Genomic DNA, 72,089 nt, shown 5'->3' with positions numbered 1-72,089 from the left:
CCCATCTGTCTTTTTAAAATGTGATTTTTGGAAGTTTCGTAACTCCGTTTTGGGCGTGCAATATATCATTGGATTCGTTTTTTCGAGACGGATCTAATGGAGTGGTCAAATATTTTTTATATAAAAGTTTTGAACTGTTTATATTTCCGAAAGTGTTTTAAAGCATGTTTTAATTGTTTTAATTGCTTTTAAATGCTATAATAAATCCATACATCATTATATCAATGTGTGACATGATATTACTTGCATGCTTACTTGTTTATTTATTTTTATATATGAGATATATGCTTGTGTTTACCATGCGATGATAGATTTAGGTGAACTTAAATCAAAATAAGGCATGCTCTAGAAAATCTAGAATAGGAATCGTTTTCTTGCCTTGACAATAATATTATGAATACAATCATGAGATTCTTGTGTTTATGAAACACGTAATTAAATATGAATTTTCAGTTTTGAGAGAAAGGATGATTCTGTCAACAACAGATTTCTATCTGTAAGAAAGGGTTATTAAGAGGCCTCTTGACAATGCTCCACCCGATCTGGGAATCATCTGATTATCGATTATTGATTTGAAATATTTAATTTAAAAGGAAGAATCTCTTTATAATATGATTATGATTGTAACGTAATATAATCCCTCTAAAATTAAATAATATCAAGTAGTAATTGGCCAATGACACAACAGGCCTGTGTCGGTCATAGCCTTCCAACATGATAGAAAGTGGTTCTTATTTTTAAATCATTGTCATTTCGTGCTACAGCCGAGGGCTTTGATTTCGAAATAAGAAATACTTGTCTATTACATAGAGATGTGTACATTGAATTAGAATCTAAAGGTCGTTACGTGCTACAGCCGTGGGCCGTTGGAGACTGATTCAATTATACGAAATGTTGGGTTAGACTTGACTTAGAATATTGAGTTTGTCGTGCTACAGCCGTGACTCAATTATTCAAGAGGCTAAAATTATATTAGGGAATAACATAAGATGTAATTGACAAGAGTTGTCTGCCTATTGAACATCACATGACGTTTCGTGCTACAGCCGAGGTTGTGTAATGGAATGTAGGATCCCTACTCCCACTAGCATTATGAATGCCTAATTTTCACTTAGGGGGTGTATAAATTAGATAAACTAGTGGGAGCCACTTATGAATAAAGACCCAATTCATATAGTGTTTTGAAATAAAATTGAATATTTGCTAAGTGTTGTTATGTGTTTATCATTTACAGATTTACTATATTCGTTATGTCTTCTGCACTATCACTCCGGAGTATACTAGATGCTCACAAGTTGACTGGTCCTAATTTTACTGACTAGCTTCGAAACTTGAGAATTGTTCTCAGGGTGGAGAAGCTAGAATATGTGCTTGACTCACCTAAGCCTACTGAACCTGCTAACGATGCACATAATGATGAACATGTTGTGTATCGTAAGTGGATAGATGATGCAAATGTTGCTCAATGCATCATGCTAGCTTCTATGAACATTGAGCTACAGAAGCAGCATGAGCATATGGATGCTCACACTATCCTTATGCATCTACAAGAGTTGTATGATGTGGCAGGGAGGACAGCTCGATATGAGATATCGAAGGAGCTGTTCGGTTGTAGGATGTCTGAGGGATCATCCGTGAATGACCATGTACTTAAGATGATCAATTTGATTGAATGTCTTGGACAACTTGGTTTTGCCATGGATGGGGAGCTGAGCCAAGACTTGGTCTTGCAATCACTTCCGGGTTCGTTTTCGCAGTTTGTTGTGAATATTCACATGAATAAGCTGGATGTCAGCCTGGCTGAACTCCACAACATGTTGAAGACTGCAGAATCGAATTTTCCCCCTAAGAAGAGATCTGTTCTTCTAATTGGTGAAGGTTCCAATCCTAAGAAAAGGAAGAGGAACCCTTCCAAGAAGAAGAAAGTAGGTGAAGAAAAGCCGGTTCCACCAAAAGCTGAAGACCCCAAGAGCAAAGTTGTTTGCTTTCACTGTAACAAGGTGAGACACTGGAAGAGGAACTGCAAGGTTTACCTTGCAGAGTTGAAGAAGAAGAAGGGGAGTGAGACTACCGCTTCTGATTTAGGTATGTTCATGATAGAAATGAATATGTCATTAAGTCAAATTTCTACTTGGGTATTAGATACCGCCTGTGGTTCTTACATCTGCAATTCATTGCAGGGACTAAGGAGAAGTAGGACTCTTGAGGAAGAGGAGGTGATTCTACTGATGGGAAATGGAGCAAGAGTTGATGCTGAAGATGTAGGATCATTTCATTTACATATGCCTACGGGCAAGACTATTGTTTGAAATAATTGTTATTTTATTTCCTCGATTGTAAGGAATATTGTTTCTATTCCTATGTTGGATTTGGATGGTTTTTCATTTTATTATTAAGAATAATGAATGCTCTATCCTTAGAGATAATATTCTTTATTGACGTGGTATTTTAAATAATGGTTTGTATGTATGTGTCATAATTTACTTCAGATTGAACAAACTAATAAAAGAAAAGGGATGATGAAAATCTCACTTTCTTTTGGCACTGCAGACTTGGTTATATTAGTGAAAATAGACTGCAGACATTGCATAAGGAAGGGTTACTTGACCCCTTTTGATTTTGAATCATATCCTACATGCGAGTCTTGTCTATTGGGTAAAATGACCAAATCTCCATTTAGTGGACATGGAGAGAGGGCTGCAGATTTGCTAGGATTGGTACAGACAGATGTATGAGGACCAATGTCTACGCAAGCCATGGGTGGATGTTCATACTTCATTACTTTCATAGATGATAGATCTTGATTCGGATATGTGTTTGATGAAACACAAGTCTGATGCCTTTGAAAAGTTCAAAGAGTATAAGTATGAAGTGGAGAAACAAACCAAAAATGGTATTATAACTCTTCGATCAGATCGAGATGGTGAATACTTGAATGGAGAGTTTCAGGATTATCTCAAAGAAAAGGGTATAGTCTCCCAGTGGACTCCTCCAGATTGGTATCTGAAAGGAGAAATCAAACTTTGTTAGACATGGTTCGGTCCATGATGAGCTATGCGAATCTTCCAGTATTCTTATGGGGTTATGTATTGGAAACCTCAGCATATTTACTGAATAAGGTGCCTTCCAAATCTGTCCCTAAAACTCCATATGAGATATGGAAAGAAAGGAAACCGAGTCTTAAACACGTTAAGATTTGGGAATGTCCAGCTTATGTCAAGAAAGTTGACCCAGATAAGCTGAAATCTCGATCCGTAAAATGTAGTTTTGTGGGATATCCTAAAGAGACTTTAGGGTATTACTTTTACACCGATCATAGGGTGTTTGTCTCCAGACATGCTACTTTCTTGGAAAAGCAGTTTATCCTTGAAGGAAATAGTGGGAGAAAAATTAAACTTGATGAAGTTCAAGAAACACAAACTACTACGAATCAAGTGGAAACACCTGTTCAGACTGAACAACCTTCTGTGGAACAGCCCATTCGTAGGTCAGGGAGAGTGTCTCGCCAACCTGAGAGGTATTATGGCCTTGTCATTGAGAATGACAATGAGTTGTCAATCATTGATGATGACGACCCTATGACCTATAATGAGGCTATGAGTAGTGTGACTCAGAGAAATGGCAAAGTGCCATGAAATCCGAAATGGAATCTATGTATACGGTATACAAAAGAAAGATTAGAGCAGATGGCCAGGTGGAGACCTTTAAAGCCAGGCTTGTGGCAAAAGGATTCAAACAAAGGCAATAGATTGACTTTGATGAAACCTTTTACCTGTAGCCCTGTTAAAATCAGTTCGGATTTTGCTTGCGATTGCTGCTTACTACGACTATGAGATCTGGAAAATGGCCAGATGGTTTTCTATCCAAGGGAAATGAAAACCTACTGTGTAAGCTGCTGTGAACCATATGTGGTTTAAAGCAAGCTTCTCGTAGATGGAACATCCGTTTTGATGAGATAATCAAAGAGTTTGGTTTTATCAAAAACGTAGATGAACCATGTGTCTACAAAAGGGTTAGTGGGAGCGCGGTAACATTTCTTGTATTGTATTGAAAGAGAGTTGACACACATAACAACATAGCAGACCCACTCACAAAGCCACTTTCTGAAAGTCACTTTGATCGTCATAAAGACAAGATGGGTATTAGATACCAGAATGATTGGCTTTAGTACAAGTGGGAGATTGAAAGAGATATGTTCTAAGTCCAATCACGTATGAGGATTTAGGAATAACTTTTATGTAATCTGTTTTGATTTCATTGATATTAATAAAAGACTTGTTTTGTTTTTATTACGGGCTCTATCTATTTAAGTGTTTAAATAAGATATACCATAGTTTAGAGTAAAGCTTTTTATGGATTATGATGAGATCATAATAGTGAGACCTAAAAGATGATAACTCTAAACTTAAATAGTTCCTGGTCATAGGATTACTAACTGGTAATTAATAATCCGCAAAGATTGGTACATACTATGCTTGCTCCCTTCAGGAGGATGTCTGTTCTCATAGGCATTTGTGTGGTGACAATATAGCTAGTATGTAGGTGCTTATTAGGGAATAAGTTCACTGAACATGACTCGATAAGTTGAACAACTAATGGAGATTACTCACGTGTCAATAGTTATTCACTGAGTGATAGTTGTACAAGTGTCCTTAGACTTGAGATCGTTAAAGGTATCTTATATATAATGAACTGTGCTTTGGTTTAGTCCTTAGTCTCAAGGACATCCATTAGGTCTATTCTGGGCATAGGGATTTGTGTATAGAGATAGTTAACATCAATAGAGGATCTACCCCTTCCAGTATAGGAAGAGAATATCCTATGTTATTCTTAGTATGCGAGTTCTGGAATCTCTGGCCAGAGTGTATGAAATTAGAAAGGAGTTTCTAATTTGCATTAATATGAATTTTGCATTATGAATAAGAAATCATATGATTAAATTTGATAGGCTTGACACGAGATCCATGCCTTGTATTTATTCGGGATATTATAAGGGTAGAAGGAATTCATTGTACGGTAACTAGTCACTGACAGGTTCTTGATATTCTAAGCAGTGAATTCATATTATCCGGATAGTCGCGATATGTTGAGAAACATCACTCACGATGTAGAATAAATATAATTAATCAGTTAATTATATTTAGTGAATTTTAGTATTCATGTAAATAATTAATAAAAGTTTATTATTATTTATTTCTACTACCGGCATAATATTGAACCTACAGGGTCACACCATAAAAGAATATTTTCTTTGATGAAATAATGAGAGAGAGAATTATTTTCTAAATAGTTAAGAAAAAGAAATAATGATTAAAATAGTTTTAATTATTATTAAAGCATTTTATGAAGATAAAATGTGGGGGTTAATATATATAAAGATATATTATAAAACCCTAGGAGAGCCCTATAAATAGAATGAGATGGATGGCTCATTCATTTTTTACACACAATTTTGGTTTTGTGAAAACCCTAGCCTCCATCTTCTTCCTCTCTCTCTCTCCCAAAAACTCCATTTTTATAAAAGCTCGGTTTTATAAAAGGTTCTTCGAAGAGGATCGTTCTTGGTGGATACTGGTAGAGTGCTTCACACACTGAGGAGCAACTGCTAGCACTCCAATTTTATAAAGCTTCTTTTCACGAGGTATGATTTCGATTCCTCAGTTTTTTCCCTTTTATACGTTTTTCTATATGTGCGGTATATGGTTTTTATGGAATAAATATTATTTCATGCTTCCGCTCATCCGTAAATTCCATCAAATGGTTGATCTTAAATTACAGCGTTCCTATTACCACTTCCACATTTTGAACTATATCTTTCTTAGATATAATGAAGGTCCTTACCTAAAAATTCCGATGCTCGTGATGGTCTTATGACACCTTGAAATTTTAGTTGTTTGGAGTAGTTCCTTAAAATACCTTATAGAATAGCCCATCATACCACACTTGTTACAAGTAAAATCCGGATCCACTCTTACACTTATACTCGTGCATTTCTCAGTAAAGTAATCCATTTTATTTTCTTCAACTTTATCTATATTTATTTTCTTCCCTAGATCACTTACTTTCTTCTTTTATAATCACAGCCTTATAAACCACTGCTCACATAAGTTTGAAGTTCAAATACAGCCATTCAGCTTCTAACCTGCTGCTTAATCCGATGCTTGAAGCTCTTGGCTCTTTCTACATCCTTAAAAGCCTATTTCTGACACAATTTATGTTAAATCAGTAATCTTGGGCTTATAACCGCTTTGCTTATATTTTCTTATTTTCAACTTCAAAGTTCTATCCCCAAGTGCTTCTTCATACAGTCTTGTGTATCCTTTACTAGAAACGGCTCCGTAAATCTCTACCATGTCATCTTACTTTCTCTTTCCATTTCTCTAACTGATTTCCTCTAGAAACCAACTTGAAAACTCTGTCTTTTGGTCTTCACCAACTTTAACCATGCCAAAAGTTTTATCTATTTACTTAAGCCAAACTCTGGCTTTGGTCAGTTCCACAGTTTCCTGAGCCTATGAGAATTTGGCATCTTATGAGGATATAAAACTTACCACTTACGGCTTGACGATGTTGTTATTGTTGTGTCAAAGCAGCAATTATTGTCAGACTGGTTAGAAAATTTGGGTTATGGTAGGGTCAGTTTGACTCCATACTTCCAGTGTTATAGGTTTGAGAAATTGGCTTGAGAGCGATATCCTCTTGACGAGTAAACAAGCAACTTACTAAGCAATATGCTACATGCTTAAGAAACCATGTAATTTCTATCCTTGTAAAAGGATTTAATTCTATCTTTTTAGTACAATAAAAAGATTTAACTCATGCAGCCTTATTACCCTATAAGTTGCTCGCTTTCCTCAAGGAAATAACAAGGTATGGTTTATTGGTAATAAAACAATTTTTGAATGTTAAGGTGGGTATATAAAAGTTGTATATGGAGGAGATAGTAAGGTGTTCAACGAATATGAAAAAAAGGGCGTACATCTGTAAAGGTAAAAGTTATGGTTCCAACACTTGAGTTCAAAAATAACAGGAGAAAAAACAGCAGTCCGACGATTAGTCAAAGGGGTAAAATAATGGGAAAAACAACCCCAACTGTCACAAGCTGCTAGACAACAACAAGGAAATTATCGAAATCAATGGTGACCTACACATCTGAAAAGATTAACTTAGAACCATCCGATACTGACGTAAAATATTATGTAAACAAGTTCTACTAACTGAGCTGAATACCACGCCAACAACTTCTCTTCCCAATAGCTTAATATCTCCTTTGTCGAGCAATTCTTAACACAGTCCACATCCTTCTTTCCAACTTCACCAGTCTCCCAGTCCTTTCCCAAGAAGTGTAAACAGATGATCCTTCCCGAAGGCGACCACATGCCATCTCTTCTAGACGTTCAATCCTAGATACCCACTCACTTTCAGAAATGTCTACCCGTTGCCTAGTCTCATTAGTCATCTGATCAACTAAGGATCTTAATTCTGAACCTTTGTCCAAACACCATTTCTCGGTCGCGTGATAGCTCCGCATAAATGCAGTAAGGAATTTGTGGAACTAGAATTGTCACAGGGGCCGAAACAGGTTCCATAGCTTGTAAGACAAGAGTCCCGGTAGTAGATCCGACCGGCTGCCACACAATTTCTTCCTCAAAATCAATCTCAGACTCGTACTCATGACTAGACGCTAAGGCTGAAGGGTCGGTAGGAGAAGTCCTATCCGATTCATCATCACTGATGCTGCTATCCAGCATCTGCGATAATATAGGTATGCAAGGTGAAACGAAAAAGGTTATCTTAATTTCTAACGCCATCGTATCGTAGAGATCTTAAAGTCGAGACTATATCCTACAATCCCAACCCAAACTCTATATAGTTTAAAACTTAATTCCTAACTTAACATTCCTACAACCCACCTAATCCTGACTTATTTCAGTGACCAAAACATGTAGCTCTGATACCAAACTGTGACACCCTCACAATCAGGGGCCTAGATTGTGGAGTCACCATGCTACAAATTACAATAATATAAAACAGAATCATAAACATAATGCCATGGCCCCTTGCACTGCTACAGGATCTAATACAGGTTAAGGTATGAAACAAGTTACATCTAACTACACAACATGATGCTATTACAATCTTTTCTAAATACGAAAGATAACTTCATATAGAAGCTGCCACTGATCTACCCTCTTTCTAGCTACCTGCGATGACATAGCGAATCTAACTGTGCGCGAAGGTCCAAAGTTAGCATTCTTCCTAGCTGACCTTCTAAATCCAACCATACTCGAGCTTAACTATAAAATTTAGATAACAAAGCAACGTGAGCTACAAAAGCTCAGCAAGTAACAATAACTTTAAAATAGTTAAGCTATCAGGGATCAATAGGTATCAAGGCCAACTATGATATTCAAATGGAAATCTAATATAAGGAATAAGGAAAGGAATTATAGAAGAAAAAAACTCCTTATCATCAGTTCAAAATTCAAGTTTTCTTTCAAAACTCTTCATAAAATTCTTTCTAACATTTTTTCAAAAACCTTTTCAAGCAAATATTTTCTAAGGAAATCTTTATTTCAAAACATATCTTTTGATTGGAGTTTTCCCACAACGTCATAGACAATACGGGTGATCAGCCACGTAATGCCTCCCATCAGGACCTAATCATCCTTCTGAGCTTCCATGTATATAGGGTCCCCTAAGACTAGTTCCAAAACTAGTCAGCTAGACTTATTGCCATTGCTAGCGCAACACAACCTGGACCGGCGTCACTCGGCCACTTACGCCTCCAATCTATAGGAATCCGTAGAAAACATTTTTGACGGAATTCCTATATCATTTATAAAAATATCTTTCAATTTTAAGCTTTACCAACCTTTTGATGAAATAAGACCTTATTGGAAAGTCTGAAATCATATTTAAGTTCATTTTTGAAACTCAGGGATATCATGACAAACATAGGTATTATCAACAATGAACCAAAAGGTTCTCATAATGAATGAAATTGTGATCATTTGAAAATATAAAGGAAACAGGCTTATTTATCAATGGCTGAGATATGGTATTCAAAATTTAAATCAACAGGCAGGAATATAAGTAAAAGAGAGAGAGAGAGAGAGAGAGAGAGAGCAGTTGAGGTTTCGTTACTTGCCTCTCAAAAGTATCACACTATCACAGTTCTGCCTAACCACAATCTTCACTGGATCTTAGCTTTAACTTTTTCCTTTCCTATGTTTGCGTACTCACTCTTTAACTCTACACGAGTAAGAACTCTATTTCAGAATCATTCCAAATACAGTTCGACGTTCACTTTAAACGTCTACCTTAACTACCCCTTTCGTGATACCTACATTATACTTATATATGTACTATTATTTCATACATATATATATATATAGCACACATATCATAAACATGTCACATAGCACATAACACATATTGCACATATGGTCACTATCCGATCTTCAATTTCAAACTTAGGAAATAATTCCTTATTTGAAACAAAATTTTAAATTTAAAACTCTCTTGCAAATTATTTGATCATGTTTAGAAAATAAACTTTAAGTTTAAAAGAATTTGAAATCCATATTATAGTTTGACGAATTAATTGTAAGTCAAACTAAGTTGATTCGAATAACTGATCGTCATTTGATAACTTAATTCGACTAGCAACTAACCTAGTGAAACTATAATAGTATTTAAGCATCTTGAAAATGTAATCGCTTTTCGAAGATAGTCTAGTTACTCGACAAGTGAAACTACATTGGATAGCTAGCCAAACTACGTTAGATCTTTAAAAGATTTTAACGAAATTTCGGCAGCATATCCTCTATATTTCCAACATACCAGTCGACCATTGTCGACACCCAAACACAAGCAATCAGCCTCATATACAATCACAATACTATATTATGGTAGTATAATACTACTATACAAACTTCATCACAAACATACCATTCAACTTACTTGTTCTTTATACTATTTCAAAAATAAACAAGTAAATAATAAACCATTCTATAAAAACTAAGTACATTGACTTATAAATACTTTACACAACTAGTACATTATTATGGATACTAGTTTACAATCAAAACAGACCAAATAGCCAAACACATTTAACAACCAAGGACATAAACCAATTTCAATAAGGCACATACTAGCACACACCATCACACAAACACACATATTCTATCGTATTTACCATATTAAAGCTAGATACAAGATTACTCATCAAAATGTCTTATACATAGACTCTTAAGAGTTTAAAGTATAACCTGACCATCTCGAAAGAATGCCAATTTACTCTGTTATATTAAAGTCAAATGAAAAATTATAAAACATGAAAGTTGTAGATACTTCTGAGATCTTTCCAAGAGGTTAAGGCTCATTAAAAATGGATAAATAACGAATTCGAAAATTGGATAAATGTGGGTTGCCTGAACAGAGTCAGGCCCTGATCGCAGAAGTAATTTGACATTTAAGACTCCTAAGTCCCAGAATATGACTCTGAGTTGTGAACACAAAATGTAGAGTTTGAAAAGATCTTTTCAGAATGGTATTCTGCAAAATTTTCTGATAGATATTTAATTTACTATAAATTTTCAAAGTCTGCCTCTCAGTTTTGAAAATTTTCTGGCAGGTTACAAAAACTGCAGAAATCACCTCCTTATAAGCAGAATTTCGAAAAACTTAAAGAATCAAAGTTGTAGAGAATTGAATTATCTTTTTAGAGACTCTGGAATCATAACATTCCGACCTGTAATGAATTTTATACGAATTTAGCAAGAAAACAGAACCTAATACTTTGAAATTAAACCTTATATCTTTATAACTATATTAACAATCAATTTCACACAGAAAAGCCATTTAAACACATATTTCTCTCAGCAACAAAAAAATAATGACATGCATATATCAAAACTAATATACATCAAGATATCTTAGCATGCATTACTAATTTATTGTCATAATTATGTTTAGAACTTAAATTCATAAAAGAACACTACATGCAAAGGAGATTAATTACATACAACACTTTTTAAACAATTAGATTCATTTAAACACTCTTGTCACCATTAACTACATCACATAAGTCAAGAAATCCATTCTCTCATATATACATATACACAAGCCGCATATATATATACTTCCATGATACAAAACTTTAGTACTTTAAACCACTAAATTAACAACTATTTTCACCAAGAAACACCATATACATACACATTCTTCATATATACATACACCCGCATGTATACAACACACATAAACACCAATTTCCAACATACAACTATAATCCATGACATGCAATTCGAATTAACTAACACTAACACTCTATTACTCAATAAACTCAAGTGAAATCACATGAAACTCTAGTTTCTCCCTCAACAACACCAAACTAAAATATACACACACCTATACATACACACGGATACCAGCATGCAAAGTACAAGTTTAATGTAAAAGAAGAGAAAAGATTAGATCCTTACCTAGCAACAAAGGAAGAAGAAAAAGTTGTGTGCTTGTGTGTGTGGTTTTTGGCTGGTGGAAAAGAAAACCGAGAGGAAGAGATGGGGGAGGATGATGTCTCGGGTAAAATAAGAAAAGAAAGAGGGAGGCTGATGTTTTATTTAATAAAACAGGGGGATTTTGGTAATTTCACATATAAAAGTTTTTGTTTTAATAGTTTTCTTTTGATAAATGAATGCAAAAACGTTTGTTTAATAAAATACAAAATGTTCTGAAAGTTCTGAAAGTTATAAATTTTATATTTTTAAAATGTAGAGCACGAAATTAGCTTCGCGTGCATATTTTTAAAATATATATTTGATGCACGCTTAATTTTGTATGAATTTTACAAGTTTGACTACGAAAAGTGCAAAAACAATAATAATTCGAATTAAAAATAGGAAATAGCCCAAAATACTCACTTTCACATTATTATAAAGTTTTTAATACCAAAATAATGATTGTAGAACAATAATAAAAGTTTTATTGTTTTCCAACTATTTTTCAGAAATTTAAATAAACATTTATTCACACTTTATTTTTCAATATTCACTTAAAATTTCATAAATAAATTTCCAAGCACTCTAATAATCACATAAATAAATTTCAAACATACTAATAATCACTTAAACCACACTTTAGCATATAAATATCACATATTTTATTTTTCTAACTAACTTCTCATATTTCCATAATTCCCACTTTTCCACTTTTCAATTTCCACTTTAACATTTCACTTTCACATTTAAATTTCCGTCTTTAAATTTTATAATGCTATTATAGCATCAATAAATCCACAATTCACTATATCACAATTCCTCTAAAATACATCAGACTGGAATAAATATATTATTATATATATTTATTCTCTACTTTCACATAAATAGCACATAAACAAATAATCATTATATTAAAATTTTACGGTTGTTACACTACTCTACGTCTTATATCGATATCCTTGATAAAACATATATGATTCTAGAATCTCTTTTCATCATTCTAATGGCTTCTTAATAATTCTATTGGTCCTATTATAAGACCTCAATCCAACATTCCAATCTTGACTTACTCACAGGTACTACACTTGATATTCCAATAACGAACTCTATATGAGGTTGTACGTTATTCTCTTATTTAGATATAACTCTCAACACTATCGTTTCTAAGTACTATAACTTAATAGTATGATACCATTTCTGTAACACCCCCAAATCCGGGGTCAGGGATCTGAGTCGTTACGCTACCGTCCAAACATATATTACCTGCATTAACTCAACAGTCCAATAATACAACACCAAATGACCCCAATCTCTTACACAAACAAGTTACAGCCTTAGAAATGATTCTCAAAAGTAGCATTAGTTATTACAAACCAAATATACCAATCAGGATCTTATACTATAAAACACAACATCTACTTGAAATTCTATTTATAATAACACTTATACATAAGTCTTTCCAACACTAGCTACACTTACGCCACTTACTTCTGCATTAACCATTCTAATCTGGCTATCTTAGGGTTGAATCTTCCGCTTTCGTTCCTCGTGGTATAGAATAACTGACTATATTCTCCGGTTACTGAAAGGGTTAATAAAATGAAGCAAGGGTGAGCACAATAATGCTCAGCAAGTATCCCACCATAGATTAAATATTTATCCACATATAAAGTTTGAAATTCAATAATATTTGTTGGTATAATAACCAAAACCTTTAAGGCATATCATTGATTTCAAAATACCATAAGGTTCAAAATACTATATAAGGGATAGTAACATTCCCCAATTTCTGAGAATAACATACAGTTCAAAATACTGTATAAAAAGGAGCAATAAAGCCCAAAATAATATATAACTGATCAACAATATATATGATCCTTTTTATAATATTCTTGAAAACCCTTTGTTATGCGTAATATAAACAAGTCCCGATATATTTCAAAATATGAAGTTACAAGTTACTTCAACAAATATCTCTTCGTAATCACTGAAAATCTCCGGTATGCAAGTATAAACAGTTTTAAAATATAAACTGTATAATATAACGTTATAAGGTACAAATGAAATCTCAACATATGTAACATAAAGAAATGTTACAAGATAATCCGACTATATTCTTTTTGGTGAAAACCACTGAGAACCTTTGTTATGTTATAAATAATTAAAGTCTCAGAATATCTTTTAAAAGATGTAGTTACAAGATACTTCATTTCAAAATATCATTTTGAATGCTTGACCTTATCAACACTCACCGATCACTCAGCCGTAACTCTCTCATTGGGGTGCTCTCGATGATGTTGCAGAATATATCCAATCTGGATGATGAACTACTTTTTAGAGTTTCACCAGCGCTCAGGATGTATCTGTAGAGGAGAACAGTCAGATTTATTTGTCGACCGAACGCTGGACTCCTAGGGAATGAACCGTCTTTCCAGAACTTCCTGGTCATTTGGGCCTAATAAATAATGTTGGGTTGGCGCTACTCGGCCTCTTACACTAACTCCTAATTCGATTAAAATCCATGACTCTGAAACGTAAAGTTCGCCTCCCTTTCCCCATGAAGAAACTTGTTAATAAAACTCCACAAACAATTTGTATCTAGTTGTAAAGGGGAAGCTCACCAATATTTCCCAAGAGATGTTTTTTAATGGATTAACTTGTTCCATGACCTTACTTCCCGAATATTGGGTAAGTAATAAACTCTTATTTCTTTATCTTCTTAACAACTTCATTGTGAATATAAAACTGATCATAGAGCAGGATCCCCCATATTTTTAGTGAATATTTAAATCTCCTTCATAAAGAAAGATTTAAAATTGTGAACAGAGTTTAGGATCCTCTCTATACTTTTAAAATAATCTTGATAAAGTTTGAAAATATTCTTCGAAAATATTGAAGGCCAAAGATGATTTAAATATGTAAATCATTTTCAAAAATATTAAATGAATATTTAAATATTATTCTTTAAATAATTCTGGAATAAAGAATAATTTTAAATAAAAATAATTGGAGTTAAAAGTCCTAAAATAAATATACAACACTAATATTCATTTAATAAATAATATAAATATTCATAAGTAAAATCTTTATTCAAATAATCAAAATAATATTCATTAATAATAATTGATCGTAATTAAAATCTTAATTGAATATTTGAAATAATATTCACTTATAATTTATACTATTAAATAACTTTATTCGATTATTAGTTATTGAAAATCATATGTAACATACTCGGGAACATTGTCTCCCAGTTCAAAGTAAAATATTCAAATCGTATGCCTTATACTAAGGGTATTCGTAAAACACAACTTATCACTAGCATATGTATCATATAGCTCGTAAGCGCAACGTTAAACAATCGTGTTTCAATATAGAAATATCATGATTTAAAAACATGTATGTATCTATATCGCAAGATCATGTTTTCAAACATACATGCATTTATGTCGCTATCAGGGAAGTCTTTCTCAAGTAGGAAGCAATATTATATTTTCCATTTGTAATCATCACAACAATTGTAATTAGGGTTCAAAAACTTGCTTCATAAATATACATTATTCTTTGATAAGAAGATATAATTTTTAAGAAACTTGCATAAACAACAATAGTATGTTTTATTATGTAAAACATAGGGTTAGGAAACTTTCCTAGAGTGCAACTATATAGTTTCGAGGGTTCTCACAGTCTTTAATGTCCTTAGAGCTCCACTTGCTCCGAATGGTTCTATCAACTGTTATTATAATCTAACATAGCTTAAATAGCTAATATACAACTAAGAAACATAATCAAATCCATTAAATCATAGCCAATACCTCGATACTAATCCACAAACCTATATCTAGTCCAGTAAAGACAAGTACAACTTATACTTAATCCATGGTCTTTACTCTTAGTCTCTACACTAATAAGTAGTCATGATAATTCTCAACAGTTTTCATATTTTAATCAATTTGAAACTAACATTTTATCTTGGTCAGAACGGATGATCAAAGTAATGCCTCTAGAGTTGATTTTCCTCAGAGTTACTATTACACGACTCGTACTCTAACAATTTTAATAAATCAAAGAATTCATATTTAAATATGAAACCACTTCAAAAATCTTCTTGGGTGTTTGTAATATTTATCATAAAAGATTTGTTTCAAAAATAAGAGTTTAACTCGATGAAAAGCATTTTAAAAATTGAGTCTCCTACGGAGTTTTACTATTTGTGCCGCTTCTACTAAAACTTCATTTCTCCCAAACCGTGAAACCAATAGATGCATTGTTTTCGCATGCATGATCTAGACAAAATTTAAAACAAAATGTTTAAAATGATTATTTTGGTTCAGGGGTGAAAAATCCCAAAGGGATAATTTCAAGCAGTAGGATTTTCGATAAAAGGGTCGTCACATAATTTTGGTTCCAACATTTTTGTAAAAATGAAAAATCATTGTTTTGACACAAAATATTTTGGAGGATCTTCCTAACTATCGTTAGCATGATATACCAAAGTTTCACATTTTTAAAAGTCTCTTAAGGGGTTCAAAAACAGCCTCCGGTTTCATACAATGCATAATTTGGTTTCGCTAAACGTCGTTTACTAAAATGGACCTTTCTCCTAAACCGTAAATCATGAAATAACTAACCATTGCAGTGGTGATATTCATCATTGAAAGGAATATGTCCTAAGTCTAATCATGTATGAGGATTTAGGAATAATTTTTATGTAATCTATTTTGATTTCATTGTAATTAATAAAAGACTTGTTTTGTTTTTATTACGGGCTTTATCTATTTAAGTGTTTAAATAAGATATACCATAGTTTAGAGTAAAGCTTTTTATGGATTATGATGAGATCATAATAGTGAGACCTAAAAAGATGATAACTCTAAACTTAAATAGTTCCTGGTCATAGGATTACTAACTGGTAATTAATAATCCGCAGAGATCGGTACATACTATGCTTGCTTCATTATGAAGGATGTCTATTCTCATAGACATTTGTGTGGTGACACTATAGCTAGTATGTAGGTGATTATTATAGAATAAGTTCACTGAACATGACTCGCACAGCTGAAGAACTGATGGAGTTCACTCACGTGTCAGCAGTTGTTCACATAGTGATAGTTGTACAAGTATCCTTAGACTTGAGGTCATCATAGTCATCTTGTGTACACTGAACTATGCTTTGGTTTAGTTCTTAGTCTCCAGGGACAATTATTAGGGCTCTACTGGGTATAGAAATTTGTACACGAAGATAGTGTATGATCAATAAAGGATCTACCCCTTCCAGTGAAGGAAGCGAATGTTCAAGGCTGATCCACTTATGCTAGTTCAGGAATCTCTGGCCAGAGTGAATGAAATTAGAAAGGAGTTTCTAATTTGCATAGAACTAAGCATAGTAAATGGTAATCAAGTGATTAAATTAGATAGGCTTGACACGAGATCCATGCCTTGTATTTAATCGGGACATTGTAGGGTAGAAGGAGTTTATTGTACGGTAACTATTCACTGAATAGGTTCTTGGTATTCTAAGCAGTGAATTCATATTATCCGGATAGTCGCGATATGTTGAGAAGTATCCCTCACGATGTAGAATAAATATGATTAATTAATTAATCATATTTAATAAATTAGAGAATTTATATAAATAATGATAAAATAGTTTTATTATTATTTATTTCTACTACCGGCTTAATATTGAACCTACAGGATCACACCATAAAAAGAGAATGATTTAATGGTGGAGGAATTGATTAATAATGGCTAATAATTATTTATTTGTGAAATAAATAATTGGCAAATTTAATAATTGATTAAATGAGATTTAATTGATTATAAATTAATTAAGAAAAGTTCTTAATATTATTAATTAAGGATTTAAGTTTTGGAAATTAAATCAAGAGAGAGAATTATTTCTAAAGTGTTTAGAAAAAGGATTAATAATTAAAAGGTGTTTTAATTATTAATGAGAATAATAAATGGGATAATAATAATATTATTTATGGGAAAATTTCAGCTAAAAATTTTGCCTATAAATATACTATTATAGACCCTATTTTTATTCTAACCCGAGAACCCAAAAACCCAAAACGTTTGGAAAACCCAATTCTCTCCACCTCCTTCCTCCTCCTTAACATCGTTTTCTTGGTGGATACCGGTGGAGTGCTTCACACTTGAGGAGCAACTGCTAAGGATCTCTGATCGTTGTCTCCGAATTATTTTAAAGGTTAGATTCGATCCCTATGTTTTTACCACGATTTATATGCTATTATTTGGATTTTATATGTGTAAAAAGTGTTTTGTCATGCCCAATGCGATTAAAAATCCAACAATCATCTGGCTTTTTGAGTCCTAATGTTACCCACAAAATAAGGGATTGAAGAATCGGACATTATAACTTTATGTTTACTAAGATTCCAAGATTTTCAACCTTTGACATTTATTCAATAATCAACCCAAACATCATCAACTCTAGTTTATCTTCAAAACTATCTGAAAAACATCATCCAATACTCAAATTTTATCAATTCAAGGTTTCCACCATTAAAACATGTTAGGAAATGAATAACACACAGAGGGGGGTGAATGCGTTTTACTATTTTAAAGCTTTTCTTGAATCTGTTATGGTTGAACAAAGTAAATTAAATCTTATAGTGAAAGTGTGTTCATGCAGAAATTAAACTTGCAAGAATAAAGAACATAGATCTTCAAAACTCACTTAATTTTATTTTAAAATTAAGAATGTTTTGCTACAAAATTTCTAGGCTCTTTGTTGATTAAGAGCTTAGCTTCTTCTTAAGAGAGTTACAAGATTTTCTTTCTAAACATGTTACTTCTGACTAAAGGACCAGTGTTAACTTTATAATCCAGTTAACTACTGGTTTACACAGTGTACAATAAGATATGCTATTAGCTTTAGTAAACAGTCACTTGTCATTTCCATTTATAGAAAAGTATATCTTCTATTTATGGCTTAGCATATATTAGCATCATGTGTTTACTTTGATCTTCCTTCGTCAGTTAATCTTCACCATTGATCTTGCACATCATTCAAGCTGCTTTTTGTAGACTTGTCAATCCAGCTATTTGGATTGTTTGTTGATTGTTAATTTTGGATATTGAACTGATCTACAATTTTGTACTTTGATATTTTACCTCGAGATCTCCATTTGGTCTATAGAGAACTTGACAACTCGATAAGTATATTGGCTTATCGAGATCTCTGATACTCCATAGTAAATTTGACTTATAGAGGTCTTTGAGATCTCGAATGAGACTTTGTCTTGTCGAGATCTCTCAGCTTCATGTCTTCACTTTGACTTGTCGACAACTTAGAGTTCTCTAGTGAATTTTGACTTATCGATATCTATGAATTCTCTAGTGGACTTTGACTTATCGATAACTCAGAGTTCTCTAATGAATGTAGACTTGTCGATAACTCTGAGTTATCTAGTGAAGAAATGACTTGTCGATATCTCCAAACTTCATGTCTTCAATTGACTTGTCGATATCTCTCTGAGTTCTCTAGTAGCTTTCCTGACTTCTCGATAAGTCATTTGGAGTTCTCGAATGACTTCTCTATAACACTAAATCTGTGACTTGTAGAGATCTTAACTTAAAGTATTTTTATCTAAACAGATTTATTCAACTCCAAGCTTCTTCAAAATTCTTCTGAGGCGTGATCATCTTGATCTTCTTCCAGATAGAATCCTTAGGCTTGATATTGTTTAAGGAAAAAGACTCCAGTCTGCTCCTTTGCATTTTTACAGACTTTAAAATGTTACAAGTACAAAATACAAATTAAGATAACAATACAACTTACTTAGGGTTGACAAAGTGTCTTAGTCTTATTAAGGTATAGGCATGTCTTGCACAACAATCTCCCCCAATTTGTGAGAAGATTGCTTTACACAAATTCATGCCTGTTAACAAGACTAACCCCAAGTTTTGAAATGATGGAAAATAAAATTAATACACAAATCTTGATAGAATTACAACTTTTGTACAACATAAGATTTACAAAGTTCAATGGTTACAAGTATCTAGTAAAGACAGTTTTTGTATCTGCTTCTTCCCTAAGAACATCCTTCAAGTGATCAAGAATTTCCAATTCTTCTATAATAGGTGTTCCACTTAGAGCTTCTAAAAGTTTTTGTCTTGCTACCTTGGTATAACCACTGTCTAGCAAATCTATTCTAAATCTTGAGAATCCACCAGCTTTAATGTTTAGAAATTTCCCATCTTTAGAGATTCTGCTCATTCCTTTTTCCTTGAGCTCTTCTGATCTTTTTATAAACATTTCAATTTCTTCATCATACTTCCTCCTTCTCTCTTCAGCTTCAACTTCATTTTTTTCTAGTTTTCTCCCTTTCAATCAACAACTCAGCTATAACTGATCTCCATGCCCTTGTGGCAGTATCCTTGTCCTTTAACAAACTTATTATTCTCTTAATTTAAGTGGCAGAGAGAGAAACCATTAGATCACTGCCAAGAAAGGTGAAAGAACCATCTTCATAGAAAATTCTGACTTCCCTAAGAAATACAACCCAGACTCTGACTTTTTCCTCAACAAGTTGTTGAAAATGATCTTCATCTGAAATGCACCAATTTAAAGGTATGAAGTCAGATTGCTTGAAACAGTTCCAGATGGCCCTTTCAGTGACTTCAATTTTTTCAGAAGACTTGACTTTCTTAGTTTTTCTTCCAACAGATTTAAGATTGACTTTTAGTGAAGGCTTAGATAAAGGTAGGGTTGAGATTTTCTTGAGACTTGTTTGGCTAGTGGTGATTGGAATTTTAGGAAAGAATTGGTTGTTTGTTTGTACAGAAATTTTGGTTTTGAGGTTTGAGGTGGATTGATGTTTGAGATAGTTGATGTTATAGGTTGAGCTGAGGTTTGAGCTAGTCTTGTTTGGATTTTTAAGGTTTGGTGTGGTTCTGAACCATCATGACTTCTCTTACTCCTCCTTTCACTAGTTCTCTTCTTCTCATCCTCCTTCTTCTTCTCACCACCCTTGCAGCCAGATGGCTTTGTGGACTGACTTGGATTGGAGCCAGAAGGATTTTGATCATCTTTCTTCTACTCATCATCATCCAAATCATCCTTGTTCATTTGAGTTTTGGGCAAGTTGGCTTCTGCATCACTCAAGTATCTCCCCAATAGCTTTATCATTTCTATGTCATCAAAGTTCTTGTTCTTCTTGGTTTTTAAGCCAGTTTCTAGGATCATGATAATATTCTTATTGCTCATGACACACTACTTAGGGATTTGAAAATGCTTGAAGTTTTTGGTGTTTGGACAGATGTATGCTATACCCTTTCTTGGCTGTAGATATGCTTCAGGAAAAGCAGCCACTTGAGCATTTCTCAATTCCGTTAATAGAAAGGTATCTTCATGAGTTACAACTTTGACTTTGTTGATGAAGATATCCAACTCAGATGCCCTCCTTGAGACAAGGTAATTGAGGGACACCTGCATACATCTGTCTGTCCCAGAGTCATTTGTATTGATCACTATCTTCTTTTACAAAAAGTTGTCCTGATTGACCATGATCACTCTTATGAAATTAATTGTCTTGTCCAGGGCCTTTTTGTAAGTGAAGTGATTGTTATTGAGAGAAGCTTTTAGGGCTTTGAGTAGTTCATCAAATTCTCTGCTCAGACTAGGTCCTTCAGCAGCCCTAATAAGTTTCTCCATGTCTAGATCTACTTCTTTATTTAATTTCTTTTCAGCACCTTGGACCTGTTGAGATCATCTTGATTGTGTCAGCCTAGCCTCTATCTCCCTCTTAGTCTTGTTGGCAGACATGAGGAGGGGAGTAGGGATTTCAGGCCTAACTTGTTCAGGTAGAGAAGGTAGTTGTATGTTGAGTTTGCCCATGATGGCTCTCAAAGCTGTAGAATTCTGCATTTGAAGATGCTTATGAGAGTCCACCAGGGTTTGGATGTCTGTTTGTTGGCTCTTGACAAGAGATGTCAAGGCTTGAACTTGTGCAGTGAGAGAAGAGTTGGAGTCTTGCAGTGCTGAGACTTGGCCTTGTAGAGATTGAATTTGTAGGTTTGTGGAGATGGAGCCAGGCTGAAAAGAGCTAGTAGATGTGCCAAATGTTTCATCTACAGCCTGTTTGATGCCTTCCATAAGTAAAGCTGAGGGCTCATATCTGCTCTGGTAAAGTTGGTCCAACTTGACCTTAGTGTCATTTAAGTGAGTGAATTGTTGCTGGATAAGTGTATGGAGATTGATGAAAGATTGTTTGAGATTTTTGACTTCTTTCTCAATAGAAGCAAGATCCATCCTTGACATTTACCCAGCAAAATGCTTGAATTTGGTAGTGATATATTCTTGAGAGGGTATAATCTTATCCATCTTCTCATTCACCAATTTTCTGATTCTATCTTCATGACAAGTGAGCTTGATTTCCAGAGCTTTACCAAAAAGATGAAATGCTTTAAGCTGAGCTTTGTATACATCTGTAATGGCATCATATACAGCCTGTGGAGTCAAGTCCTTTGTATTACTTCCCAGAATAGTGACGAATTCTTCCCTAAATATGGCCAAGACTCGATCTATTTCCAAGAAATAGTCATCAGAGAGCCATACATCCACATTTCCATCTTGCTCTTCATCATTGACAATTTTCTCTTTCTGCTTCTCAACTTCTTCATTGTATGTAAGCATGATAGTTTGATAATCTTGATTGCTCATGTTGGAAGTCAAAAGATGTTGTGAGATGTTTGCAAGTCCAGAAATCTGATCTACTAGTAGATCATCTACAGAAGTTGGTTGAGAGCCAAATTCTTGCAGCCACTGAGAGAATGTGAGGTTGTTGAGGTTGCGATGTAGATGGTTCAGAAACACCTGTGACTGAAGTCACAGTTTTACTCACAGATTGTTCTGTGGTTATGGCTAGTTGTTGTTCCTCACTAGGTGTGGGAACCTCCAATTAAATTGGAGGGGATTCGACTGGGTTACTACCATGTACACCAGTCTCAAACCCTTATGTGTCTTGCAACACACTGGCACTTGAATGTGCTATACTTGCCTCCCCTATGACAGGATCATTGGAAACTGGACTCCTAGCTTCAACTGCCAAGGCAATTTCTGTTAGGGTTTTGAGAAGAGTTGTTCCCATATGAGGAACCTCCAATTAAATTAGAGAGGATTTAGATAGCTCCCCCTCAGGAGTACTAACCTCAAACCATTCAGTCTGTGAAGACTGTTTTGCACATGAAGGTGCATTAGAGACATCCATGGGGTCTTCAGTAAAAACTGATGAATCCCCCATGGTTTTGATGGTGTCATCAAGGTCTACCCAGCTAGTAGCCTCTCACCATCTAAATATAGTGTATGGGTGGTGAGCAAGGCTTCTTGGGCCAAGTCACTTGAGTGAGCTTGCACTTGAGAATTGAGTTCAAGTGCAGCTGGTGAGGAAGAAATTTGAGATTTGAGAGAGTGTTGCTCAGATAAGAGTGTTGGCAACTCCCACTAAGTAGATGAGGGAGCTTCAAGAGATGTGCTCTCACAGTGTGGGCCATCCTTATTTAATCCTACCATACACTTGAAGTGCTTCAGGTGCAGGCTGTGCAAACTCAATACTGGGTACTTTTACAACTGCATCCTGTTGGGAGGATACAGATGTGACTTAAATGGTCAGCTCAGGTTTTTTTCTCCTTTTGGATCTCTTGACCAAGGGTGACTCAGCTATAACTGGTAAGGTTACCCCCTTTCTCTTCTTTTTACTCACCTCATCCTTTTGAGAAGATGAGGTGGTTAGTTTTCTAGCTTCTAGAGGTTTTGAAAGAATGGTTGCAGCTTGGGAAGATCCATGTGGGTGTTCCTGTGTTTGTGCTTCCACAGGTTCAGGGATCATAGTTGTGCTAGATTGTATGTTTGATCTCATGTCAGGCATAGGGTAAGGGTAAGTCCTAAACCTCTCCAACATGAATGGAGTGATTCTTAGACTTACATTCACCTTATTCTTTGTAGTAAGTGAACCAAATATTATTTTGGATACTTGCTTATAATTGCCTATTTTTGTACTATCTATACCATTTAATAAGTGTATGTCTGCTACTTTATTATTTAAAGTGGACATAATAAATCTAGGAAAGAAAATTTCCTTACCTCTAGTTGTCAGGGGCATTGTTAGCCTGGTTGCAAGTTCTTCCAGGATCAACAGACCAACATTCAAGTGTCTGTTGTGGGCAATTGAATACACCAACTTTTGCACCATACTTGAAATGTTGTCATATCATGTCTTCCTGCATGTGAAGGCTCTCACCATAGAATCAAAGATGAATGGCCACTCCTTCCTTAGATTTGCTCTGTTCAGGCTTGACAAGTTGATTCTTCCACCATAGTTGATGAAGTCCTGAAACTCAGTCAGCTCATCAGGAGTTGGCACCTCCACCAGATTTGCAGTGGGTAAACCCAAAGCTAGGTTCACATCTATCTCATTAAACTATATGTGTTGTCCTCCAACTGAGCAAGTCACCACCATAGATATAGAATTGTCATTCATCACAGTCCTTACCACAACTGTATTCCAAAACTCATGCAACACATCCAGGTACAATACTGGATTTGCAGTTAAGGCTCCTACAATGTAAGATTCAAATATAAATTTCACAAACCCCTTGAAACTATGATTGTGTAAACACTGTATTCAACCCCCTTCTACAGTATTGTGTGACCTAATAAGTGGTATCAGAGCTTTTCTGTTAACACACATACAGTAAAGATCCAAACAATCATGTCTGAAGAAGCACAAACCCTAACTAAGCCCACCAAAACTCAAGAAACTCAAAACACCCAAACTCATAGTCGATATGAGACTATTAGGGTTCCCATATTGAGACCTTCTGAGTATCCCATATGGAAAGTGAAATGGCTATATTTCTGGAAGCTACAGATCCAGAATACCTTGACAGAATTAATGAAGGACCACATAAGCCTACTAAGCTCTCTGTTGTAGTTGCTGATCAACAAGCAAAGACCATACCTAAGGAGAAAAGTGAGTACACAGCTGAAGATATCTCATATATTTCCAAGGATGCAAGGGTAAGGCATTTGCTGCATAGTGCCATTGTTAATGTTATGTCAAACAGGGTAATTAATTGCAAGACTGCAAAGGAGATATGGGATGCTTTGGAAACAAGGTTCAGGGAAATGATGCAATCAAGAAGAACAGGAGGACTATACTCACTCAAGAGTATGAGTACTTTGACTCAAAAGCTGATGAGTCATTAACTGATTTATATGACAGGTTTGTCAAACTCTTGAATGATCTGTCACTAGTGGATAAGGAATATGATCTTGAAGATTCAAATCTAAAATTCCTGTTAGCTCTTCCTGATAATTGGGATTTGAAGTCTACTACCATAAGAGACAACTATGACCTTACTGAAACTACTCTTGATGAAATTTATGGTATGCTCAAGACTTATGAACTTGAGATGGATCAAAGGAGCAAGAGGCATGGAAGAAAGTCAAGGACAGTTGCACTTAAAGCTGAGGAGAAATCTCCTAAAGTTGTTACCTCAAAGAAGGGCAAAGGAAAGGCTCTCATCATAAAGTCTGATTCAGAGTCATCATATTCTGATGATGATGATTCAGAAACTGAAAGTTTACCTGAAATAAATGCTGATGATGAGATGATGCAACTGTGTGCTCTTATGGTGGAGGGTATCACAAAGATTGCCTACAGAAAATTTAGAAAGGGTAAGAAGTTTTCCAGGAAAGGTGGAAGTTCTGATAAGAAGGGTTTCAGAAAGTCTGAAGGCAAAGGAGGAAAGTCTGACAGAGGAGATAACTCAAATGTCAAATGCTACAATTATGGTGAAAAAGGTCACATATCTCCTGACTGCAAGAAAGGAAAAAGTGACAAAGGCAAGGCACTTGTCACAAAGAAGAAAAGTCGGACAAACACTTCAGATTTTGAAGATGAGGAGAACTATGCCCTGATAGCAAATGCTGATAGCAACCCTGAGACTGCTGAATTGAAGGTACCTCAAACAACTTATACCTTTCATACTGATGATATTATTGAGTTGAAATTATATCTTAAAACCATGTTCATTAGTTATAGAGATCAGACTTTAACATGTGAAAGATTAACATCTAAAAAACTTGCTTTTAAAAAGAGAAATGACTATTTAGAAAAAGAGTTAGTTATGTTCCATCAAACTCAGAAAGAAAAAGATGATGCTTTTTATGTTAGAGATGAAGTGCTAAAATTGAATGAATCACTAAAAACTGAGTTAGAAAAGGAAAGAGAGATTATCAGAACTTGGATTAACTTTGGCAGAACAACTCAGGATATTCTAAGTAATGGTAACTGGAGAGAGGGCTTAGGTTATGGAGATGATAAAAGTGAAAAAGGAACTATTCAAATTAAGCCAATTGTTGTTAAACAGACTACTAAGCCAAAGGAAAATCCTGTTAAGTTTGTAGCAAAAACTGTAAAGTCTGATTGGGAAAAGATGAAAGAGTCTAGGACAAAAGTCAAAGATAAGTCAACTTCTGACAAATTAAAACAGGATAAACCAGCTGAAGTTAACATAGGCTTAATGACAAAGAAGCAACTTAAGCATAAGCTGAAAGAGATTAGAAATATGAACAAGGTAAAAGAAGCTAGGAAAAATAGGAATGGAAATGGTGTGAATAAAAGCAATAACTATATGCATGTTCCTAAAGCTCCTAGAAAGAAATGCTATAACTGTGGAAACTCTAACCATCTTGCTTTTTTTGCTTGAAGAATAAGGATATAAACTCTTTACCTCCTAAATCAGGAGTTAAGAGTCAGTCTGTTAGGTTTAAACCACAAAATCCTTGTTTTCAATGTGGTAGTATATGGCATTCCATTTATACTTGTAAGGAATATCATAGTTTGTACTATGATTATTATCAAATAAAATCTTCTTTAAAGAAAGTTAGCATTATTCCTTCTAGTGAGTACTGATGCAAAGTCTGATATAAAGTCTGATAAACAGCATATTGACATTAAACTCTGAAATTAAATCTGCTGCAAATGCTAACAAACTTAAAAAGGCCAAAGTATCCAAGCAAGTCTAGGTCCTTAAAACTAACCAATAGTTGTCTTTGTAATTGTAGGGCAACAGGAAAAACATCCTAGTTCTTGACAGTGGATGTTCAGGACATATGATTGGAAGTAAAGCCCTGCTATCAGACTTTGTGGAGAAGGCTGGCCCAGGAGTTTCTTATGGAGATGGCAACATGGGAAAAACTCTGGGATATGGCAATATCAACCTTGGGAATGTCATCATTGAATCAGTAGCTCTTCTCTCAGGACTTAAACACAATCTGCTGAGTGTGAGTCAAATCTGTGACAGAGGCTATCATGTGGATTTATTTGAAGAACACTGTGAAGTTGTAAGCAATTCAACAGGCAAAGTGGTTCTGAAAGGTTATAGGCATAGTAACATTTATGAAGCCAGATTTCAACAAGTTCTGATGGTTCTGCAATCTGTCTGTTGAGTAGAGCATCAATTGAAAAAAGCTGGAATTGGCACAAGAAACTCTCTCATTTAAATTTCAACAATATAAATGAGTTTGTTAAGAAAGATCTTGTGAGAGGACTGCCAAAATCAGTATTTGCTCCTGATGGCCTTTGTGATTCATGTCAAAAGGAAAAACAAAGAAAATCTTCATTCAAGAGCAAAACTGAATCCTCAATTCTTGAGCCTTATCACTTACTGCATGTTGATCTATTTGGTCTAGTCAATGTCATGTCTATTGCAAAGAAGAAATATGCTATGGTTATAGTGGATGAGTTCACAAGATACACTTGGGTGTACTTCTTGCACAAGAAGACTGAAACTGTATCTACTCTAACTGATCATGTCAAGCAGCTGGATAAATTGGTCAAAGATTCTGTTAAAATCATAAGGAGTGATAATGGCACTGATTTTAAGAATTCAATCATGGAAGAGTTTTGCAAAGAGCATGGAATCAAACAGGAATTTTCTGCACCTGGAACTCCACAGGAAAATGGAGTTGTAGAAAGAAAGAACAGGACTCTCATTGAAGTTGCACGAACTATGCTTGATGAAGCAAAGCTACCAACCTAGTTTTGGGCTGAAGCTGTACAGACTACTTGTTTTACACAGAATGCTACACTGATCAACAAGCATGGAAAAATACCATATGAGATGGTGAAGAAAAAGAAGCCAAATCTGATATACTTTCATGTATTTGGATGTAAGTGTTTTGTTCTTAAGACTCATCCTGGACAGTTGTCAAAATTTGATCTAAAAGCTGATGAAGGAATTTTTGTTGGATATCCACTTTCCATAAAAACCTTCAGAGTCTACAATTTAAGAACAAGGGTAGTCATGGAATCTATCAACGTGTCTTTTGATGATAAGAAGATTACTGGACTTGAAGATTTCAATGATCATGATCAGCTGAGATTTGAAAATGAAGATTCAAATCCTGATTCTGTAAATTCTGATGACTTATACTCTAGACTTATACTCTGATCCTGTAAGTTCTGACAGGTTAAGTTCTGATGTCATTGAAACTGTGGTAACTACTTCAAGGGAAAATGCATTTGTCCAGGGGGAGTAAGCTGAAGATCCTACCACAACTCAAGACTCACAAGAAGCATCAAAACCTGTCACTGGCTCTTCAAGTTCTGATTCATCAAGTTCTGATGAGCCAAATTATGATAATTATGGTAACTCTGATTCTTCGAATCCTGATGGATCCAACTCAAATTCTGAATTTTCATAGAGCATAACTACAGGGGGGCATCAGAAAATGCTGATGGAGATAGCATGGATCATGGGGGAGGATCCAGTTCTAGAGATCAACTTCCATCTGCAAGGAAGTGGACTAAAGCACATACACCTGACTTAATAATTGGAGATCCTGAAGCAGGTGTCAGAACTAGAACTGCAATATCAAATGAATGTCTCTATCATTCCTTTCTATCTCAGACTGAACCAAAGAAAGTGGATGAAGCTCTTCAAGATGCTGATTGGGTGCAAGCAATGCAGGAAGAGTTAAATGAATTTGAAAGAAATAAAGTCTAGACCCTGGTGCCAAGAATAAAGAACATATCAATTGTTGGCAGAAAATGGGTGTTCAGAAACAAAACTGACTGTGATGGCATAATTACAAGGAATAAAGCAAGTCTGGTTGCTAAAGGCTACTCTCAACAGGAGGGTATTGATTATGATGAAACATTTGCACCGGTTTCTAGATTGGAATCCATAAGGATCTTTTTGGCTTCTGCTGATCACAAAAAGTTTAAAGTCTTTCAAATGGATGTGAAAAGTGCTTTTCTCAATGGAGAATTGGAGGAATAGGTATATGTTGAACAACCTCTAGGATTTGAAGACTCAAAATTTCCAAATCATGTCTACAGATTAGACAAAGCACTTTATGGCCTTAAGCAAGCTCCAAGAGCATGGTATGAGACTTTAGCTCAATTTCTTCTAGAAAATGAATTTAACAGAGGCACAATTGACAAAACACTGTTCTACCTTAACCATGGAAAGGACTTACTTTTGGTACAGATATATGTTAATGATATCATCTTTGGTTATATAAATGCCAAACTCTGTGAAAGGTTTGCAAAGCTAATGCAGTCAATATATCAAATGAGTATGATGGGAGAACTTAGCTATTTTCTGGGACTTCAAGTCAAGCAAAATAAAGAAGGTACTTTTATCTGTCAATCCAAGTACACCAGAAATTTACTCAAGAAATTTGGAATTCAAGATTGTTCAACTGCATCCACTCCCATGGCCACTGGAACCAAGTTAGATAAAGATACCGGTTCATCAGTAGATATTACTAACTACAGAGGTATGATACGCTCATTACTCTATCTAACTGTAAGTAGACCTGATATCATGTATGCTACCTGTCTTTGTGCAAGATTTCAGGCTGATCAAAGAGAACTTCATCTAATAGCTGTAAAAAGAATTTTCAAGTACCTTAAGGGTATAGCTGATCTAGGATTGTGGTATCCTAGAGAATCAGATTTTAAGCTAATAGGTTACTCAGATGCAGATTTTGCAGGATGCAAAATAGACAGGAAAAGCACTAGTGGAAGCTGCCAATTTCTTGGAGGCAGATTAGTTTCTTGGTTTAGTAAGAAATAGAAATCAATTTCCACATCAACTGCAGAAGCAGAATATATTGCTGCAGGAAGCTGCTGTGCACAGATTCTTTGGATGAAGAATCAGTTACTGGACTATGGGTTAGAATTTTCTAAAATACCTATTTACTGTGATAATCAAAGTGCTATTGCTATGACAGGTAATCCAGTTCAACACTCAATGACAAAGCACATCAGTATTAGGTACCATTTCATAAGGGAACATGTGATGGAAGGTACAATGGAATTGCATTTTGTTCCAACAGATCAACAACTAGCAGATATCTTCACAAAACCACTATGTGAAGCTACTTTTACAGGACTTGTAAATGAACTTGGAATGATTTTAAGTTCTTTCTCTAAATCTGCTTAGTCTTTTTCTCAAGCATCAGACTTTATGATCATTGTTTACAGATTGTCTTATCTTCATTTAATATATGCTTAAAATGTAATACATTAAATGCTGATTGTTATCTGATGTGTATCTATATACTTTGATAGTGTTTTGAATGTTCTGTGACTATTCAATCCAAGAAGGATACATGTGCTAGATGCTGACCTAGTAGTCTTTAACATACTAGAAATCCCATGTTTCAATTAGTTGTTTATGTGGAAACTCATTAACATGAGCAAATTCTGATTTAGGGCTTAGTCAAATTTACTTTGTGTATCTTATTACTAAGTCACAAACTAGATTCTTGCTTCTCATCTGTCAAATTCTGATGTCAGTAAATCTTAAGGATGAACTAAATGCTGATAAGCCTCACTTATCTAAAGAAAAGAAAAGAAAAGAAAATTGAAGTCAGGTACTCCTTTGAGATCTAGAGTAAATATGTGGAAGGGAAGATCCAAGTGCATTTCTGGTATTAAGTAATATGCATTAGAAAAGCAAATAAATTTTTCTTGGTGACTTTTCATATTCTCTGATTACTGGAGAAATACTCTGATAATAGCATAAATTCTGATAGCAGTTGTGACTCACTTACACTGAGAAGCCACTGTAAAAAGGAATTTCAAAAGATGCATAAAATGAGCACAAATAGTTGAGGTGGATTCTTGCACAAATTTATCCTATAGTAGATTTCATTATTAATGACAGATTTTAAGCATTTTTCTTAGTTATGCCTTATTTCTAAGATGTACTGAAGTTTATCAGACTTTAATCTTTTTCTGATATTTTGCTAATGCACACACTATCACGCCATATGAATGATGAAAATTACTGTGGTGGTTAAAGTTGTTTTTGACAAACACTTAAGTGTCATTTGTATAAATTCTGAGGACAAGTTCTGATGGAAGTTCTGATGATCAAACTCTGAAGAAACAAGTCAGTATTTGTATGAAGAATCACAGATACAAACATTCACTTTTTGAGTACAGAAGCAATGTTCTGATGACTATTAAAATCTGATAATAGTCAAGTTCTGATATTAAATCCTGATGGAAACTCTGATGCTTACGTGGCATTATTTTTGTTACTTGACTAATTTTTGGTAAATTCTGTAACGGTCATATTTAATCAGAATATAATTAGGTGAGATAAAAATAGTCACAATCATATGGGTTACTGGTAAACGTGTTTGTCTTGAAAAACTGCATGTGCACAGTAATTGTTACTTATTTCTCGTGCCCATTAACTCGTGCTTTAACTATTGACTGTTCACATATTGCCTAAATCTTACACATCGGTCTAGGGAGACGCTCATTAAGTTAACTCTACGCTTAATCATTAATCAGTCCTCTAGTCCCTTGATATTCCATTGGCTATTTAACCAACATTTCATCTCAGAAATATCGTCTTCCATTCTCACACAAAATCATTCTCTCTCTTTTAATTCTCACTATTTTCATCCGTCATAAAAATGGTTCTTGTAACCATGTTTCTGAACTATGAAAACTTCAACGTTGAGTTCAGTTGTAGTAACTGGGAACAGGAATGGCACGTCACTGCCATTCCTGATGAGATATGGAACTTGGTTCCACAAGAGGTTCGGACAAATCTCTTGTTCTTTGAGATGGATTATCAACTTCATCTTGATCACTTGGAAGAAGAACGGAGAGAGGCTCTTCTTCAGCAAGAACGGATCATCCGTCTTGCAGTGCTATTTGTCAGCAGCAGGAGGAACTAATCGATAGCTTTCCTTCTTAGATGATAGGGAAGAAAATAAGGCTTGGGTATGTAATTAATACTGCATTAATCATATCAGAATTGGGCCAACAGCTAGGCCCATTTTTGAAGGCCCAAAACCCTGAATATTAATTAATTTCATAATTAATTAATAAAGGATAAATCAACTGATAAGATGAGTCCTAGTGGAGAAATAAATCCTTATAGATTGGCCACCAAGGAATCTGGTGGGATAAGGAATCAACTTCCTACCTCTTAGGACTCCCAAGTCCATTCTAATTCTGAGACTTGCCCACCAAGTCTCCTAACCCAAGTCCAATTCAAGGACTCCTAAACATCTATATAAGGGGTCTCACCCCACCAATCAGAACTACGTTTTTTGACTTGATCCTTGGCAATCAGCAAGGTATGTAGGCATCTTGTTAAGGCAGTTTGAGTCACGAATCACAAAAGCAGTCAAATCGAACCTCGAAGCTCACGTTCCTTAGTAATAAATACAGAAATTATTATACTTTACTTTTTGATCCATAATATTTGGCGCCGTCTATGGGAAAGAACAACAATAACCATGGCGAGAACACGGAGAATAAGCAGCGTCCTTGAAGGAGGAACACCCGCGGGGATAAACCAAAAAATTTCATCAACCGTGGAGGTACCTCCTCATTCAACCTATGTCGTTACCCAATGAGGAGCCCAGGTAGGGGCAACTAAACCTCAACCTCAAGGGACGATTCCCTCGGCTCCTCAAGGTACGAATCCCCAACTTCAACAACTACATACACCTGTAAATTCTTGACCCATTGGGTATGAGTATTCAACTTGTGACCACTAACCCCCTTATGGGATGCCCCTTTACCCTGAGGTTGGAGGAAGTGGACATGCTGGATGGAGCGAAGCACGGGGGCAAACACCCCCCTACATACAAGGTTTGGCTCCTATCCCGGAGGATCAGGAATTTTCTGGTCCTTATACTGAGAGAGACTTTGAATCTTCGGATGATGAAGTGGCCCCAAGAAGGAGACGTGCTGGCAAAGAGCCGATGGCTGATGGTAGCCAACGTCCTAGGAGCACCCGAGGGGTGAATCCCCAAGAAGTGCAGGAGAGGATCAAGGCCCATTAGGCTGAGATTCAAAGGCTGAAGCGCGACTTGGAGGCGCACCAGGTTCCCAGGCCCCCATTACCACCTAGAGGGAGAAATCCTCCTCCAATCATAGACCTGGATGGTCCGTCACAAAGAAGGGTTGTAGTCCCAAGAGCTGATCCAAGCAATCTTCTTCCCCTTGGAGATCCTGATGATCCTACTCCACCATACACTAAAGAGATAATGAATGCCCATATCTCAAGGAAGTTCAAGATGCCCACTATCAAAGCTTATGATGGCACAGGAGATCCCGCTAATCATGTCATTAATTCTCTAATGCACTATTGTTGCAGCCCGTGAATGACGCTATTAAGTGTCGGGCCTTTCTTCAAACCCTGTCGGGTATGGCTCAAAGATGGTATAGTCGTTTACCCCCGAACTCTATTGGGTCCTTCAGAGAATTAAGTCAGGCTTTTATTAAGCAGTTCATCAGCGGGAAAGTGCATGAGAAAAGTTCAGCATCCCTCATGAGCATTGTGCAGGGAGCGAAGGAATCCTTGAGAGACTACCTGAATCATTTCACAAAGGAGGCTTTAAAAGTCCCGGACCTTGATGACAAGGTATCCATGATAGCACTGTAACAGGGAACTAGGGATGAGTTCTTCAAGATGTCCTTGGGCAAGCACCCCCTGAAAGCATGTTGCAGCTCCAAGATAGGGCCGGGAAGTACATCAAGGTGGAAGAGAGCTTGAGGAAGACAGTAGTGAACAACGAGCCCGCTGGAGGCAAGAAGCGGAAAACTGATCTGGAATATATCGCTAAGGGCAAGTATCCTAGAATTGAGCAAAACCCTGATCCAACCCCTAAGAAGGGAGGACCTGGGCAAAAGTTCACTAAATATGCTAAGCTGAATGCTCCTAGAAGCCAAATCTTGATGGAAATCGAGAAAGATCGAGATATTCGTTGGCCTAAACCCTTGAAGGTTGATGCTGCCAAACTCGATAGGAGCAAGTATTGCAGATTTCACAAAGATGTTGGCCATGACACCGATGAGTGTAGATAACTGAAAGATGAAATTGAATTCCTCATTCGAAAAGGAAGATTGAACAAATACACTGGAGAAGGAGGGGATAGCAATAACAATGGAAGAAAGAACTTTGAAGATCGTAGGAGGGACCAAGACGATCAGGGGTGGAATCCCCAGCCTAGAGGATCGGTGATAAATGCAATTTTTGGAGGGCCGCGACCTCGAGGGCCTGTGATAAACACGATTTTTGGAGGACCAACTACTGTTGGATTATCCAGGAACTCCAGGAAAGCATATACTAGAGAGGTTATGCATATTATTGGAAAAGCCCCGAAGAGGGCCAGGACAGGAGTAACAATGGATTTTGATGATTCTGACCTAGAGGGTGTGAAATTTCCTCATAACGACTCGCTGGTCATAACACCAATAATAGGAAACAGCCCGGTCAAGAGAGTCCTCGTGGATAATGGTGCTTCGGTAGATGTCTTGCTCCATCACACCTTTTTAAGGATGGGTTATAATGATTCTCAACTAACCCCGACTGATATGCCAATATATGGATTTACAGGAGTGGAGTGCCTTGTGGAAGGGATAATCAAGTTTCCAACAACCATAGGTCAGGAACCAAGTCAAGCAACACAGATGTTGGACTTTGTAGTGGTAAAGGCTAGTTCAACTTACAACGCTATAATGGGAAGAACAGGGATACATGCCTTTAAGGCAGTCCCTTCTTCCTGCCATTCAGTAATGAAGTTTCCCACCCGGAATGGAATTGGAAAAGAAAGAGGAGATCAAAAAATGGATAGAAGTCGTTATGTGGCCTCACTGAGGGCAGATGGAGTCGGGGGGGCAGGTTCTGCCTATTGAAGATCTGGATATTCGGGAGAATGATGAGAAAAGAGGGAAGCCAGCAGAAGATTTGGTTCCGGTTCATTTAGCCCCCGAACATCCTGAGAAGGTGACTTTCATTGGAGCCACACTAGAGGAGCCCCTTAGAGGGAAGTTGGTGAAATTTTTGCAAGAAAATAGTGATGTGTGTGCATGGTCAGCAGCTGATATGCCAGGCATAGACCCGGAACTGATTACTCACAAGCTAAATGTGGATCCAAATAGAAAGACAGTGAAGCAAAAAAAAGAATTTTTGCTCCAGAGAAGCAAGAAGCTATAAAACAGGAAGTAGAGAAGCTCTTAGAGGCTGGTTTCATCGAGGAGATACAATTTTCAGAATGGTTAGCAAACCTTGTAATGGTGAAGAAGGCCAATGGAAAATGGAGGATGTGTGTGGACTTCACTAATCTGAATGATGCATGCCCTAAGGACTGTTTCCCATTGCCAAGGATAGATACGTTGATAGATGCCACTGTTGGGCATGAGATGTTGAGCTTCATGGATGGATTTAGTGGATACAATCAGATCAAGATGCACAAGGACGACATCCAAAAGGTATCATTCATCACTGACTATGGTGTTTATTGCTATCTTGTTATGGCATTTGGTCTCAAGAATGTAGGAGCCACCTATCAAAGGTTGGTAAATAAAATTTTTAAGGATCTTATAGGCAAAACCATGGAAGTTTATGTTGATGACATGTTAGTCAAGAGTCTAGTGAAGACTGATCATATAACCCATTTGAGGGAAGCTTTTGAGGTCCTGAGATACCATAAGACGATGTTAAATCCTACGAAGTGTGCTTTCGGAGTAGGGTCTGGAAAGTTTTTGGGATTGATGGTGTCCAAGAGAGGAATCGAGGCCAATCCCGATAAAATAAAGGCAATCCTGGACATGGAGCCCCTAAAAACTATCAAAGATGTTCAAAAGCTCACTGGAAGGGTTGCTGCATTGGGATGATTCATCTCAAAGTCTGGAGACAAGTGCTTGTCGTTCTTCAAGTCTTTAAAAAAGGTTAAGGATTTTGTATGGAGTGAGGAAAGCCAGAATGCATTTGAGGAATTAAAGAAATATATGGCTCAGGCCCCGTTGTTAGCCAAGCCAGCTTTGAATGAAGTCTTGTACTTGTACTTGGTTGTTTCAGAGAATGCCTTGAGCGCTGTATTGGTTAAGGAGGAACTGAAAATCCAGAAACCCGTATACTATGTCAGTAAAATTCTGCATGGAGCTGAGTTGAATTATTCAACTATTGAGAAGTTTGCTTTAGCCTTGGTGATGGCTTCAAGAAAGTTACGTCCTTACTTTCAGGCTCATCAAATTGAGGTGCTAACAAATTAGCCCCTGAAAAATATCATTCATAGTCTCAAGGCTAGTGGGAGGTTGATCAAGTGGGCAATAGAGCTGGGAAAATTTGACATTAAGTATAAGCCGCGAACGGCAATAAAAGCCCAGGCATTGGCTGACTTCGTGGTGGAATGTACCATACCCAACCAAGAAGTCGGGGGGCAGGAAGATACCATGCCTCAAGACAAGGAAGTTGATAAGGGGGACAAAGAAAAGGATGATAAGGAGAAGGAATATTGGGTTCTCTATTTTGATGGAGCATCAAAAACAAATTTAAGTGGAGCAGGTTTGGTTTTACAAAGCCCTGATGGGTTTTTGATTGAATATGCTATGAAGTTAGACTTCCCGACCACAAAAAATGAGGCAGAATATGAAGCTCTAATAGCTGGCCTCGGCCTAGTAGGGACACTGAGAGTCAAGAACTTGAAGGTCTGTGGAGACTCGAAGTTGGTCATATCCCAAGTGAAGGGAGAGTTTGAGGCAAGGGATGATATGGTGGCTAAGTATGTCCGCCTAAGAAGGGCTGTGATGACCCAATTCGATGAATGCCATATTGAGCACATTCCAAGGGAGGAAAACACTAAGGCAGATGCCTTACCAAAATTTGCTTCATCTGAGATAGAGGAAAGTTCAGGAAGTGTATACTTCCGCGTTCTGAAGACACGGAGCATTGATGTTAAGCTTGTAGCTCCCATAGGTCTGGGGACGTCATGGATAGATCCCATTAAGACTCATATTCAAACCGGTTGGTTGCCAAATGATGCTACTGAATCACGGAAGTTTGTTGTTCGAGCATTAAGATATTCCTTGATAGATGGGATTTTGTATAAAAGATCTTATATAGTTCCTTACCTAAGATGTCTCAGGCCCGATGAGGCACGGTTGGCTCATGAAGAAGTGTATGAAGGTATCTGTGGGCAACACTTGGGGGGCAGAGCACTAGCTCATAAGATAACCCGTTTAGGCTTCTATTGGCCAGAAATGATGGTTGATGCCAAAGAGTGTATGAAGAAGTGTGACCGCTGTCAGAAGCATGCACCTTTCATTAGAAAACCCCCCGAGATGCTGACCTCCATCAACTCACATATCCCCTTTGCTATGTGGGGAATGGATATACTTGGGCCTTTCCACATGGCCACGGCACAAAGGAAGTTCCTGATTGTAGCCATTGATTATTTTACTAAGTGGATTGAAGCCAAGCCTTTGGCCAAAATCACAACTAAGCAGGTTGCACAATTCATGTGGGAAAATATCATGTGCCGGTATGGAATTCCCCGCATCCTAGTCACTAAAAATGGAACACTGTTCAACAATGAGGAATTCAAGAAGTATTGTGAGGAGAATGAAATTGAATTACGATTCACCTCTGTGGCTCACCCGCAAGCCAATGGGCAAGCGGAAGTGGAGAATTGAATAATCCTGGATGGACTAAAGAAGAGGATTGAGAAGTCGAGGAATAATTAGGTGGATGAAATACTCCTAATACTATGGGCCTATAGGACTACCTGTAGAGTCACGACTGGAGCAACTCCCTTCATGTTAGCATATGGGACAGAAGCGGTTGTTCCTGTAGAAATATCACATTCCTCCCCCAGGATTCAAGCTTTCAATGCTGAGGAAAATGAGGAAGAGCAAAGGTTAGCCCTGGATCTAATTGATGAAGTGCGAGATGAAGCACATGCGAAGATAGTGGAATATCAGAAAATGGCTTCGTTCTACTACAACCTAAGGGTTAAAGAAAGGTTCTTCAAACAGGGTGACTTAGTCTTGAGGAAGGTGGAAGCTTCTGGTGTAGGGAAGAAAGGGAAACTTGCCCCAAATTGGGAAGGGCCATACAAGGTCAAGACTGTTCAAGGTAGAGGAACCTACAAGCTTGAGACTATGGATGGCTTTGAAGTCCCGAGAACTTGGCATGCACAAAACCTCTACAGCAAAGCCTCATCATCAGGGTAGACATAGTCCGCAGGGTTAATATCAGGACATGCCTCGTTCACGGTCCCAAGGGCCATGTCCCAGCCAGTCCCTAAAAACCCAGGGAAGACTGAGTCGTCCCTCACCCTCATGGACTGGGTAAACTCCTCCGAGTCCAAGTAGTTATCAATCGCTCTGTCCTTCTCCGCCCTTAGCACCACCAGCTCAGCGTTAGACTCTCCGAGCTCCTCCTCCTTGCGCTTGAACCTCCTCTCTAAGGCAGCATACTTCTTCTGCTGCTTCCTGAGGGCATTATCCGCTTTTTCTGAAGCCCTCTTCCAGGATTCATCTTGCCTCACAGCGCCTTGGAAGTAGGCGTTAGACTGAAACGAAACAATAAACAGAAATTTAAGGGAAGTGAATGCTACAAGTAAAAAAGAGTGCAATTGTAAGAAATAGTCATACTGAGGCTAAGGACTGAGCTCCCATGAGCTTTATTCTCTCCAAGTCAGGAGTAGCTACCACATCGGTGAAGTCCTTAGGAGTTACGCCATGGTAAGACCAATCCCAGGCGTGCTTCGTGGATCCAACCACGGTATCCCCTCGGCGAAATCCCCAAAGAGGCTGAAAGGCACCCGTAGCAGCAGAGACAGGAGTAGCAGCAGTGATAGGGGCACTATGGGCTTCAGCTCCCTCAGCTGGAACCTCCACCATGGGCTCCTTGTACTTCCGTAGGAAGCTAGGCTCCGTAGCCTTTCCTCGAGTGTCCAGACCCGCAAGGCGAGCCTTCTTCATCCTTGCAGTCTCCTCAACAGGAGGCACATTATCCTCGTTGATTTCCTTAGCAGCTGCAAAATAAGAGAAAAAACAAAATAAGTGGTGTCAATAATGCATGAAAGAAAGTAAAAAGGAGAAGGGAAGAAAAATACCCTGTTGAGAAACAGAGGATAGCCCCACGTGGATGAGGGAGAACTCCTCTAAAAGAGTCCAGCTGGTAGTGGCACCATCATCCCGAGTAAGCTCATCATAAATGATAGTCTCCTCGGAGGTTAGGTGAATGGATTTGAGGCTACCATCACTAACCTTCCCGAAGGAAGATCTGAAGAGGGTGCCCCAGTCACCATTCTCCCACCTTAACCCGACAAAACTATTCCTCCAATTTTCATTATTGTCGGGAATGGAGGCGCTGTTAAAAATGTGCTTACACTTGGGCCTTTGTTTAATGTAGATCCAACCACAAATACTAGAAGAACTGTTATAACACTGGAAAATATTCCTAAAAACAGCTACAGATAAGGGAAAACCTCCCCTAAGACAACAAACCATGAAACAAAAAATGTTCCTCCAGGCGTTTGAAGGAAGCTGACAGGGATTAATTTGCAAATCAGCTAGGAGGTGAGGAATAAAGGGATGAAAAGGAAACTTAAGCCCAGCATCAAGGGCATCTGTGTAAATGAAAAGAGTATCGGGTTTCCAGTGGCAAGTACGGTCGCCACCAGAAACTGGAACTAGTCTAAGAGGAGGACGAATATTATAACGTGCATTTAACTTATCGTAATCTATATTGTGCCATGTGTTGCAATGATTAAAAGAGTCGAGATGTGCAGTGGAGGGATATTCGTCCCCCTAGTATTGATCATATCTATCAAAGACATGTAAGAAGAGCGGATTTCGACATCCTTACCTCGTTTCGAAGCTGAGGCTATCTTGGCCGCTCTCTCGGAATTCTTATCAGCCATTGATAGAAGTTGGAAGACCTTAAAACCTTGGAAGTAAAGAGGACTTGAAAACTTGAAAAAAAAACCTAGAAAATGGAGAGAGGAGAGGGAGTTTTGGAGAAGTGAGAAGTAAGAGGTGTGAAATGAAATCACTCCCCTCCCACTCTTATATAGCCCCTCGGAGGGCAAGTTGGGCCTGAAAAAGCCCATTTGGGCCCAAAGAATGGAAAATCGGTTCTAGAAAATGTTGGAAGGCTCTAGGAAAGTTCTGGAAATCCTGATATTACTTGGAAAAAATCTGAAAGAATCCAGAAATTCCAGAATATTCTAGAAATTGGGCTTGAAAATAAAGGCCCAGCCCATCACATGGGCTCAAATTCTAGAAGGTTCCAGAAATAGGCTAGGCAAAAAATCAGAAAAAGCCCAGTACAAGGTTCAATAAGTCCAGCCCAGAAAAAGGGCCCAGGTAATTGAAGTTAAGGGCCCAAAAATAAAGCCCAGGAAAAAAGGCCTGTAGAAAATAGGCCCAAAGAGAGAGGCCCATTAAAATAAGTCCGGTAAAAGGCCGGCCCAAGAGAGAAAGCCCGGGAAAATAAAAAAAAATGTTGTTTTTTCTGACCTAATTCGACCAAGATTAAAGCTGTGTTTTTGGTCGAATGATCTAGGTCGAAATTACCTTCGACCAGGGCTAGAAGGAGAGTATAATTCGGTCAAAACGTACATTCTGACCAAAAATTCCTGATCGAAAATAAATAAAAGGAGAAAATCCTGGCCGAAATTTGACCAGGATTCCACGTCGAACACTTCTCCTCAAAAAAACTCTCGACCAGGAGACAGTAATATGGGCTAATTCGGTCAAAAAACAAGCATCCTGACCGAAAAGGGCAGAATCCTGATCGACAAAGAAAATATACAGTATAAAATCCTGGTCGAAATTCGACCAAGAAGTGAGATCGAATGATCCTGCTCGAAAACCTGTCGACCGGGGCAATTAGAGGGCTAATTCGACTAGGATCCTGGTCGAACAGGATTCCTGGTCGAACCAGGTATAAAAGAAAGAAAAAAGAAAAGAGAGAAAAGAAGAAAAAAAATGAGGGAAGAAAAATCCTGAAAAAATGAGAATTAAAGGAAATTCCTTTTCTGAAAAATGTAAATATTTTCAGAAAATAAGGAATAAATCGAGAAATTAAAGGAAATTCCTTAAAATATTTTATGAAAATGTACATATTTTCAGAAAATAAGTAATAAATCCAGGAATTAAAGGAAATTCCTTAAAATATTTTCTAAAAATGTAAATATTTTCAGAAAATAAGGAATAAATCCAGAAATTAAAGGAAATTCCTTAAATATTTTTCTGGAAAATATGAATATTTTCATAAAATAAGGAATAAATCCAGAAATTAAAGGAAATTCCTTAAATATTTTCTCAAAAATATGAATATTTTCAGAAAATAAGGAATAAATCCAGAAAATTAAGGAAAAATCCCAAAATTAAGGGAAAAATCCAGAAAATCAAGGAAAAATCCCAGAACTAAGGGAAAAATCCCATAATTAAGGGAAAAATCCATAAAATTAAGGGGAAAATACCAGAATTAAGGGAAAAATCCAGAAAATTCATGGAAAATCCAAGAAAATTAAGGAAAAATCCCAGAATTCAGGGAAAATTCCTGGAAATTAAGATAATTCCTAAATAATAGGGATGAAAGCAAATCGTTGTAAATGTGTAGGTCGCTCCACAGTTTACGCAAAAATGATACCCTATAAGGGAACAAATGAACTTAACTTCTGCGAAACCTAGCCACTGTTTCCCAAAAGTTGGGAGGCAAATGATAGGGAAAAAATAAGGCTTGGGTATGTAATTAATGCTACATTAATCATATCAGAATTGGGCCAAGAGCTAGGCCCATTTGTAAAGGCCCAAAACCCTGAATATTAATTAATTTCGTAATTAATTAATAAAGGATAAATCAGCTGATAAGATGAGTCCTAGTGGAGAAATAAATCCTTGTAGATTGGCCACCAAGGAATCTGGTGGGATAAGGAATCAACTTCCTACCTCTTAGGACTCCCAACTCCATTCTAATTCTGAGACTTGCCCACCAAGTCTCCTAACCCAAGTCAAATTCAAGGACTCCCAAACATCTATATAAGAGGCCTCACCCCACCAATCAGAACTACGTTTTTTGACTTGATCTTTGGCAATCAGCAAGGTACGTAAGCATATTGTTAAGGCAGATTGAGTCACGAAACACAAGAGCAGTCAAATCGAGCCTCGAAGCTCACGTTCCTTAGTAATAAATACAGCAATTATTATACTTTAATTTTTGATCCATAACATTAGACTAGGATTATCTTGTAATCTTTTGCATGTAATCTACAAATTTCATAAAATGTACTCTTTTGATATGTTAATGAAATTTCTTTTGATTGCAAGATTTAGTCTTTGTTTACCTTGTATTATGTGCTTGAGAATGTTTTCTTTGAAGCCTGTTAATCTTAACTTCATCTACTTGAACTGTATTTCTTGATGAATGTTTTGATTAAAATTGTGGTTACTAGTAATTTGTGATGGTTTTACAAATAAATGTTGAATTTGACTCGATATATTCTGAGCTACACCTGAAAAAGTAGGAGCACAGGTTCCTGCATCTGAACCTGTGACTGTTGAAGCTGAAACTCTAGTTTTTCAGAAAGAAACAGAAGCTGCAGGGTCAACCCCACAGATAAATGCTGAAACTGAGGGTTCAAGTACTTTGAAGAGAAAGAGAACTGGAAGTCCTGATGCTGCAATGGAAACTCCTTTTCTAGCAAGGAAATTAAAGAAAATGAGGGCAGAAAGGCACATGGTGAAGCCTCCATCTGAGGATACTACTGAAGCTGAGGAAGAGGATCAGAAATCTCTGATCTCACATCCAATTATGATTGAATCTTTGCCACCTTCTATTCAGGCTGAAGACACTGTTCAGAATACAGTGATCACACCTCATGTCTCTCTAATCAAAGCTACAGATAATGATGAAGAACAAGCTCTAAGTTCTACAATAGATATGCACAATTTGAATATACCCAGTATTCTTTATCTGGAAGCTCCAACAGCAGCTCAGCCTTTCAAAGTCAACTCTCCAATTTTAAAGGCTGAGATACCATCTACACCAATTCTGGAGACAAATTCTGTTGATCAGAATTTAAATGAAGCTGTTCCTGAATCTCCAGTTGCTTCACATACTCTTGTTTTATCAGAGGATAATGAGTCTTCCTCAAGTTCTGAAGACAGTGTTCTGTTCATACTCCTGCTCCTATTCTAGGAAAGGAGACACTTATTGAGAAATTTGTTGAGCAAGCTGCACATATTCCTTGGGAAGATACTCACAGAGGTGTAGAGTGGACCAAGAAGTGGAATGACACTGATTTCATTCCGAGCTCTAAAGTTCTGACAGAGCACATTGCTAAAGCTGATGAGCTTGTGATAAATTCTGATATCAAGACACAGCTCAAGATCACTGCTCTATCTACCAAGAACCTTCAAGGTCTGCACTCACAAACTCAAGAAAAGGTTGATAAGCTTCTTGAAAAAGCTGAAAAGATAGATATGGAGACCAAGCTTGACAAAAAGAGGTTTATCAGACCTATTTCTGAAAAGGTAGAAGTAATTGAGAAAGCTCAAGAGAAGCAACAGGCCCAAATCTCTGAGGTCCTGGCTAATCAAGCTTCTCAGCAAACACAATTGAATGATATTCAATCTTCAGTGGAACTTCTTCTCTCACTCCTACTATCAGATGATGCCAAAAAGGGGGAGAAGATAGTTAAGTCCAAATGCTCTAATGATCAAATACTGAAGAAGAAAGATGATGAAGTTGATGATCAGGGAAACCCTAGCAAGGGTAGAGGTCAAGTTCAAAGTAAAGGGCAGAGCAGCAAGGTTTCTTCAAGGAAACTAATTAGTGATGCAAGCAAATCTTCTATTCAAAAGAAGACAAACTCTGAAGCTGCTCAAACTCAAAATCTGATAGCAAGTACTGAAACTCAAAATCTGATATCAAGTTTTGATGAGCAAAGTGTGATGACAAAGCCTGATGTTCTGATACAAGCTGAAAGTCAAGACTCTCAGAAGTTTTTGTAAACTCTGAAGCTAAAGGGAAAGCAGACTACTGTCTACTACAAAGATCCTAAAATTTAGACACTTGATGAGAAGATTTCTAAAAGATTATTTTTAAAACATAATCCTGGAATGGATTTAGAAAATCTCAAGGAGGAAGAAGCTAGATTTAAAGCTGAAAAGAAAAATCTAAAGCCAAAAGCTTTTATTGCAAAGAAACCTCCAAGGCCTAAGGAAAAAGGCATTGTGATCAAGGAGAAAACAAATACTGAGGCATCAAAGCCCAAAACAAGATCACAGATTGAGATTGATCCTAAGTCAAAAGGAAAGGGAAAAGTTGATGAACCAACCAAGCCACTGGAGATGAAAATTCCTCAAATCCTGATAAAACCAGTGTGCAAAATGGTTCAAGTTATTGATGACACTCTTGCGGAAGATGAAGATATTCAAACTCTGAAAAGAAAGAAGATTTCTGAAGAATCAAAGACAACCTCTGACAAAGCTCAAGTTGTTCAGAGTGAATAATTTCAAGCTACAGAAGAAGCAACAGCAAGTTCTGATAAAGTCATCAAGTCAACCTCTGACAGTGCTCAAGTTGATTTAGACAAGATGAAAGTAGTTGATAAAAAGAAACTTCTGTGGAAAAATGTCAAACCATCATATCCAAAGAAAAGTCAATTGTTATCTAATTTCATGACTGTTGGATTAAAATCCAGAGAAGCAAGAGATAGAGCTAGACTAGGTTCTGATGAAGCTAAGATCAAGACAGGAGTTGAAGTTGCTACTAGAGATCCATTTTTATTGACTGATAAACCACTTGAAGATGTTACACAGAAACATCTTGATAAGGTTATCTCTGTTCAAGTGGTATTGAATGCTCATGACAAGCATAATGCCAAAAAAAATCTGATTCTATTTCTTGAAGATGGAAGGACATATCAAATGTCTGAATCAGATGTGCTGAACAAATCCCTGAAAGAACTTTAATTCTTTCATTATCTTTTAGAGATAAAGTCTGATATTACCAGGAGATGGTCAAATTTCATATTGAAGACCATAAGAGATAAAGTAAGAATTTCTGGTTTAAGAGTTACAGAATTCATTCCTAATATCGTTGAAAATGATGGAAGTGAAACTCCAATGAAGAAGAATTCTGCTAAGCTTGAAGTGATACTGAATGAGAAATGTCTCTGCTATAATGAAGATTCTTCTAATCCAAAGGTAATAAGACTGAATGATGGTTTAGAAAGAAACCATATCTCTGCTTTAAGGACTGCAATCTATCAGATTGGAAGTCAGAATAAAGAGATGAAGAAGTCAAAACTACAATGTCTCAAGTCCTGAGGAGTAAAGAAGAAAAGCTGATATCAAGCTTTGTCAAGAATCATTATGGATTCAGATTGACTTAGTAAGATTGGTAAAAGCTACAAGGACTGTAAGTTGTAGTTAGTTATCTAGTTAAACTTTTACTTGTACTTGAACTTAAATATTTTTGACATCATCAAATCTATTAACTTGTATATTTTACATAATTTACAAGTTGGGGAAGATTGTTAGATTTGAGATGTCATGTCTAATATGATTCATGTTTAGTTTTCAGATCTTAACAACAGGTCATATCAGGACTTACTGAAATCAGGACTTACTGGAAGTCAGAACTTAAGTTCATATCAGAACTTAAGTGCGGGAAGACTTTCATATAAGAAAGGAAGCTGATTTACAGTAGAAGATCGAGACTAAAATAAAAGAAGATATGTATGGAAAGAGTTAAAAGACTGGAAGACTTGTAGAAGATATATGATTGATATATTTTAGGAGACAGAATTATATTCCATATCAATTAGAATATATCTTGTAACTGTGTACTATATAAACACAGACTTAGGGTTTACACTATATGTGTTATCATTATCGAGAAGATTATACATTGTAACCTAGCAGCTCTTAGTGATATTGTTCATCACTGAGAGAGAAAAATAGTTCATATTGTAACAGACTTTATTCAATATACTTGATCTTTGTTACATACTTGTGTTAAATCGCTTTGATTGTGTAAACATTATATTCAACCCCCTTCTACAGTGTTGTGTGACTAGCAAACTATCAGGGGCTTGGTTAGCATCAGATAAGCCAAATAGTTTGTTCCTTTCTCTGGGATAGTTGCTCTAACATTGTTTTGTGCCATTGTAGTTTAGTGAGTGAGAATGGGTAAGAAGAATTTTTGAGAAAGGAGTAAAAACGAGAGAGAAATTGATTTTTGCTTGAAAGGCTAGGTCACTTAAGATCTCGAAAATTGAAAGTATGTATGTGTATCGAGAAGTCTGGGTATTTATAGTAAAAGTCAATGACTTGGCGAGAACTCAAAAATAGACGTATGGAATTTGTCTATCGAGAAGTCATTTTAGGAAATGAAAGACATATCGAGAAGTCATTTTAAATTATTCTTATAGAGAACTAAAAATTGACTTATCGAGATGTCAAATAAATACCCAGTTTGTCCAAAAATGGACTGAATTAATTCCAACTTTTATTTGAATAAATTTAAAATAAAATTAGAATAAGTTTTCCAAAAGTATTTTACCAAAATAATTTATTAAATTAAATTATTTCAGTTCTGAGTTATTGATAAGTCAAAAAATTGTACTTGTAGAGTACTCTGTGAATGAACACTACTAGAGAACTCTACAAGGACTTATCGATAAGTCATATTTAAGCCTATCGAGAAGTCACTCGAGAAGTCAGTAAATTGACTTGTCGAGAACTAACTCGAGAAGTCCTAAAATGACTTGTCGAGAAGTCAATTAGACTTATCGAGAACTCAGTTCTCTATATACTTTTGACCATTGTAATTCTGCCTTGTGTTAATTTTACATATTAAAGATTTAAATTAACAGTTGAGCAGTTTACATAGAATTTGAAAAATTCCAATTCGAATTTTGAATTTTGAAAAAAAATATGCAGAGATTTCCGAAATTTTTATAATTCATATTTCTGGTTAATTTCCAATTTAAATCAAATAAAGATTGATTTATTAGAAATTACTCTTCTGCAAAATATTAGTTGAGTTCGTGCCTTAGGATGAAGAATTAAGCATTCCAATTTCACCTACAAGTCTAGTGAAAGTTACTTCATCCAAAGGTTTAGTAAAAATGTCAGCTAATTGTTTTTCTGTTGGAACAAAAATGAGCTCAATGGTACCATTTGTAGCTTGTTCTCTAATAATGGTACCTTACATCAATGTGCTTTGTTCTAGAATGATTAACTGGATTAGCTACTATAGATATAGCACTAGTATTGTCACACATGATAGGAACTTTGTGTAACATTAGGCCATAATCCATTAGCTGATTTCTAATCCAAAGCACTTGAGCAAAACAACATCATGTAGCTATGTATCCAGCCTCAGCTGTAGAAGTTGATACAGATTGTTGTTTCTTGCTATACCAGGATACAAGTCTTTGTCCAAGAAATTGACAGCTTCCACTAGTACTCTTCCTGTCAACCCTGCATCCAGCAAAATCTGCATCTGTGTAACCAACAGCTTCAAAACCAGTTCCCTTAGGATACCATAATCCCAAGTTTAGAGTTCCCTTCAAATATCTGAAAATCCTCTTTACAGCCATCAAATGTGATTCTTTTAATTTGGCTTAAAATCTTATAGATAGACATGTAGCAAACATGATGTCTGGTCTACTTGCAGTTAAGTAAAGCAATGATCCAATCATCCCTCTATAGCTTGAAATATCTACACTCTTGCACTTTTTATCTGCATCCAACTTTATTGTAGTAGACATAGGTGTAGATGCAGGTGAACAATCAACCATACCAAACTTTTTCAATAAATCTTTGACATATTTAGTTTGGCTGATGAAGATCCCATCACTTCTTTGACTGACTTGAAGTCCAAGAAAGTAACTCAGTTCCCCCATCATACTCATTTCATATTCACTTCGCATAAGGTTAGAGAATCTTTGGCAAAGTTTCTCATTTGTAGAACCAAAGATGATATCATCCACATAGATCTGAACTATGATCATATCTTCACCATGTTTCTTGTAGAAGAGAGTCTTGTCTATGGTATCTCTAGTAAAACCATGCTTCTGTAGGAATTCTGACAGTGTGTCATACCAAGCTCTAGGTGCCTGTTTTAGTCCATATAGAGCCTTGAGTAACTTGTGCACAAAATTTAGAAATTATGGATCTTTAATGCCAGGTGGTTGTTGCACATAAACTTCTTCTAGCTCACCATTCAGGAAGGCACTCTTGACATCCATCTGATACACTTTAAAATTTGAGTGTGCAGCAAATGCTAGAAAAATCCTTATTGCTTCAAATCTTGCAACTAGAGAAAAAGTTTCATCATAATCAATTCCTTCTTCTTGTGAGTAGCCTTTTGTAACCAACCTTGCTTTGTTCCTGGTTACTATACCATTTTCATACATCTTGTTCCTGAACACCTATTTTGTTCGAATAATGCTTCTATTCTTTGGTGCAGGAACCAATTCCCAAACTTTGTTTTTTCAAACTGATTCAGCTCTTCCTGCATGGCAGATATCCAATCAGGATCTAGTAGAGCTTCATCAATTTTCTTAGGCTCTACTTGAGACAGAAAACATGCATGTAGGCACTCATTAGCAGTTGCACTTCTAGTCCTCACATCAACAGTAGGATCACCAATTATTGTTTCTCTAATGTGACTTCTATCCCACTTTCTTGTATGACTTTGTTGACTTGTGCCTTCATCACTTTCTTCATTATTGGTATGACTGCTAGATCCTTCTTCTCTTTCTTCCCCTGAGTTTGTGCTATCAAATTCAGGTGTTTAAGATGAGCTTTCATTTCCATGATTTTCTTGTTCAGTAGACTCTTCATTTATCGTCTGTTGTGCATCAACTTCATCTCCCCCATCAGAATCACTATCAATGTTGAGGTTTTCAAATACATGGGCTTCAGCTTTATTATCATCAAGGAATTCCAAGCATGGACACTTGTCATCATCAAAAGTCACATTTGTGCTTTCCATAATCTTCTTTTGGTTAATCACATAAACTTTGTAGGTCGTTCTTTCCAATGAATATCCCAGAAAAATTGCTTCAAAGACTTTTGAGTCAAATTTTCCCACATATTTATAGTTGTCTTTCAAAATGTAACACTTGCTTCCAAACACTTGAAGATGCTTTACAGTAGGCTTTCTTTTAGACATGATTGAGTAAGGTGATTTTCCATGTGCCTTGTTAATGAGATATATGTTATGAGTGTAACATGCAGTGTTAACAGCCTCTTCCAAGAAACTTGTTGGCAACTTGGTATCTTGCAGCATTGTTCTAGCAGCTTCAACTAATGTTCTGCTCTTTTTTTCAACTACTCCATTTTGTTGAGGTGTTCTAGCAGCTGAGAATTCTTGAACAATGCCTTTACTTTTGCAAAATTCACTCAATGTTGCATTTCTGAATTATGTTCCATTATCACTTCTCAATCTTTTTACACAATTGTGATCTTCAGCCTATTTTTCTATCTTCTTAATGTGCTCAATTATGATGTGTGGATTTTCATCTTTAGAGTGCATGAACTCTGCCCAAGTGTATCTTGAGAAATCATCCACCATCACAAGTGCATATTTGTTTCTTGAGATTAATAAGACATTTACTGGCCTAAACAAGTCCATATGAATAAGCTGCAATGGTGCACTTATAGAGTTCACAGTTTTTGACTTGTGACTTGATCTTTTCATTTTCCCTTTCTGACAAGCGTCACAGACTTCAACTTGAGCAAATTCCAGTTTAGGCATGTCTCTTACTAACTCCTTTTTGACCAAGGTGTTAATTGCCTTGAAATTCAAGTGAGACAGCTTTTTATGCCATAACTTGCTTTGTTCTTCTGATGCCTTGGTGTAGAAGGAAAAAATTCCATCCTTATTTGTTGAGTCTAAGTCTGCAACAAACAAGCTTCCTTTCCTTGCTTCTTTCAGAGCAACTTCACCAGTTTTCTTGCTGATAAAAGTGCATTCTTCTTTATTGAATAAAACTTCAAAGTCTTTGTCTGCAAATTGGCTAACACTGAGAAGATTCACTTCAAGACCAGCTACCAGTGCTACATCATCAATGACAATATTTTCAGAAACAATTTTGCCATATCCCATTGTGAGTCATTTGCTGTTGTCTCCAAAGGTCACCAAAGGGCCAGCTTTCTCCTCAAACTGTGATAGCATGGCTTTATCAACTGTCATATGCCTGGAACATCCATTTTCTATGATCCAGATGACTTTCTTCACTTTGACCTGTACACAATGAGTTTTAAGTGTATTTAGCAACCCAAGCTGTGTTGGGTACTTTCTTCTTGTTAACTGATTTAGCAGAAGTAGAATGAGTAGTTTCAGATAAAATAGATTTCATTGACTGTTGAGCATTTTCTCTTTCTGTCGTAGACTCAATTTTTGTTTCTTTGAGGTCTACTCTCAGTTTGTGACAACTTTTCATCACTTTCAAGTTGCAAGGAATTTAGTCAAACTTGTCACAGAAGGAGAGGGATCATTTGCATTTGTTTCATTGTATTTGCAGGCTCCTTCAATTGGCTTGCTAACTGCCTTTTTACAAAGGTGAGTTAGGTGATTCACAGAGCCACATTTTTCACATTTCTTTCTTGGAGCATCTGCAATATAAGCAAAATTGTTGCTTATGTTTATCCCTATTTTCCCATTTCTATTTTTCTTTTTCTTTCTTGCATCTTCAGTTTTGGTTTCTTTAACAGGTGTCTTGGGACTTTGTTTGTCCATGAGCTTCTCTTCAGTATTGGAAGACTAAGTTGATTCTGCAGTTTTCTTCTCTTTGTCCTCATCAACAATTTCTTGCTTGATAATCAATTCTTCTTCACTGAAGTTGACTTCACATGCCTTGAACACAGGTGATACAGCCTTTTTTAGCATAGCTGGAAAATTTTCATTAACTGTTGCTTTTCCTTTGTCACATATCTCTTTCTTCTTGCTGTTCAAGGCATCATAGTCAAGACCAATAGCAATATTTGCACATGGTTTGTTTTTATCATGGTATTGTCTAACTAACTCAGATGCATTTCTAAAGGACTTCAACTTCACCTCATTCTTTTCCAGCTTCTCCCTTAGCACTACTTCAATTTTATTTGCACACTTGAGATTGTTCTTGAGATAAGCATTCTCTTATATTTCCAGCTTCAAGCTCCACCAATAATAATTCAGTTTCTTGCTTCTCACTTTCAAGCTTCTGATTTATCTTTGTCAGTCTGCTCACTTTTTCATTAGCAGCAACCATACTTGTAAGTATGTGAAACATTTTTGTGCTCATCTTCTCTACAGTTTCCTTATATTGACTCACATTTAAATCAATGGTGGTAAGAGTTGGTACCTGTGATTTAGATGAGGATGATTCTCCTTGCTCCAAGGCCATGAGTGCATAATTTCAAAATTCTTTATCTTCATCATTTTCAGAGTCATCCCAACTTTTTCCCTCTGCAATATAAGCTTTGCTTTGCTATTTCTTCAGAAGAGCCTCATACTTTGCTTCTAGTTCAAGATAAGCTTTGTCTTTCTTTGCTTTCTTGGGTTTCCTGCATTCTATAGCAAAATGACCCAGTTCATCACAGTTGAAGCACCTCATCTTAGATCTGTCAACAGATCCAGTTTTGTAACCATTCTTGATGTCAAAATTGTACTTCCCTTTTCCTTTCCAACTACTGTCTTTGTTGAAAGACTATCATTTACCCTTGAAGTATCTTGGCTTCTTTATTCTAATGTTAGAGAATTTTCTATCCAAATAGGCCATGACTGATCTAGCTCATCCAGTTCATCAAGAGTGTAGAACTCATCTTCTTCCAATTCAAGAATGACTTGTTCCTGTAAATCATTTATTATTTGCTCACTTGTTAAAGCAACTAGAGTTTGAGATCTTGGCTCATCATCTGATGTTGGCTTTCATTGACAATTAAAGTACTTGAGCCATCTACAACATGTCCTTAATCAGATCTCAATGATTTCCTTTGAATCATTTTTAGTTCATATGTTTTGAGAATTCCATACAGAACTTCCAGTGTTATTCTGCTCAAGTCTCTCCATTCCCTGATTGCTGAGATTTTCTGTTCTAAATGATCAAGGAGAGTAAGCAAGAACTTCAAGTTCACCTCTTCAGCTTCATAGTATTTGTCATAGAGCTGCAAGTCATTTATCAGTTAGTTGAACCTTTCAAACACATCTGCTATACTTTCCTTTGGCTTGGCCATGAAACCCTCATACTGTGAAATCAGTACCCTTCTTTGATTTGATCTAACTTCCTAAGTTCCCTCACAGAGTATTTCAATCTTTTCTCATATTTGCTTGGCAGTGTCACAGTTGACAATGTTGTTGTACATCACATTGTCAAGTGACTCAATCAATATTAATTGCAAGTCACTATTCAGGGAAACTTTCTCCTTTTCAGGCTCAGAATACTCAGAAGGGTCTTTTGGAGCATAATGAGCTGGAATGACCATATCACCATCTGTTGATTCTTCACCTCTAACCATAGGAGTGAAGGGCCCATTTTTGAGAATCTGAATATAGAGTAGATTGGCCATCCTGATAAACAGCAACATTTTCTTTTTCCAAAGAATGTAATTAGCTTTGTCAAAGGTAGGAATTTTGATGCTACTGATTTTCTGTGTATTCATTCTTCCAAGATCTTGAATTTGTTTACTTTTAGATTTTGCTTTGATACCACTTGTTAGGAAATGAATAACACACAGGGGGGGTGAAGGTGTTTTACTATTTTTAAGCTTTTCTTAAATCTATTATGGTTGAATAAAGTAAATTAAATCTTGTAGTGAAAATGTGTTCATGCAAAAATTAAACTTGCTAGAATAAAGAACACAGATCTTTAAAACTCACTTAATTTTATATTAAAATTAAGAATGTTTTGCTACAAAATTTCTAGGCTCTTTGTTGATAAAGAGCTTAGCTTCTTCTTGAGAGAGTTACAAGATTTTATTTCTAAAAATGTTACTTCTGACTAAAGGACCAGTGTTAACTTTATAATTCAGTTAACTGTTGGTTTACACATTGTACAATAAGATATGCTATTAGCTTTAGTAAACAGTCACTTGTCATTTCCATTTATAGAAAAGTATATCTTCTATTTTTGGCTTAGCATATCTTAGCATCCTGTGTTTACTTTGATCTTCCTTTGTCAGTTAATCTTCACCATTGATCTTGCACATCCTTCAAGCTGCTTTTTGTAGATTTGTCAATCCAGCTGTTTGGATTGTTTGTTGATTGTTAATTTTGGATATTGAACTGATCTGCAATTTCGTACTTTGAGATTTTACCTCGAGATCTCCATTTGGTCTATAGAGAACTTGACATCTCGATAAGTATATTGGCTTATCGAGATCTCTGATACTCCATAGTAAATTTGACTTATAGAGGTCTTTGAGTTCTCGAATGAGACTTTGGCTTGTCGAGATCTCTCAGCTTCATGTCTTCACTTTGACTTGTCGAAAACTTAAAATTCTCTAGTAAATTTTGACTTATCGATATCTCTGAGTTCTCTAGTGGACTTTGACTTATCGATAACTCAGAGTTCTCTAATGAATGTAGACTTGTCGATAACTCTGAGTTCTCTAGTGAAGAAATGACTTTTCGATATCTCCAAACTTCATGTCTTCAATTGACTTGTCGATATCTCTCTGAGTTCTCTAGTAGCTTTCCTGACTTCTCGATAAGTCATTTGGAGTTCTCGAATGAATTCTCTATAACACTAAATCTGTGACTTGTAGAGATCTTGACTTAGAGCATTTTTATTTAAACAGATTTATTTAATTCCAAGCTTCTTCAAAATTTTACTAAGGCGTGATCATCTTGATCTTCTTTCAGATAGAATCCTTAGGCTTGATACTGTTTAAGGAAAAAGACTCAAGTCTGCTCCTTTGCATTTTTACAGACTTTAAAATGTTAAAAGTACAAAATAAAAATTAAGATAACAATACAACTTACTTAGTGTTGACAAATTGTCTTAGTCTTGTTAAGGTACATGCATGTCTTGCACAACAAAACATGCTTAATCATGGTTTAAGGTAATAGGTCTTAGCATACATGTACTAAAACATAACTATCATCAAATCCAATCAAAAACATCGCATTAAACTAAGAGGGAGAGGTGTTTATACCTTTTTTGGAGCTTTTAATTATTACAAAGGCCTATGTATCCTTGAATGATCATTAAACAACCTTAATATGCTATAAACCTCAACACAAAACCAAGAACACAAATATGGTTACTATTCTTTTAACTATAAATCATGAAAAACGAGTATGGGAATAAAGGATTTGAGGAGAGTGGTTACCCTATATGCGTAGAGCTTCTTGAGAGCTTCGATTTGTCTGGTAGAACGCGTGAATCGGCCAAGGAAAACTCAAGATACAAGCATTTCTTTCTCCCCCATTTCTACCCCCTTTTCCTCTCGGGTTTTTCTTCAAAAAAATGAAGTGATCCTTTGCTTGCTTTTTGGTAAATTAAAGTGATAATATAGATAATATCTTGGTTAGCCACTTGATTATTTCTTGCATGACCCTTATGACCTCACTTAAGCGCCATGTGTTGGCTAATTGTGGTGGGATGGTGAAATTAAACTCTAGCCACTTGTTTAAGCTTGTAAAGGATGTTTCCTTCTCATGCCACATGCGTGTGTTCATCCTTGATCATTTAATTATTTTACGGCTCGTTTATCACTCAATCTCATTGATCGTTTGGGGAATACATCCGAGGTTTTATTGTTAGGTTTTTATTAGAAACCTTCTTAATATCTTTCATTCCTTCATCAATCCTCCTTTACAATCCTTGAATTTAAAACCTTCAATTATAATGCTTTATACTTAATTCTTTCGGTGTCTGGGGGATTTACAGGAAAAATCAAAGTGCTCATTTTCGAATTCTAAAACTTTTACATACACTCAAATTCATTACTGATAACTAATATGGACTCAGAATTCCAATAACAGAACTTATATATATGGTCGTCTGAAAGTATTCCAAATCAAAAAAGTTACTATTCATCCAAAAATTTCAAATTAGTCCAAAATTTAGGGTTAGACGACCACTCGAGGAATTGTACTTCCACAATAAATCCAGCCTCTAGGAACTTCTCGACCGCCTATCAGGGGCATATGTTCTCTTCTTCTTCTTGACAGCCTTTCGACTAGGACCAACATTCAACTTATGAGTTATAAGGTTGGGGTCAATCGCAGGCATGTCAACTATTGTGTAAAGAAACACATTATTATTCTCTTGCAAGAACTTTATCAATCGGCCCTTTAAGGGCTTTTCCAAAGATGCTCCAGTATAAATGACCTTATCCGGGTCTAACGAGTATAGAGGAATTGGGACCAAGTCCTCAGCTGGCTTCCCTCGATGTTCTTCGTTCTGGTAGACATCCATGTTTTCAATGGGGAGGACCTGCCCCCCAGTTTCATCGGGCCTAATTGTTGAAACATAGCAACTTCAGGCCATTTTCTGATCTCCTTTTTATTCTCCGACTCCGTTTCAGGTTGGGAATTTGAGCACCATGTGGTGGGCTGAGGGCACGTCCTTAAACGTGTGAATATTTATAACTTGAAAGTTTAAGATTAACATGGCCTCTCTTGGTTGTTCCCCAATTATTACAGAAAGTTAAATCGCTCTTTCTACCTGACATTCCAATCTGTTAAACCCGTAGATGGGTGAATCGGAGGGGGTCAATTGGGAGTCATTGTACCTCATCCTCATAAACGTGTCATGAAACTGAATATCTACGAATGCTCCATTATCGACCGGGACTCTCGTGACATAACGATTTCCAATTATCGGTGTGATACCTAGAGGATCATCCTGAGGAAACTTCAGACCCTCGAGGTCGAGGTTACCGAATTCAAGTATCATCTCAGTCTTAGAACGCTTAGGTGCATCTCCGATTATGCTCATTACCTCTCTAGCATAAGCCTTTCGAGAGTTCTTCATTTTCCCAACAGTCGTTGGCCATCCAAAGATCATGTTGATTACTATCCCTCGGGGCTGTGAGTTGTGTTCTCGGTCGTTACCTCTTTGATCATTATCTCTTTTCTGGCCTCAACCATTTTCGCCCTTGGTGAACCTTCCAAACTTTCCTCTTCGGATGAGATACTCGATCTCGTCCTTAAGTTGGCTGTAGTCGCTGGTATCATGACAAACATTCTTATGGAACCTAAAAATTTGGTTCTTGTCTCTCTTTTCAAGCTCCCCCCTTAGTGGCTTCACCCATCTAAAATCCTTGTCCTTCTCAATATCCAACAAGATTTGGATCCTTGGAGCGTTCATCCTTGCTACTCGGTAAATCTTGTTCCTAAATTCTTTTTGGAAGTGGAATCAGAGCTCTTACCAATTCGAGAATACTTGTCCTTGGCGTCGTACTCTTGTTCCATCTTTCGCTTCTTGTTACCATTAGGTTCATTGCTTACTATTGTCTTGCTCATACTTTCCTCAACCTGGATATATTTTTTGGCCCTGCTTTGGAGCTGTAGCATATTATCTCGTGGACGCATTGTTAGAGACATTTTGAAAAATTCGTCCTTAGTCCCTTGCTCAGAGAAATCATAGCCACTATATCATCAAGATCCAAAACCTTCAAGGTCTCTTTCGTGAACCGATTTGGACAATCTATATGGGACTCCTTTACTCCTTGTATTATACTAATGAAAGAAATCGATCTTTTTTAATGCACTCTGCCACTGACGAATTGTTTGATAAAGGCTTGGCCTAATCCTCTAAAAGACCCAATCGAGTTGGGGGTAGACAACTGTATCACCTTTGAGCCATGCCGAATAGAGTTTGGGAAAAGGCCTGAAACTTAATAGCATCGTTCACGGGTTGCAGTAACAGGGCGTTGGAGAACGGTCTGACATAATTTGTGGGGTCTCCAGTACCATCATATGCCTTGATGGTGGGCATCTTCAATTTACTTGAGATGTGGGAATTCATTATCTCCTTAGTGAATAATGGGTTTGGATAATCTTGATCTTCTAGGGGCATGGAATCACTTGGAACAGCCTTTGGGATCACAGCCTTTTTCCTTGGCTTTGGACCTTCTAGGTCTATGACCAGGAGGAAAATCCCGTGATCTCGCTGTCTATTGAAGTCTTGGCATATGGTGCATCTTCATACACGCTTTAACCTTTGACTATCGGCTTCATGAACCCCAATCTTTTCTTGTATATCTTGGGGAATCGTCCGTTGAGTGCTCCGGGGATGTTGGTATCATCTAGATTTGGGATCCTTGCTATCATGTCTCCTCTTTGGAGCGGTCTTCTCCTCCGATGAATTGGAATCTCTAACAGAGTAAGGTCTAGATTATTCTCGATCTTCGGGGATGGGATCCAAGCCACGAACGTATTGGGGAGTTCGCCCTTGTCCTTCACCTTGATTAGAGTTCTCCGTTAAGAACGCATATCCTACGGGTTAAGATTTAACGGTGCATGCAGCTGTTGAAGTGAGAAATTCATCCCCTGAAGAGTTGGGGGATTCGTCCCTAAAGGTGGATCTTGGATTGGGGGATTCGTCCCTTGAGCTTGAGTCTCAGATGCCCCTACAGGCGTTCCTCCTCCGGTGGTGGCATAGGTCGAGTGTTGAGGGATCTCCACCGTGGATGAGATCGTTTGCGATGGAACTAGGTCATCGGCTCCGTTGTTACTTCTGTTCTGTGTACTCACCATGGTTGCTTTTGTCTTCCAACAGACGGTGCCAAATGTTTTGGAATAAAAATTAGGGGTTTGTTTGTATCTAATGCTTGGGTTGTTAGGCTTCAAACTTAATGGTTGCGCTTATATTCGTGACTACACAGTCTTCACATGATGCGTATTTATCTCTGTATTGTAGAGAATCAAGCCAAAACGTAGTTTTAGGTTGAGGGGTATAGCCCTTTATATAGATGTTGAGTCTAAGGTTAGATTAGGGTGGGGATACTTGGCGGACAACTCTCCTACTTAGATGTTAAGTAGGACTCCTCTAAACGGTTGATTCTGGATCCTTCCTTGGAGGAGTTTGTTTCCATGTTGGATATGACGTTGGTGTCATTGTGGACCTTATTCTCATGTTTGCTCAGCGGGTATATCACGTAGCTAATTTTGGGTCGTGGACGACACGACCCATCTTGGGTCGTGGCCACCGTCGTGGTCTACTCGGACTATCTAGACTATTAGTAAGATGTGGTTGTTACGACCTGCTTTGGTCCGTGATGTTCACGGACTTGGACGAATCAACTTTAAGATATAATTTATTCAGCGATAATTATGTTTTTACGAATTATTTTTCATACATATCACAATCCCACATTTTCTGCTTGACATGGTTTATTCTGTTGGATAATTGACACTGAATACATATTATCGGAAGTGAATTCATATTGTTAAGAAAAAAATAGAAATCATACTAACAATAATCAAGTAAAAATGTATTTTGTATTCTACTCGGTGGCAATGTATTACTCATCACCTTAATTGTAAGTAATCGACCACTTGATGAATGGGCGATAATTATAAATTTATATATGAAAATGATATATATTCTATAATTATTAATTACAGTGGTCACTTGCTATTAATTTCTATTCTACTTTTGTTTCTACTTGATCAATTGTGGTATGAAGCCTTATTCGGTCGGATATGCAGGTGATCTGAAATGGAAGGTCATTTGGGAAACTGAGGGAGAACTAACGCACGTTTGAACCGTGGAAGAATATAAAAAAATATGTTTGGGATATTTTTCTAAAGCCTTAAATTATGTTATAGCTTGATTAAGGAAGTAGTATTGGGTCCGAGTCCTCCCACCTTCATTTAATTATTTTAAAAAATTATTTGTCAAAAAGTATAAGATGATGTTGAGATTTTCATTAGGGACTACAAGAAATTGCCCCGGCCTGCGGTAGCTGAAGCTGTGGGAGTCTGAGAAACTTTGAGCTGAATTAGAGACTTGGGATGGCCAAATGTGATATTTGAGCGTGATTGTCTTTTGGTGGTACAAGGCATCACAAGTTGTGCTCTTATGATATCATTTTCCGGGCTGGTGAATAAAGACTGCAACGTCTTAGTGTCTCAGCTAGCAAATTTGCAGCTGATTTTCATTTATTTGTGCAAACAGAATAAGCCAATAGTCTCGCTGGGGACCGTGTAATTACCAGGACCATTGTTTCAGCAGGAGAAGCCCGTAGTTTCTGCAGAACTTTTACATATACCATCTCCTGTTAAATAACCTGATTTAAAAAAAATAGAGTATATATTGCAGGCAAATTTACAAGTTTGATTTGACTATAAGATTCTATCTATTGATGTAAACGAAAACTATGGCCTTGTGCAAGCAATGTTACAATTCATATCGTGTCAGTAGCACTTTGTACCCTTAATGCCCAAGATACTAGATCTTCTCTACTTGCTACAAAAAAACCTGCTTCCTCTGAACTCTGTTTAAAAGGCGCATCCAGCTTATTTACATGGAAGGCAAATGCATTTGCAAGTCCTTGTGAGTACTTGTGTGTCCCTGCTCCTGTATTTGCAGAAAACAAATCAGGCAATGTCTCCTGATGTTGATAGAGTTTAATCAATGTACTTATCCAATCTTCCAATGCAGTGTGAGCAGCACCAACAGAGAGCGAACGTACATTTAAGCGCCATTCTTCTGGAGTCTTGGTATGTAGACCTGGATACAGGTTGCATGCAAGTCCAATATACAAAAGCTCGTGTGATCTCTTGAGGAAGTTTTTGTTTCGACAAATATCAATCAAGCAGTTACAAAAAGGCCTCTGCGAATCAGCTGAAGTGTTGTTAAGTATTTCCCTAAACTCAGTGTTCAGAGTGATAGAATCAGTTTCCTCATTTTCTAGTAACTTAATAAAATCAACTAGTTTTGAGTTGGCGCCCTGTAAACAAGTAAGAACCTTGTTCAGATCCTCACCTTCACAGTAGGACGCAACAGATAGTAAGCAACAGCAAAGCCTGTCATCCGGCTTGATTTTTCTATCTATTGAAACCCTAAAAACCTCAACTAAATCATCAATTCTCCTTGCCTTTCCCAAGCATTGAATTAAACAAGTGCATCCCATTATATTGAGCTCCACATTTAACTCGGACATCTCATCAAATAAATCCATCGCCTTTTCAGCGTCACCACCACTTCCATATATATTCAACATTGCAGTGTAGCTCCAACTATCAGGCTTACACTTCTCGGATTTCTTCATGTCCTCGAACAATTGTTCAGCTTCTTCCTCCAACCCCAGATCAGCACACATATTTAGCAACGTATTATACAAAACAGAATCCACTTCCCACTTTTTAGACCTAATTGTTTCCCACAATCCCAGTGCAGCTTTAGCCCACCTCGCCTTTCCAAATATCCTAACAAGCGCTGTTAATGTTTTCTGATTCGGTTTAATTCCTGAAGTAATCATGCTTCCAAACAAGCCTTTAGCTAAACCAGGCTTCTTAGCCTTTATCAGTGCTTCAAACAATGTATTATACAAAAACAAATCAGGTTCCACTTCAACTGCCTTCATTTCTTGAAACACATATCTAATCCCATCATAATCCCCGGCTTGAGCAAACAATTTACCCAACACTGCAAAAGCAACCGAGTCGGGTTTCCATCCACTAGCCCTCCCTCTTTCGTACAAACTGACAACCTCCTCAACTCTCCTCAACTTAGCATACACATCTAAAACAGCAGAGTAAGTAATCTCATCAGGCATCAAACCAGTCTTGTACATTCTCTCAAACCACTGAATAGCCCTGTCATAAAGATTACACCTTTTAGCACAAGTAATAATAGTTGAGTAAGTAATGTTGTCTAGCTCAACCTCATTATGAATCATTTCAAATGCAAGATTTTCTATGTGCTGAAACTGCCTCCCAAACCTCAAGGACTTCATTGTAACATTATAATATTTACTTTCAACAGGAAACAGATTTTGGGTCTTGATCCAATCAAAGAAAAGTAGAGCCTTTTGCCATGATTTTAAGTTATTGAGCACTAAAAAGGCATCATCTCCATTAAGTGAACATGGGTAATTTTCAAGAACATGCAACAAGTCAGATAAAGAAGAGTCATTGAGGTTCTTGATTAAAAACCTGAGCTTTTTGATATGTGGACTGTATGAGATAGAGGAGCGTTTGTGGCGCTGAAGAGTGAGTACAGATGGTGTGGTCTTGGTAGGGTTCACCCAAATGGAGTGTGGTTTGTTTAACTGGGGTGTTTCAGATTGATGGTCTGGTGAATTTGCAAGAATACATGTAGTATATGTTTTGGTGTAATGAACATGTAAAGCAGAGTAACAACAAATAGCAGCCATAACAAAGATATAGATATGAATATCTTATCTATAAACTATAATGCATAGCTTATTTGAGGAGGGAAAAAATTGGGTTACAAAAATCCACCATCAGGGAGATGCCAACCATCTCTCCTTGCTACCAACACATCTGTGTAATATTTGCCTTGTAGATACACATAGCATTTGAAATTATTTTTGACACATTTTTAATATATTGCTACTAGTTGTGCAACGGTTTGAAGTTTGATCAACATTTGTTAAAATTGTAAAATGTAGTGCTATCGATTACGGTCGGTTCAAATCGGATATTGTAAAATTCAAATACAAATCTAAATATTTTCGGATTATCCAAATTCAAATTCGTCGGCATTCGGATCGGATCTGATATTTTTTGGGAATCCAAAATTACGAATAATGTAGTTAAATTTAATATTATTTATACATACAAATACTATTAATCACATGTATATGATAGCTAAAATTAAAATACATTAACTAATATTTAGTTAAACACATTATATTGTACGAGTTGACACAAGTGAGTAATATCTAAGATATGTTCATAACATAAAGTATTTCATCACAAATTTTTTTTATAAATATATATAAAGTACTTCTTATATAATAAAAGCTAATTTCGAAACAAAAAATTATGATTCACTAAATAAGTGTTGACAATCTTGATAAAAATCTATTATTACTCAAATAATACAAGAAAAAAATATAAATTATATGTATTGCATCTAAAATATTACATATATATAATCTATAATAAATGTGTTGGGTTTTAATCGGGTTTCGATTAGATTTCGGATTTTGGATCGGGTATCGATTTGGTATAGTTGAAATCCAAATTCAAATCCAAAATTTTCGGTTCAGTATATTCAAAATTTCGGGTTTTGGATCGGATATCCATCGGATCAGATTAATTTGTCATCCCTAATCAATTGTAATCTGTATTGACTCATTTGCATCAGGAGAGATAATACTAATATTCTTACGGTTCTGTGTAATATACATGGAAAATTTAAAAATTTACAAATATTTCTCCTTTATATTCACAAAAACCTTGTTTCTTAAACCTTCTAGTAAACATGGTACTTGTTATCTAACCAGAACTTTGAAACTACTATAAGAGTTGGGAACTTCATCAATGCACAAGAAATTGTCCAAGGACTTGTGCATTGAAAGTCTGTCCATCAGAGTTCAAATTGTAAATTTTTTATGGTATGGCATATAAATTTCTAATACAAACTTGCAATTTGTGGACTACAAAACACTAAAACTTCATCAAGAATAGCCTTAGACTCATCTCCAAACAATGACTCCTTCCCATCTGCTCTTTTAGCATATGACAATCCTAATCTAGACTTAGCTTGCCTCAGGTCACCAATGCCTGAATTAGTATCAGGCCCTGCGAAACCACCCATCACCGGAGCCAATGGTGGACCAATGAGTAGCCCATCAGCTCCGAATTGAGGTCCGCCACGGGCATAATCAAATAAAGCGGCACCACTGCCTCCTACTTTTGGTAACAATATTGGTTCACTGCTTTCCCAATAAAAAAGAAATGGATCAAAAGAATCATAGTAATCATCAGTACTTCTATAGCCTTCAGGATTAAATGCACCAAACTTCACATTCTTGTTTGTATAGCCAATGATCACACACGGGCCTTTAAAATCACTGCAATCGTGGAATGAAGTCGCGCTAAATCCATCGATAGTGGCCTTGTAGCAGCATTTCAGTTCCTTACCTAACCATGATCATAGAAAATATAAGACCAAATTCGGAGAACTACTAGTTGTATTAATTCCACAAATAAACAAGAACTTGTTCGATGTTATATTCAAGTACATACCGTTCAAAAATGTTTTCTTGAGCAGAGATGGTGTGAAGGGAAGATCAATCTCATCATGATATTTTAGTAGCTGTGTCTTTTCTTCGCTTTTTTTCTTTCCAAAATTCCAATCAAAAAAATTACATGGCTTGCTTTTCCAACTGTAAATTGTAGAGTTGGTCATACAACAGGCCATTTGTAATGCAGATTCAGTTTAACATGATCTTTAATATGTTTCTTTTCTTTTTTTCTTTAAATATATGCAACTTTTGCTTTATCTTCAGCTAATTTCCACCACTTAAAATATGCAAAGCTTTGGAATTCAGAAGAAAAAGTTATCTTCAGCTAATTTCCACCACTTAAAATATGCAAGGCTTTGAAATTCAGAAGAAAAATGGATTTGGGGTGAGAGAGGCTCGAACTCTCGACCTCAGGATTACTCTATTGCTATGAGACCTACGCGCTAGCCAACTGCGCCACCACCCCATTTTATATAAGAATCTGTTGAAAATAATAAGATTGATTTCCCACTTACAGAAGCTGCAAACTGCTTGCGACCCAGCCGCCACTGACGTAGATTTCTTAGCAAAAATATGGATAATCTTTCATCTTTGGCTATATTTATTGAATCAGGTACAATTTTACTTAATTAGTAATATACATAATACCATTAAAATATTTATACAACCCTTAGCTAAAATAATTATAACTAATTAATTTAACCAACTAAATATAAGCCAATATCATTGGACTTACTATCATAATGTATATATTAGGATGGTAATATTTTTTATTTTGGTTATGTAAGATTATACTTAATGACTTTTTTTGTTGGACAAATATAATCAATTAAAATATTTTTTTAAATTTTTTTGCTATGAAGATACAAGATTGCATGCCAGGCTGCCGGCAAGAATTTTTACATATTTTCTAAAAATGTCAATATGCATGACACCTAGAGTTGGTTAAATCGGGCCGAGCGTGCCGGGACGAGCCGCTGATAAGCCGATTTGGCTACCTAAAAACTTGTAAATGACACGTATTAGTGGACAAATCATGCCAGGCTCGGAGTGAATCGTAAAATGTCAGTTCATTCGTGTACGGCTCGCGAGTTAGCTGTTGCAGTGCCAAATGTTACTCCCCGTGTCCCATTACATTCTATATATCACTTTTTAACACGTTTTTCAATACACGTTTAAAGTATAGTTTCATAATATATTTTTAAATTATTTTTTTTTTGAATTAAAGTTTTATGTTTAAATTTTTATTAAAAAAAAAATTTAAAAAAAAAAATATTATGAAACTATATTTTATAAAAGACTCGAAATACGTGCAAACAGTGCACGTATATATCCCAATGGGACGGAGATAGTAGTTGTTAGAACCGTGCGCGTGGACTGCCCGCTCGTTCCGAGCCGTGCCCGGAGAGCTGAGGCGAGTTGTAAAACAAACAGCATATTCGAAGTTGTACACCTAGACTCCTATTCAGTTTTTTATTCATTTGTTTGATTCGTTTTTTATTCATTTGTTTGAGAGTGGTGCTTAACTTCCATTTGTTTCATATTGGTGAGTTTTTCAACTTCCATTTTAATGTAGTTTTTCCCAGAGACAGAAAGCCTTGAAAAGGAAGTGCTGAAGTGGTAAATACATTTAGGGATTTTTGAATAAATATTCAAGTAGCAAAAAATATTTGCAAAATCACGGATTAACCTATCACATATGTAACTGTTTCAACCTCATATGCAACTATATATATAACCCACGTCCGTATTTTTACAAATATTTTCATAAAAAATGATATTTTTAATAAATTTGTATACATTTAACATCTGGTCCCACTAAAAATCTGAATCCATGTGCAAAATATCAAAGCCAAATCAAAAAAATTACTGTAGTAATAATAATAGAAATGGCCAACATTTAAGTACAAGTCGTGGCGAATCACACGGGATGGTCTGAGCCGTTGCGTGCCAATTCAAGATTCGGCAACTTGGCGTGTCGATTATAGGCCGGTTCTGATTCATAAAAATTTAACTCGTGCTCACCTCGTTACAATCTATGGTTTTTGCCAAATTTTGAACGGACACGTTACAAGCCAAGTTAAACGGGTTGTTGGCGAGCTGATTCACGTTTGTGTCGAGTTTAACCGCCCGTTTTTCCACCTCTAATGACACCAAGAGGCCAGATTACACCTAAATTATTTAAGAGTTTTCTAGTATCGGAAATAATTTTAGCCATTATTAAAGAACTGGCATAATTTTCCGTGTTAAGCACGAGCTACGTTCTGAATCATAAAACTTTTTTCTAAAATCGTAATAAAATCGATCATAATTTATTGTCAATTTCTTAAATATTCTTATATTCACAACACTTCTTATCATGATTGTTAAATTATAATCCATTCTTCGTTATTGGGATTCATGGAAGCCTGTAACTGCATATCCCACTTTTGACGGGAATTTTGTCATCTGCTTGATGGTTATATTGGAAAAAAGTCCACCCTCAATTTACTTATGTTGCGCTCTCGAGTTAAAATTATGAGAGAAGAGAAAAGAATGAAATATATAATTTTAAAATTTTCTTTCGAAGTTGTACTACCGAGTTTTTTTAGAAGAGGAGGAAAAAGATTGATACAGAAAAATTTTTAAAACTTCTTTTCAAAAGTTTCTTCCCAAAAAAGGGATGAGTGAGAGAGAAGTTGTCATATACATTTTTAAAATGTTTCCTTCCATATCACTTTTTCAAAATTTTCTCCCATGTTGAAAAAAAATCAGGAGCATGTTAAATAAACTTTTTTTTCTTCTCTTCCTTCCTATCTCTTTTCTTTCATTTTCTTCTTTAACTAAAAGCTTAAGAGCATAACGTTAATAAAATAGTCAATGACCATAATCATGAACTTCCTTTGATAGTGGCAATGTGAAAAAAGGTCTCAAGATATACATACCTCACAAAGTAAAGGGGGATAAAGGAATTGATGGATTATATGTGCATGTTTATGGCACCAGTCACACTTATTCATGTTATTTTTTGCTTTGATTATCATCTCAGGACAATAGAAGTCCAAACGAGTTATTTTATAAGCAAGGGTCTTGCCCTCCATGGGGTGGCTTGTGTTCGTGATGATTTTGGATTGTGGTGCTTGGGAAAACTACATGAGGGGTTTCCATCAGTTATTTCCTATAGTTTAGCACCCTGCACTGAGTGTAGTGCCTTGTAAGTAATAAGTTCCTGGCTTCCACAAGAATCCTGAGATCATGAAGATTATCCTTGTCTTCATCCTTTGAGATTAAATTAGAAAATACCCTTTTTGTCAATTTAAAAACTGATATGATTTGAGCAGGCTGGATTGCAACATTAGGGCATAGATAGTTAATTATAAGCTGATAAAACCTAGCATAATAGACTAAATTACTATCAGCTTTTAACCTATTACTATCCTACACCTCCAAATTTCTTCAGCTGGAATCTCACCACTTTTGCTGCCTATTAAAAGCTATGCACTTTGTCCTCATTTGATACTGAAAGGAATAAGAGTTCACAAAGCAAGAGTGAGCCAAAAAATGCTCAGCAAGTATCATAAATGGTTTCCAGGTATCAGATCAGAAAACTCCTGGAAACGATTATTGAATGATTTTTTTAAAAACGTCTTTACATATTTAACTAGTTGAGCGAACAAAACATCGGCCCTCATTGGCCTTTAATCATAAATCACATTTTTCTTTAAAAGAACAGTGATCGTTTCAATATTTCATCCTTTTGAATCAAATCCTTGTTTGAGTTTGTAATTATGAAATATTCGGGAAGGAATGTCGTTAATAGCGATCAACAATAAATTAGACTGGACACTAGAACCAACATATGCACTATACTCTGCTGATCAGTCAGGATACAGTAGGGATATATACCCAACTGTATAGACCCACCAACATATAGGTACCCAGGCACTATGGCCCAAGGGTCCGGTCCATCTCCGACCCATAGGATCCAGCTCATCATTGGTCGTCATAATAACCGTCCAGCCCGTAGAGTATTTTGATTTCAAAACATCCCAAATCAGGATTCGCATATAACCCGAACGAATGGGTACTTGCTCAAGAGATCAATCGATAATCAAGGAACAAGATCAAAAAGGCACTTGCATAAATAAGAGTAATTGCAGCGAAATATAAAAACATTTAACTATTCTAAACTTAGAATATGAGCGAATAAATATTTGCAGTATTTTAGGAGAAAATTAGGAATACTTGCCTTAACTGATGACCCTCTGTAATATCCGGGAAAATTATGTGAATATTATATGTTAAATAAATAAATATTGTGTGTTTTATAAATTTAAAGTAATTGTTGCTATGATATGAGATGTTATAACTGTTATGTATGTTTCTGTACGGGCCAGAAAATTTTTCGATTGATTAAAAATATGTTTAAATTGCAATTATATGAACTTATCTGCAAACGGGACGCGTAATTATTAGTGTCTTTATTAAGATATCTGTTTTATTTGATTTTATGCGTGTTTGAATATACTTTACGTGTTTTCGGGATTTTCTAGTAATTTAGGGATCGTTTCCGTTTTTCAAAAATCAACGGACCGGGACCCCGCCGGGACATCAAACCCCGCAAAATATGTGTGTTGTATTTTTATAGAATTATTCGTATTTCAAATACCCATTATTTTTGTATTTTCGAATTATTCGCAATTTTCGGGGAATTTTGATATTAATTTTGTAATTTATCATTTTTAAAATTATTCCCCGTAATTATTATTTTGGGGCTTAATTATTGTAATTTAGGGATAAAAACACCCTTAATTTATTTTGGGGATATAATTTCAGAATTAATATAAATAGCAGATTTATAGTATTTTAGTTTATTTATATTTCAGAAATTATAAAAAAATAAAACAAAAATCCAGAAATTCAATTTGGGGGTTAGGGTTCGTCCTTAAACAAATTCAATCGATTGATCCTTTTGCAGTGATCGTTTGTTGACGAAACTGATACCAAATCAACGGGCATCTCAGGGCCGATCTTTTGGTACTAATATCTTGATTTATCGTTGCGTATTGATAAAAATCGAAGTTTTAAGTTCTTCGTTTTAATCTCTTAATTTCTGGACTACTGACTGATTTGTGGTTAATATGGGTTATATAATTAGATTCTAGAGATTCATAGCTTTAATTTAAGGGGTAAATCGATGTGTTTGGTTTAGGATTGAGGAGTATCGGATTCTTGAGTTGATTCGTTTTGTCTTTTGATTGTTACAGATTATTGTTGATTTTGTTGTTGATATTGATTAATCGAATAGGTTGTGCGTGTTATCAGCATCATTTTCGTGTATTAAGTGTGAAATTTGGTTGAGATTTGACCGTCGTTGAGGTTCGCCGGAAAGCTTCGAAGCTTGCCGATATTCATGGTGTCGGTGATGATTCCGACGAGACCGACTGTGATTATTGTATGATTTGTAGATACGAATTGATAGGGGACATGTTACACTGAAGAACAGGGCAAAACGAGGTTGATTTTGGCCGGGAAACGACTCACCGGAGTTGGTCAGCTCCGCCGGAAACTGGGTAATTTACCAGAATCCGGTGGGTGTTCAACCCGACCCGGATTCGTTCTTGGTGACCCAGACCCGTTTCAATACCCAATTGCCCGACCCGTTTTCTTTTATTCTGACCCGCTTTTGATTCTCCTAAACCCTAATTTCCAATTTAAATTGTGTTTCCAGAATTCTGATTTTTAAAATAATTCAAAATTCATTTTGTTTTTCTAAAAACAAAATCATTTATTTCATATTATATTTAAAAATCATTTACTTATTATTTTTAAATTCTAAAATTATTTTCTGAATTATTTTAAATTCCTAAAATTATTTTCTTTAAATATTTTCAAAAATACAATTTGATTTAATTATTTATAGTTTACTTTAGTTAATTATTTATGAATTTAATTAATTGATTAAAAATCGATTAATCAATTAATTTTATTTTTAAATAGTTAAATAAATGTAAATTATTTATAATTAATTCAAATAATTTCTAAAAATTATTTTTAGGCTTTTAAAAATTATATTTTGGCATTTAAAAAAATCAATTATTATTATTATTATTAATTGATTTAAATCTATTTATTTCTTATTTTATTCATAATAATTAAACCGTTCGTCCGTTTAATACGAAACGAACGCGTACAGATTCAGAAAAATATTGCGCTTCCAATAAAAATACTTTTGAGACCTAATTTCTTTTATATTGCAATGTCATTTGATATGTGTATCAGTTTAAGTCGGTATTTGATCGGTAAATACTAATATTGACCTAATTTTCATTCTGAATGCACTGAGACGTATGTTTTAATGATTTGACCTATGTATTACATGAAATATGTGAGTACGTGTTATATAAATGCCATGATTACGTGTTACGTGATATACATGCTATTTGTTACAGTTTAATATGCCATGCTTAGTTATATACGATCGGGTAGATGTCAAGACGTATAATTACGTCGATTGAGTTTAGTTCTGTCACTTAAGATAGTCCTTTTGGTTATAGAATCGAGTAGCAAGGAGCGCAGTCAAGTGTTAGACGGAGATAGTAGCCAGCAGTTAGAAGCAGAGTTAAAGTAAGAGGTTATTGAGCATACCAGGCAAGTACACTAACCTCACTTATCATTCAAGTGACGTTTATTTCGATTCATATTATGCAAGTACCCCTAATTTCACTTATTGTTCAAGTGACGTTTATTTTGAATTATATTGTGCAAGTACCTCTATCTTCATTTATCATTCAATTAATATTGACTCTGAACTTTATTCTTTCAATTTCCATACTATTCTAAGTTCAGAATAGTTAAACATTTTATGTATTTCGCTATAAATCACTCTATACAGTGGAACATTGAATTGAGATTAGCAAATAACTAATTATTCTAGTTATTTCGCCATCAGTTGTTGAGATAACTCCGGACCATATGACAGGGGGAGTTGAATAGATAAGGATGTCATTGATCCGACTCCTTTAATCAAAACTGTTTTGTGAATTGATTCTTAGTTAGCACAAGAGACCGAGGCACCGGTCCAGCGTGAGTTATTATACGAAAGTGTAATATCTTGCTAGGCGAATATATGCCTTCTTCATGGATATCCAATAGGTACGGTATGGCTGCGGGATATCGATACCTATATTTACGGTATGGCTGCGGGATACCGGTGTTGTTTCATGACTGATCATCAGGAACAGCATAGTGCATAATTGTGTTTTATTAAACTGTCGCTTAAACTTTAAAGTTTATATCAGCTTCTGATTTTACTCAGATATTGTTATTGTTGTTCATTTACAAACTTTATACTGCTTGCTGAGCATTTCTTTCGCTCATACTTGTTTATTATTCTAATATTTCAGCTAAGCCAGAGCAGGCTTGAGTCCCAAGTTTGACCAGAAGTCGAGTGCTTGTAAATAGTGGTGTGTATTCCAGGTAGACTGTTTTGGGACGCTTGGATAGTCTAGAGGTTTGTAATAAAATTTGAATAATCTGTAAAACTAATTAGACTTATGGTTTGTAATAACACTTGATATGTAGTAGTGCCTGTTCCATACTATAACCTGTAATCGATCCAGTGCAGGTAAAGGGGTCGTATTTATTATATTATTCCGCTGTGATTATTTTATTTTAGTTTATTGGCGAGTGACCCCCAAATCTAGACCCCGGGTTTGGAGGGCGTCACACCCTCTGATCTTTAACTATCTTCCATATCACTCAGTCCCGATGTGTCTGTATTTCCATTGACATGCCACTTGACCTTTCTTAACAATCGCTATTTCAAGTTTATCTCTATTCTGAATTCACTCGTCTCTTTACTATTAATCAACCTTTACCTTTACAATCTCTGTCTAGCTTTGAATGCCTCGTACTATGTGTATCTATCATAAATAATACCATTCAATGAACTCACAATATATAATGCCTAGTCTATACATTTATCTTTATCATATACCCGCCCGATAATAACAGATGAGGATCATCTTTAATCATATAAGGTTTAATCGACACGTGGACTCATAATTCACATAACATGTAAACACACAAGGCACGTATCACATCTCTCATATAACACATAGTCACATAATTCATGTAGCACATAAGTTGAATCGTCAAAAGATAAGTCTCGATACGGTTAGAATTGAAATCGGGTCAAAAGAGTATTTTATTGATCAATAATCGACTCAGGATGATTCATAAACCAAACAATCTTTTGATACAAAAGAAATTAGGTCTCGAAAGTATTTTTAATGAAAGCATAATATTTTTCTGAGTCTAGAGACGTTCGTTTCACATTAAACGGACGAACGGTTGATTTATTATGAATTGTTTTGAACATTTTTCGGAATTAAAATGGGTCTCCGAATCATTTTATAATTAAATAATAGGGTTCGAATACTCGAATCTGACTTTAAAATAATTTTATAATAATTATCTAGCCTTGAAAATAATTTAAATAATATTTTAAAGCTCAAAACTATTTTTCGGAATTTTTAAATCAATTTTAAATAATTAAATCTAATTATTAAATCATCAAAAATTAATTAATAATTAATTAAATCAATTAACCAATTAATAATTAAATTAATTAATTAATTAAATAATTAATTATCACTTAAAATTAATTATTTAAATAATTAAGATTTAATTTCAAATTTAAAATAATTAATAATATTCATTTTTAGAATTTAAAATCAATAAAACTAATTTCTGAAAATTAAATAAACATAAATATTAATTATGAAAATATTTAAAACATAGATCTTATTGTTATAAGGTTTTGAAAATACAGGGACTATTTTGCAAAAAGGGGCGGGGAAACCATTAACGGCGACCTCCGCCGTCGCTCAAACTTTCCGGCGACTTTAACTCGAACACATAACAGCTTCAAACTTACAGGGGATAACCTATACCTACCCAGGAATCGATCTGCAGGATCAATTCGGCTGGAAAATCAACGAGGTGAACAGAATAATCGACTGAAACTTTAACGCCGCCGTTGGCTCGATTTTCCGACGAAGCCCTTCCGGCTATCGTCTGTTAATTTCATATACATCATTCG

At 36.0% G+C, this 72,089-nt stretch overlaps 2 protein-coding genes and 2 non-coding genes across 4 annotated transcripts; all 4 read right to left on the bottom strand.

Annotated features, from left to right (window-relative positions):
• Positions 1–59,075: 59,075 nt before the first annotated feature.
• On the bottom strand, positions 59,076–61,294 carry LOC141679096 (pentatricopeptide repeat-containing protein At5g46580, chloroplastic-like). The gene is made up of 2 exons (XM_074485582.1): positions 60,942–61,294; positions 59,076–60,602 (listed from the first exon to the last, which is right to left on the bottom strand). Exons 1-2 carry the CDS (start codon positions 61,160–61,162, stop codon positions 59,189–59,191), a joined length of 1,635 nt encoding a protein of 544 aa, XP_074341683.1. The 5' UTR covers positions 61,163–61,294; the 3' UTR covers positions 59,076–59,188.
• LOC141681898 (U6atac minor spliceosomal RNA) lies at positions 61,226–61,290 on the bottom strand. Its single transcript, XR_012559316.1, has one exon. It is a non-coding gene; the product is annotated as a U6atac minor spliceosomal RNA (small nuclear RNA).
• Positions 61,295–62,343: 1,049 nt separating the features above from the next.
• Positions 62,344–63,234, bottom strand: LOC141676733 (uncharacterized). Its single transcript, XM_074482437.1, has 2 exons — positions 63,006–63,234; positions 62,344–62,900 (listed from the first exon to the last, which is right to left on the bottom strand). Exons 1-2 carry the CDS (start codon positions 63,178–63,180, stop codon positions 62,389–62,391), a joined length of 687 nt encoding a protein of 228 aa, XP_074338538.1. The 5' UTR covers positions 63,181–63,234; the 3' UTR covers positions 62,344–62,388.
• A 151-nt stretch (positions 63,235–63,385) lies between these two features.
• On the bottom strand, positions 63,386–63,470 carry TRNAM-CAU (transfer RNA methionine (anticodon CAU)). Its single transcript is given in 2 exon segments — positions 63,386–63,421; positions 63,433–63,470. It is a non-coding gene; the product is annotated as a tRNA-Met (tRNA).
• Between the last annotated feature and the right edge of the window lie 8,619 nt (positions 63,471–72,089).

Source organism: Apium graveolens, chromosome 8, assembly GCF_009905375.1.
Source record: "Apium graveolens cultivar Ventura chromosome 8, ASM990537v1, whole genome shotgun sequence".
In the NCBI taxonomy this organism is placed as follows: Eukaryota; Viridiplantae; Streptophyta; class Magnoliopsida; order Apiales; family Apiaceae; genus Apium; species Apium graveolens.
Note: the sequence above shows the minus strand (reverse complement) of the source record. Positions and strands in the feature narration are given on the sequence as shown.

Bases quoted from the DNA above. Each gene is read 5' to 3' on its own strand.
- LOC141679096 (XM_074485582.1), bottom strand. From the start codon at position 61,162: ATGGCTGCTATTTGTTGTTACTCTGCTTTACATGTTCATTACACCAAA. The intron at 60,603-60,941 runs GTTTTTAATCAA...TCTTTATGACAG, and splicing joins CCACATATCAAAAAGCTCAG to GGCTATTCAGTGGTTTGAGA.
- LOC141676733 (XM_074482437.1), bottom strand. From the start codon at position 63,180: ATGGCCTGTTGTATGACCAACTCTACAATTTACAGTTGGAAAAGCAAG. The intron at 62,901-63,005 runs GTATGTACTTGA...GATCATGGTTAG, and splicing joins CAAGAAAACATTTTTGAACG to GTAAGGAACTGAAATGCTGC.